At 42.0% G+C, this 72,089-nt stretch overlaps 2 protein-coding genes and 2 long non-coding RNA genes across 4 annotated transcripts; 1 reads left to right on the forward strand and 3 right to left on the reverse strand.

Annotated features, from left to right (window-relative positions):
- Positions 1 to 3,005: 3,005 nt before the first annotated feature.
- Positions 3,006 to 4,840, reverse strand: LOC148787218 (uncharacterized). The gene is made up of 3 exons (XR_016066982.1): positions 4,728 to 4,840; positions 4,147 to 4,210; positions 3,006 to 3,263 (listed from the first exon to the last, which is right to left on the reverse strand). It is a non-coding gene; the product is annotated as an uncharacterized LOC148787218 (long non-coding RNA).
- Positions 4,841 to 16,629: 11,789 nt separating this feature from the next.
- On the reverse strand, positions 16,630 to 21,290 carry LOC148787219 (uncharacterized). Its single transcript, XM_088883535.1, has 7 exons — positions 20,828 to 21,290; positions 20,449 to 20,724; positions 18,954 to 19,320; positions 18,010 to 18,721; positions 17,591 to 17,913; positions 17,222 to 17,395; positions 16,630 to 17,134 (listed from the first exon to the last, which is right to left on the reverse strand). Exons 1-7 carry the CDS (start codon positions 21,288 to 21,290, stop codon positions 16,630 to 16,632), a joined length of 2,820 nt encoding a protein of 939 aa, XP_088739661.1.
- A 3,374-nt stretch (positions 21,291 to 24,664) lies between these two features.
- On the forward strand, positions 24,665 to 33,932 carry LOC148787220 (uncharacterized). Its single transcript, XR_016066633.1, has 9 exons — positions 24,665 to 25,043; positions 25,557 to 25,623; positions 26,350 to 27,491; positions 28,005 to 28,071; positions 28,798 to 29,939; positions 30,453 to 30,519; positions 31,246 to 32,385; positions 32,899 to 32,965; positions 33,692 to 33,932. It is a non-coding gene; the product is annotated as an uncharacterized LOC148787220 (long non-coding RNA).
- A 3,682-nt stretch (positions 33,933 to 37,614) lies between these two features.
- LOC148787221 (uncharacterized) lies at positions 37,615 to 38,121 on the reverse strand. The gene has a single exon (XM_088883536.1). It carries the CDS (start codon positions 38,119 to 38,121, stop codon positions 37,615 to 37,617), a length of 507 nt encoding a protein of 168 aa, XP_088739662.1.
- Between the last annotated feature and the right edge of the window lie 33,968 nt (positions 38,122 to 72,089).

Raw genomic sequence — 72,089 nt, forward strand, 5'->3', positions numbered from 1 at the left:
CTGAGGTGGTTGATAGGAGAGAATTATGGAATGCCCTGAAAAATTTAGCTATACAGTGTGCTGATATCCCATGGATGATTGGAGGGGACTTTAATGCAGTTCGCGACCTCAGCGAAGTATGTGGCACATCAAGGGATATCCGAACAGCTATGGAAGACTTTAATGCAGCCATTCAGAATACAGAGGACTACTACCACTACCCATGCAGGGAGAGTGGTACACATGGCACAACCACAGTGCGACACCCCGGAATCTCTGAAAAAGACTGGACCGCATGTTGATAAATGATAGATGGATGGCACGGTTCCCTAACACATTCTACTCGGTCCTTACCACGCACTTCAGACCACTCACCGATGGTACTATATGGGGACCGACAACAGCAATATGGAGGTATGTTCCGATTTGATAACTACCTCGCTCGTTCACCTGAGTTTATTCCTAGTGTGCAGAATATATGGCAACATAATATTATTGGGACGCCTATGTATGCTGTGACACGCAAACTCAAAGCATTGAAACCAATCTTCCGAGAGCAAAGGAGGAATAAAGGGGACCTATCGCACAATGTCCAAATGGCAAAAGGGTTTCTTGAAGCAGCACAACTACTAGTAAGCTCAAGCAGGCGAGATGAGCTATACATACAACTAGAACACTGTTGCCGACACGTACTAGCCAAAGCAACAAAATTGGAGCAGATTATGCTACAACAACGTGCGAAGATGCAGTGGATGAAGGGCGGTGATCAGTTCTCCTGAGTGTTCTTTCGGAAGACTGCCCAACGAAGATCATCAAGAAGGATCTTCCAGATCAACGATGACCAGGGATCCACTCACACTGATCCAGAAGAAGTTATTAATGAGTTTGTCACATATTACCAAAGCCTACTAGGGGGAGACAGATGACAAACAGCTATTGACATTCGGTTTCTCAGACCGTGGGCTAGGCACATTTTGAGTAATGAGGAATCTACCGCTTTACTGTTATCGTTCACACCAGCAGATGTTAAACAGGTAGTTTTTGACATTGATGAGGACAAGGCCCCAGGCCCGGACGGATACTCATCGGGCTTCTTCAAAGCAGCATGGCCTATTGTTGGACAGGAGGTGACTTCGGTAGTACTGGACTTCTTTAGTACAGGCCGACTTCTGAAGCAGATAAATACTACACTTTTGGCGCTCATACCAAAAGTACATTCCCCTACGACGGTTAGTGATTTTCGGCCCATAGCATGTTGTAATGTGATTTACAAGATCATTGCAAAGCTCATTGTCCAAAGACTGAGTGTGATAATGGACAAACTGACCAGCCCATGCCAAGCGGCATTTGTGCCGGGACACAGCATTGGAGATAACATCATGTTAGCACAGAAAATCTTTACGGGATACAACCAGTCTCGTCTACCTCCTAGATGTGCTCTGAAAGTTGACATCCGGAAGGCATATGACACAGTGGATTGGGATTTCTTGACAGCAGTTATGGAGATGTTTGAGTTCCCTATTACTTTTGTGAAGTGGATTGAGGAGTGTGTGACAACGCCTTCATTCTCTGTTGGACTAAATGGAAAGCCCCATGGATTCTTTCGAGGAGCCAGAGGACTTCGGCAAGGTGACCCTTTATCACCCTACCTATTTGTGCTTGTGATGGAAGTCGGCTTCCTGCAGTTGATTGATCAGGAGGAGATATTTTCCTATCATTGGAAATGCGAGGCAGCCAGGATCTTTCAGTTGGGGTTTGCTGATGATGTGATATTATTTTGCCGTGCTGATATGAACTCTCTAAGAATCTTTAAAGCAGGACTGGATCGTTTTGCCGAATGGTCGGGTCTTAGACTGAACGTGCAGAAAAGCCACTTGACTATCTCAAGCTCAGCGCAAGCATTGCGTGAGGAGATGTTGGCTCTACTCGGATTTCAGGAAGGGGCTCTTCCAATGAGGTATCTGGGATTACCTCTTATATCGTCTCGACTAACTATTGCAGATTGCCGTCCACTACTACTGAAGATTGACAAACGGATTGTTGGATGGGAAGGTAGCACTATATCTTATGCTGGTAGAGTACAAATTATTAAATCTGTACTTATAGCACTGAGTCTTTATTGGGCATCGGAATTTATATTACCGAAAAAAGTCATTAATGAAATTGAGAAAAGGTTACGAGCTTTCTTGTGGAAGGGAACGACGAATAGTGGCTATGCCAAGGTTGCGTGGAAAGATATATGCCGACCAAAGGAGGAGGGAGGACTTGGATACAAGAATATCAGTACCTTCAACCGTGCATTGATGACAAAAAAACTGTGTGATGTCATTAGATGCGACAGGACATCGATTTGGGTTGAATGGCTGTACTAGGGACGTCTACAACACACCTCTATATGGACGATTACGGACCATGGCGGCTCATGGGGATGGAGGAAAATCCTTCGATTACGGATGTTCCTCCGAACCATGGTAGACTACCAGATTGGAGATGGGAGGAATATCTTCTTATGGCAGGATCCGTGGCATCACCTTGGCCCTCTTTGTGACTCCTTCCCACGAGGACCGAGACTACTTGGACTAGATGAGTCATCCAGACTTAGCACGGTGATTCATGAAGGAGTATGGCAGTGGCCCCTTATCACGGATCTTGAGTGTTTGGAGATCACACATGTATTACCCACTATTTTTGGAGGGGAAGACCATATAATATGGAGATTTGAAAATGGTCGACCAACAGCACAGGCTATTTATGAGTTACTTGACCCACCAGGACCGAAAGTAGGCTGGTCTTCACTACTTTCGGGATCACTTAAAATTCCACATCACATCTTTATTCTATGGCTTGCCATCCAAGGAAAGTTGGCTACGACAGATAAACCATGGCTTGCTCACCTTGGCACATGTATCCTATGCAATGAAGGTGTAGCACCCCCTACTCGCTACATCTAATTATCACTATTTCATCCTTTCTTTAATCAGAACTCATTCTATAAGTAATTCTCTTTCAACCAGTAAAATAAATTCTAATTTATCAATATAATATTATATGTCACAAAAGATAATATATACCACCAAAAGTAATATCTACCCTCACTACATGTTCTCGTGTACATAACCTCAAGAAAAATCATACCACAACTTTAAACATAAATCCCGATAAAAGACCAGAATATTTACAATCCAATAATAAAAAACTTTGGCTTCAGAAGTCACGGCTAACCCACCTAATAAAGACAACGGCACCGCTCAAAGTCAATGTGGCTAGTCAGTGTGACCTATCTCCTGAAAAGTACGTGGCAAGGAATGAGCTGCCTACTCAATAAGTATAGCTGATCAGTTTATATATACATACAGGCAACAATTTCACGTACATGCAGTCACATCGACTAACAGTCATTGACAATAGCAACAGCAAATATAAGCAGTAATACCTATTCACAATTATAAATCAAGCTATGACACAATATTCAACATTATCGTTTATTAGCTAAGGGCCCCACTTACTCTAATTGGTATACATCAGTCAATGGTTTCGCCGGCCATCATCATATCATATACAGCACAGGATACCCGTTGTGTGATATCCCCACACTCTTTTACTTCAGCTGTGTAGCAATATAGCACAGGACATCACAACAAACATGGTACCCCCACACCACCCCAGTGTGTAGCTAACAAGCACAGGATATTCCCTGCTGCCCCGGAATACCCCGGTACCCTACGCGCCATGGTACCTAGCTTAATTCACATATTTTTCATATCTCAATATCAATCACATTTTCATAAACCATTGACTGTATTTCCAACTAGGTAAGCATCATCTTTTATTTCAATTCACGATCATCATTATTTTCTTTATAATAATCACTTCCTCAACAACAACTCCCAATTTGATTTCATCAACAATCAATTATATGATTATCACATAATCATATCCCGCATATCTCTACATTACCATTACATATCACATAGTAACAATTTCACCAATATTATGATAATCTAGCAAATAATCCACAACTAATTATATAAACAATCAATATACGAAAGCCACGCATAATAATATAAAACCAAGTCCACGTTCGCATCCAAAAAATCAATATATATTATATATACAATACTACACATATAGATATATATATATATAAATCCAATTAGCTATACTTACCGTAAATCCCCAAAATACTTCGATTCGCGAGGGACTGCTCAACTCTCTATCTCGTCGTCACGTCCTATAATAAATTATAATACGTATAATCAATATATTTAATTTACCAAATAATTCATAAGAATTCACTTAATCAAACCCCTTATATATTTATAACTGTCATTTTTAATAACATTCGTAAATTATATTACCACTGAAACCTCCTTTCCCTAATTAATAACATAATATTTCTAAAATATAACATCCGAAGTATTTCTATGAATTTTCTGTCAATTTACCGTTGCTATACAATTTAATTAAGCAACAATACATAGAATTACATATTTGGTTAATCATTCCGATGGAATTGTGTAAATTAACTATAAGAATAATTAAATCTAACAAATTTAATATTTTAATTACCCAACTATATCATTTTTATAGCAATTGTGATATTTAATTTGACACTAATATAAATAGCCAAAATCATAAAACACTCCGATTAAATAGTTCACCGCTCAATATAATCAATATTTAATAAACGGACTAATTAAATAATATAATTATATAAATTAATAGAAATTAAATTACAATTTTCGTACCTCTGTTTTTCCGAAATGTGTGTGTGCGTCGCTGTGTGTGTATGAATGTGTGTGTGTGAGTTTGTATTATGTGTGTGTGTGCATATTAATATGGAAGAGAGGCCCACCGCCTCATTCATTCTACACTCTCTCTCTCTCCCCTCAATTCTACAATATATTATTTATATATATAATATTATTATTTTATATATTTAATTAAACTTTTCTCAAAATACCCATTACGTCCTTTCTAATTTTCTAATTAATATAATTTGCTTTCAAATTATTACGAACTCCAATTTAATCCGTTCAAGTTTTATTATATCCCAAATTCAATCTATAATTTTATTTACTAATTACATCTAAATTTCTAATAATTACCAATTAGTCTCCCAATTACATACAAAATTCTACGGACGTCACAGAAGGAATGACAGAGACACATGCACATTTATTCTTCCAATGCAAATTTAGTCGAAGATGCCTCACAGAAATTCGAAGAACGATACGATTCCTGTGGCCCAATAGAGAGTGGAAAGATGACATTACATGGGCTTCACAGAGATGGAGGGGTAAATACATCATCAACATGTCTTATAGAGCACTACTTGCAGCATGTGTATACCACATTTGGAAGGAAAGAAACCTGAGACGATTCGATCACACCAAGAGGACGCCTACTACCATAGCATTACTGATCATTGAGGACATTAGACAGCGAATCCATAGCATCCCACTATCTAGATCAGTCAGTACACGTGCTTTATTTCGATTATGGCGAATCCCTTGGCCTGTCGAGGGATAAACCATTTGGTGATCATATTGTTGTACTTTACCAAATTTACTCAATGAAACTTACTTTTACCGAAAAAAAAATTTCTTTTTCCTTTTACATTAACTTGTTGTTATTATTACGCTTAGCAAATTTACCACACAAATGCATGGTCTAGTCCTACATTTCGGTCAAGTTTCATGGAATTCTGAGAACGTTCAAAATTTAGCTGTTTTGCTCGGTTTTATTAAAGCAAGTTCATTTTCCTTTTACACTAACTTGTAGTTATTATTAAGCTTTGAAAATTTACCACACAATTGCATGAATTTAAACCTACGTTTGGGTCAAGTTTCGTGGAATTCTGAGAACGTTCAAAATTTAGCTGTTTTGCACGACATTATTAAAGAAAATTCGTTTCCTGTTTACACTATCTTGTAGTTATTATTACGCTTAGCAAATTTACCACACAAATATATGGGTCTAGACCAACATTTGGGTCAAGTTTCGTGGAATTCTATGAACGTTCAATATTTAGCTGTTTTGCACGGTTTATTAAAGCAAGTTCGTTTTCGGGTAAATGTAATTTTCATTTACATTAACTTGTAGCTATTATTATGCTTAGCAAATTTACCACAATGCATGGGTCTAGACCTAAATTTGGGTCAAGTTTCATACAATTCTGATAACATTCAGAATTAAGTTGTTTTGCACGGTTTTGTTAAAGCAAGTTCATTTTCCCTTTTACACTAACTTTTAGCTATTGTTATGCTTAGAAAATTTACCACACAAATGCGTGGGTCTATTCCTACGTTTGGGTCAAGTTTGGTGGAATTCTGTTAATGTTCCAAATTTAGCTTTTTTGCACAGTTTTATTAAAGGAACTTTGTTTTCTTTTTACACTAACTTGTAGTTATTATTACACTTAGCAAATTTACCACACAAATGCATGGGTCTAGATCTACGTTCGGGTCAAGTTTCATGAAATTCTGAGAACGTTCAAAATTAAGTTGTTTTGCACGGTTTTATTAAAGCAAGTTCGTTTCCCTTTTACACTAACTTGTAGTTTCCCTTTTATACTAACTTGTAGTTATTATTACGCTTAGCAATTTTTCTTTTTGGTAAATATAATTTGCATTATGAAAATAATGGTACAGTACAACAGTTAATTGGTTTATCCCTCGACAGGCCAAGGGATACGCCAGAGTCTATAAAGAGCAACTGTACTAATGGAATTAGACATATTAATACTCAAAATCCTCTGTCTAACATCATCAACAATGAAGGAAGCCAAAACGTTTGCCGGATGCTCAATTTGCTGGAATCGTCTCAAGTTTCTTTCTCGCCATATATGGTGGACGAGTGATCCAAGTAATGCTCGATCGGCTGCATTAATAATATGCTTTCCTCTCCATTTTCACATTGCCCATTTTACATCCCTTGCCCATTCCCGGTTGGGCCAAGGGACTCGATTAATCCGTCGAATAGCTGCAAGGCATAATCTACTGAAATGGCAAAAGGTGGGTATGTGTCTCCAATGCCTCCTCGTCACAAAGAATACACCCATCGAGATGTATGAGCCATGGTCTGTCGGTTGTCGGTAACTTTTTCCTGAATAGCCATCCATAAGATAAATGAATGGCGTGGAATCTTCGAAGACCCCGAAAGTAGTGAAGTCCAGCCTACTTTCTGTCCAGGTGGGCAAAAGAGTCGATAAAGGAGGGACTACCCAATTAATTGTTGTACTGAAAAAACAAGCTTTTGAGATGGAGCCTAAAAATTCTCTCTCTTCTCTCTCACACACTAAAACACATAACAAAACACACACTAACATCACCACTACCCAATCCTCGTCGGCCGGCGACCTGGGAGGCGGCGGCGACGCGTCGGAGGATGGCTGTGACGTGGAGGAGGATGGCGAGCAACATGGGGAGGTTGCCATGGTCGTGTTTCAAGGAGAGCCGCTACCGTTAGCCACGGAATTTGAGAAAACGGGTGGCCGGATGGAGGCGGAATCCGACGAGGTGTCATCTACGGGCTTCAGATTTGATATTGGAGATGGCAAGGGAAGTCCCATTGATGGAAAACTTGGAGTTTTTGCAGCGGGTTCGTCCCGCTCAAAACTAGGGTTTCGCGCAGCCATGGAATCCGAAAAGTCGCCTGAGGAAGACGAAGCGACGCCCACTGATATGGAGGTTGTGGCTATGGCAGACGACAGCCGAACGAGTGGCGAGGGTGAAGGAGTCATGCCCATCGAAAAAGATCCAAACTTGGACGTAGAAGACGGAGATCTAGTGCGTCGACCTATTCTAGGGTTTGGCGGCGCAAATCTTAACGGAAGCGAACGATTGAAATCTTCATTCAATATGGCTGAGTTCCTTCGACTTGCACACAAGGTGATCGATAAAAACGACCATGAATCAACGGCAGCCCTTGAGGAACTTCGATTAAAATGGGAAATGCGATTTGGCAAAGTTTCCATGTTGCGCTGCTTTCCGCCGGAGAAGATGATGTCAAGGACGAATGTAACTGATATCCCACCAACTCGTACGAGGCGCCAAGCCTACCGGAGTCTCCTGCCGATGACTACGATGGAGAAGACGACGGACACCGACGGGCTGCAACTTGGAAGGAATCCGATGATAGTAGCAGTGATTTCCGACGGTCTGATGATGAAGGAACCTCCACAGCCGGCGAAGAAAGTTGCTGGAAACCCTCTCCGGCGAACTGAGACGAATCTAACGCATTTTCCTGCGGTTTTGCCGGCGAGTGACGTGGATGGTGGTAGTGACGTGGTGCTTGGTTATGGGGACGTCGAAGCTGACGTGGAGCCCAACTCAGCGGCTGACTTGGCAGATGACAATGACTTGGCGCAAAGGTTGGATGGACATTCTGCTGACATCAGCATCGCTAGGGCTGATGTCAACAATGGGAGTGAGGACAGTAGGACAGTAGGACAATGTAAGCATTGATGCTGCTACTGATGTCATCAGTGATGCTGCTGCTGATGTCATCAAGGAAGTAGGAAAAAACAGCTCTTTGCCACCACAATGACAGTGAACGTGGAGTGCAACATGGCGAACGAAAAATCTTTTGTTGCTCCAGTCCAAACGGGATTGTACGTGGGTAACATTCCGTTGAATGCATACCCCGAACCAATTATTGATGATAAAATTGCGCATGCATTTAACCACTCAACGCGAAAGACCCTCAAGTTCATTGCTCCAACTCTACAAAATGGAGAGGTGATTCTGAGACCGACTTTAGACACTATCCGAAATGGGTCTAAACGATGGAAAACTACCGCGGTCGGATATTTTTTGGGGAAACGCCCATACTTTCACCATTTGAAGGAATACGCGGTATCAGTTTGGCCGGGTTTAAGAGAGGTAACTGGTACTACTAACGGTTTCTTTTTCTTCCAGTTTAAGTCAGTCGCAGTTATGGAAGATATTATTGAAGGAGGGCCATGGCTGTTCCAGGGGCAGCCTATTGTTCTTCAAAAATGGGAGCCGGGAATGGTTCTGAGGAAACTTAAACACACACAGGTTCCTGTCTGGATCAAATTGCGCCACCTTCCGGTGGAGTTGTGGACAGAGGAGGGACTCAGCATAGTGGCTAGTGGAGTGGGTAAACCTTTATACCCGAATGCGATCACGAGAGCATGCACAAGACTGGATTTCGCTCGTGTATGCGTTATGCTGGATGTGAATTCGAAAATGCCAAAGCACATTATTATTATGACACCGGATGAGGAAGGAGAAGAATTACCGTGCAAAATTGATGTGGAGTATGAATGGCTACCCCCGAGGTGCACCAGTTGTATGACATTGGGACACTCAGCCAAGGAGTGCATTGTCAACAAACCCAAATCTATCAAACCACCGGTTAATGTGTATGTACCAAAAGTGGGAGCACTGCGAGGCCCAATGGTGACTGAAAGAACAAGAGACCACCCAACACCTCACACTGTGGAGAAGCAGATAGAAGACCGTGGTACCCGTCCAACTGCAGCGGGACCCAATCGGGAAGAGAGAGGTAAAGATATCGTAACTTTTAACTCTTTCGATGCGCTACATTAACTAGATAGTGCAGAAGGTTTCATCAAGGGGTCCTAAGCGAAGCAACCCCGTACCTGGGGACCCATGTTAAACCTTGCCATATGGAACGTACGTGGCCTGAACAAGAGGGATCATCAGCTAGCGGTCAAGGATATCATTGCTGAGTTCAGGTTACACTTTATTGGTCTCTTAGAAACACGTGTTCGCATTAATAACTGTGCTAGTATCCAATCATTTTTGATACCTCATTGGAAATGGTTTATGGATTATGACAATATTGGAAATCGGATATGGATTGCTTGGGATTATAATTACACTGATGTGGATATTATTGAGGTGGGAAACCAGTTTATACACTGCCGTGCCACTATTAGAGCATTACAAGAGTATGTTGATATTACTATTGTGTATGGTGCTACTGAGGTCTCTGATAGGCGAGAATTATGGGCCTCTCTAGAATCCCTAGCTGTCCAATGCATTAATACTCCCTGGCTGGTTGGAGGTGACTTCAATGCAGTCAGGGATCTCAGTGAGGTCTATGGTACGTCGGGAGATATTAGAGTGGCGATGGAGGAATTTAATACATGCCTACAGAATACTGCACTTTTGCCATTACCGATGCAGGGTGAATAGTACACATGGCATAATCGTAGTGCTAGCCCTCGCAACTTGTGGAAGCGACTTGATTGTATGCTAACCAATGATACATGGACTTTGCGGTTTCCATCAGTATTCTACCAATGCCTCACTCCACGGACATCGGATCACTCGCCGATGGTTGTTAATGGGGATAATCAGCAGCGATTTGGAGGTATGTTCCGGTTTGACAACTTCCTTACTCTCTCACCAGATTTTATTCCTAGCGTGCAGAGTATATGGCAGCAACAAATAGTGGGAGTGCCTATGTTCTCAGTGACCCGAAAACTCAAGGCACTCAAACCTATTTTTCGAGAACAGAGGAGAAATAAAGGGGATCTTTCTCACAATGTTGAGTTGGCAAGGGGGTTCCTGGAGCAGGCCCAAGGGTTGGTAAGCTCGCACAGACAAGATGAGCTTATTCTTCTGTTGGAGCACTGCAGTTGACTTGTGTATGCAAAGGCGGCCGAATTAGAGAGGATCATGCTACAGCAGAGGGCAAAGATGGAATGGATGAAGGGTGGTGACCAGTGCTCCAGAGTGTTCTTTCGTAAAATTGCCAGCTAGACGAATCTTGCAAATTAATGATGCCCAAGGAACTACAATTTTGGGGTAAGTGTAATTTTCCTTAAGAAGAAAGTATAGTACAACAGTGTCCATCATTAGGTGCTTCCCTCGACAGGCCAAGGGATACGCCACAGTCTATACAAGGCACATGTGCTAATAGAGCTAGGAAGCTTAATACTGAGTATACGTTGCCGAACATCCCCAAGGAACTACAATTACGGAACCAAATGCAGTCATACAAGAATTCATATCCTATTATCAATCCTTACTAGGGGGAGACAGGCGTCAGAGGGTGATGGACCTTCGGTTTCTTCGGCCTTGGGCGAGACATTTCATAACAACTGAGGAGACAGGCCACCTACTTGAACCGTTTAGTGTAGAGGATATAAAAAAAAGCCATTTTTGACATCGGCGAGGATAGAGCACCTGGACCTGATGGATATTCATCAGGATTCTATAAAAACGCCTGGCCGGTGGTGGGACAGAAGATAACGAAGGCAGTACTGGAGTTCTTCGCTATGGGGAAGCTTCTTAAGCAGATTTTTTTTTTCGGTAAAAGTAAGTTTCATTGAGTAAAAATGGTACAGTACAACAATATGGTTCCCAAATTGTTTATCCCTTGACAGGCCAAGGGATTCGCCATAATCTAAATAAAGCACGTGTATTGACTGATCTAGAGAGGGAGATGCTATGGATTCGCTGTCTAATGTCCTCAATGATCAGTAATGCTATGGTAGTAGGTGTCCTCTCGGTGTGATCGAATCGTCTCAGGTTTCTTTCCTTCCAAATGTGGTATACACATGCTGCAAGTAGTGCTCTATTATTCTCTGTGACGAGGGTGCAGCGGAGACACACAATCACATGTTCTTCAGATGTCGATATAGCAGAGGATGCCTTTGCAGCTATACGACACCATATTCGATTTGCTTGGCCCAATCGTGAGTGGACAAGAGACGTGGAATGGGCATCGAGGAAGTGGAGGGGGAAGCATATTGTTAATGTTGCTTATCGAGCATTACTTAGTGCATGCATTTACCATATATGGTGAGAGAGGAATCTGAGACGATTTGAGCACACTCATCGGCCGGAAGCTATATTAGCTACCTGCATCATTGAAGACGTCAGACAGAGGATAATTAGTATTAATCTTTCCAGTTCTATTAGTACATGTGCACTCTATAGACTTTGGCGTATCCCTTGGTCTGTTGGGGGTACCACCATTTGACCATTTGATTGTTGTACTCTGTACTCTGTACTTGTACTCTGTACTGTTTACCTATTTTTTTAATGAAACTTACACTTACCCAAAAAAAAAAGTAGTGCTCTATAAGACATGTTGATTATGTGTTTACCCCTCCATCTCTGTGAAGCCCATGTAATATCATCTTTCCACAATCTATTGGACCATAAGAATCATATTGTTCTTCGAATTTCCGTGAGACATCTTCGACTAAATCTGCATTGGAAGAATAAATGTGCATGTGTCTCTGTCAGTCCTTCATTGCATAGGACACATGGTCCAAGGTGAGCAAGCCATGGTTTGTCTGTCGTAGCCAACTTGCCTTGGATGGCGAGCCATAGAATAAATTTGTGACGTGGGATTTTGAGTGATCCCGAAAGTAGTGAAGACCAGCCTACTTTCGGTCCTGGTGGGTCAAATAACTCATAAATAGCCTGTGTTGTTGGTCGATCATTCTCAAATCTCCAAATTATACGATCTTCCCCTCCAAAAATAGTGGGTAGAGCATGTGTGATCTCCAAACACTCAATATCCGTGATAAGGGGCCACTGCCATACTCCTTCATGAATCACCGTGCTTAGTTTGGATGACTCATGTAATCCAAGAAGCCTCGATCCTCGTGGGAAGGTGTCAAAATGTGGGCCAAGATGGTGCCATGGATCCTGCCACAAGAAGAAATTTCTCCCATCTCCAATACGGTAGTCTACCATGGTTCGGAGAAACATCCGTAATCGAAGTATTTTTCTCCATCCCCATGAGCCGCCATGGTCCGTAATCGTCCAAATAGAGGTGTGTTGTAGGCGTCCCTGGTACAGCCATTCAACCCAAATCGATGTCCTGTCGCATCTAATGACATCACATAGTTTTTTTGTCATCAATGCATGGTTCAAGGTATTGATATCCTTGAATCCAAGTCCTCCCTCCTCCTTAGGTCGGTATATATCTTTCCAAGCAACCTTGGCATAGCCACTATTCGTCGTTCCCTTCCACAAGAAAGTTCGCAACCTTTTCTCAATTTCATTAATAACTTTCTTAGGTAATATAAATGCCGATGCCCAATAAAGACTCAGTGATATAAGTACAGATTTAATAATTTGTACTCTACCAGCATAAGATATAGTGGTACCTTCCCATCCAACAATCCGTTTGTCAATCTTCAGTAATAGTGGACGGCAATCTGCAATAGTTAGTCGAGACGATATAAGTGGTAACCCCAGATACCTCATTGGAAGAACCCCTTCTTGAAATCCGAGTAATGCCAACATCTCCTCACTCAATGCTTGCGTTGAGCGAGATATAATCAAGTGGCTTTTCTGTACGTTCAGTCTAAGACCCGACCATTCAGCAAAACGATCCAGACCTGCTTTAAGGATTCTTAGAGAGTCCATATCAGCACGGCAAAATAGTATCACATCATCAGCAAACCCCAACTGAAAGATCCTGGCTGCCTCGCATTTCCAATGATGGGAAAATATCTCTTCCTGATCAATCAACTGTAGTAAACCCAAGTGTAGGACTTCCATCGCAAGCACAAATAGGTAGGGTGATAAAGGGTCACCCTGTCGAAGTCCTCTGGCTCCTCGAAAGAATCCATGGGGCTTCCCATTTAGTCCAACAGAGAATGAAGGTGTTGTCACACACTCCTCGATCCACTTCACAAAAGTAGTAGGGAATCCAAACATCTCCATAACTGCTATCAAGAAATCCCACTCCACTGTGTCGTATGCCTTCCGGATGTCAACTTTCAGAGCACATCTAGGAGGTAGACGAGTCTGGTTATATCCCGTAAAGAGTTCCTGTGCTAGCATGATGTTATCTCCAATGCTTCGTCCCGGCACAAAAGCCGCTTGGCATGGGCTGATCAGTTTGTCCATTATCACACTCAACCTTTGGACAATGAGCTTTGCAATGATCTTATAAATCGCATTACAACATGCAATGGGTCGAAAATCACTAACTGTCATAGGGGAATGTACTTTTGGTATGAGCGCCAAAAGTGTAGTATTTATCTGCTTCAAAAGTCGGCCTGTACTAAAGAAGTCCAGTACTGCCGAAGTCACCTCCTGTCCAACTATAGGCCATGCTGCTTTGAAGAAGCCCGATGAGTATCCGTCCGGGCCAGGGGCCTTGTCCTCATCAATGTCAAAAACCGCCTGTTTGACATCTGCTGGTGTGAATGGTAACAGTAAAGTGGTAGATTCCTCATTACTCAAAATGTGCCTAGCCCACGGTCTGAGAAATCGAATGTCATTACCTGTTCTTAAGCAGATTAATAGCACAATATTGACGGTTATCCCCAAGGTACACTCTCCCACATCTGTTGCAGATTTTCGCCCTATCTCCTGCTGTAACGTACTTTATAAAAATCATTGCTAAACTTATTGTCCAAAAATTGAGTGTGGTATTGGACAAGATTATCAGCCCCTGCCAGGCAGCGTTTGTCCCTGGCCGAAGCATAGGGGACAATGTTATGTTAGCACAGGAACTCTTCACTGGTTACAATCAGGCCCGACTCCCACCGAGATGTGCTTTGAAAGTTGATATTCGAAAGGCGTATGACACTGTCTAGTGCTTCAGCTATTCGGTTTCCCAGAGATGCTTAGACGATGGGTTGAGGAGTGTATCAGCTCACCTTCCTTTTCGGTGGGAATGAACGGAAAGCCACATGGATATTTTGCGGGTGCCAGAGGGCTTCGACAGGGCGACCCCTTATCGCCATATCTCTTCGTCCTTGTGATGGAGGCTCTACACATGGGAATGCTATAGCTAATAGAGCAGGACATGAACTTCGCATTCCATTGGAAGTGTGACGATATTAGAATCTTCCAACTGGGGTTCGCTGATGACTTACTCCTATTCTGTCGGGCCAAAACTGAATCTGTTCGAGTCTTCAAATCCGGATTAGATAGATTTGCTGATTGGTCGGGGTTACGCCTCAAGGTTGAAAAAAGCCACATCATCATATCCCGATCAGCCCAAAATGTACGAGAGGAGCTACTTGCGGTGTTGGGGTTTCAGGAAGGCCACTTACCGATGAGGTATTTGGGTCTACCATTGATCTCTTCTCGATTATCTATCGCCGACTTCCAACCATTACTGAGTAAGATCGATACACGTATCAATGGTTGGGAGGGAGTGACACTGTCATATGCCGGCAGGGTACAAATCATTAAGTCTGTTCTTGTGGCTATGGGTGTTTATTGGGCTTCGGCATTTATTTTGCGAAAAGGGGTCATGAAAGATATTAAGAAGCGATTGCGAGCTTTCTTATGGAGAGGTACCGGAAATAGTGGATACCCTAAAGTTGCATGGAGTTGCAAACCGAAGGAGGAGGGAGGACTTGGCCTTAAGGATATGGGAACTCTTAATCGAGCATTGATGTGCAAAAAGCTATGTGAAGTCATCCGATGTGATAGGACTTCTATCTGGGTCGAGTGGCTGCGGCATGGCAGACTACGAGATGATTCGATATGGACTATCCCGGAGAATCGTGGACCATGGGGATGGAGAAAAATGTTGAGGTTGAGAGGCTGGTTACGCTCAGTGGTGGAATATCGTATTGGTGATGGAAATGATTTTTTCTTATGGAAGGATCCCTGGCATCACCTTGGGCCCCCCCTTCACAGATTTCCACGGGGACCAAACAGTCTGGGATTGCATGAGTCTACCATGTTAAGCTCGGTTATCTGTGAGGGCTATTGGCACTGGCCATTGATCACAGACATGGAATGTGTGGAGATTACACACGTGCTGCCTCGGATCCATGGGGGTACAGATCGTATTATATGGAAAGGTTCGAGTGGGAAACCCACTACCCAGGAGTTCTATCGGGCTATGATACCAGCAGGACCGAAAGTAGGTTGGATTTCACTACTTTCGGATTCTTTAAAGATCCCGCGACATTTGTTTATCCTTTGGCTAGCTATCCTGGAGAAGCTCGCAACGACGGATAAACCATGGCTCTCCCATCTTGGGTGTTGCGTGTTGTGCAATGAAGACATGGTGGAGTCACATAACCACCTATTTTTCCACTGCAGATTTGGTAGGAGATGCCTCAGTAGTATTCGGCGCATTGTACGATTCCAGTGGCCTAATAGGGATTGGGTTAGTGATATTGAATGGGGAGCAAGAAAATGGCGTGGGAAGCACATCATCAATATATCCTACCGATGCCTGCTTGGATCGTGTGTATACCATATTTGGAGGGAGAGAAACCTGAGACGTTTTGAGCACGAGGAGAGACCCCCGAGCGTAGTGGGCAACTTAATAGTAGAAGATGTTCGACAACGTATACTCAGTATTAAGCTTCCTAGATCTATTAGCACATGTGCCTTGTATAGACTGTGGCGTATCCCTTGGCCTGTCGAGGGAAGCGCCTAAAGAGGGACTCTGTTGTACTATACTTTCTTTTCTTTAATGAAAATTACACTTACCCAAAAAAAAAAGAGTCGATAAAGTGCTTGGGTAGTGGGTTGCCCATCAGGAAATCGCCATATGATCATATCGCCTCCATGAATCTGAGGTAGTGTATATGTGATTTGGAGGCATTCCAGATCCGTGATGAGGGGCCAGTGCCATTGGCCCCCATCAATGACCGAAGAAAGCTTAATGGAGTCTTCAAGCCCAAGTAAGTTCGGTCGACGTGGAAATCTAGGAAGCAGGGGTCCAAGTTGATGCCATGGATCCTTCCAAAGATAGAAGGTCTCCATCTCCAATACGAAGCTCCACCATTGGTTGGATATAGCTGTGAAGACGAAGCAACTTTCTCCAACCCCACGATCCTCCCTGTTCGCCAACTGTCCATATGGAGTTATTTTGTAATCGTCCGTGTTGCAACCACTCAACCCAGATAGATGTTCGGTCACATCTAATGACATCGCACGATTTCTTTGTCATTAAGACACGATTAAGAATACCAATATCTTTAATTCCTAGACCCCCTTCTTCTACCGGTTTGCAAACATCTTTCCACGCTACTTTGGCATATCCCGTCATTGAGGTTCCTTTCCATAGGAATGTTCGTAGGTGTTTCTCCACTTCCTTAATGACAGCCTTCGGTAAGATAAATGCAGATGCCCAATGCAAGCTCAGTGTTGAAAGTACAAATTTGATGATTTGTACCCGCCCAACATATGATAATGATATTCCTTCCCATCTAGTAATACGTGCATCAATTTTAGATACAAGTGGTTGACAATCGGAAATAGACAATCTAGATGAGAGTAGAGGGAGACCCAAGTACCTCATCGGGAGATGCCCTTCTTGAAAGCCCAGCACTGCTAGCATCTGTTCTTTCCTATCTTGTGCAGACCGGGAAATAATTAGGTGACTCTTTTGTACATTCAACCGGAGGCCTGACCACTCCACAAACCTGTCCAGTCCCATCTTGAACACTCGGATAGAGTCCATATCAGCTCTGCAGAAAAGTAGGAGATCATCTGCAAAACCCAACTGGAATACCCTAGCTGGCTCACACTTCTAATGGTAGGTGAATTGCATGTCCTGTTCAATTAATTGTAAAAATCCCAAATGTAAAACTTCCATGACAAGCACAAAAAGGTAAGGAGATAAAGGGTCTCCTTGTCGTAGACCTCTCGCTCCATTAAAAAACCCGTGAGGTTTTCCATTGAGACCAATCGGAAATGAGGCCGTCGTAATGCACTCCTCAATGCATCTAATGAATGTAGTTGGAAAGTTGAAGAACTGTAAAATCGCAACAAGGAAGTCACACTCGACTGTGTCATAGGCCTTACTAATATCCACTTTAAGTGCACATCTTGGGGGAAGGTGTATCTGGTTATAGCCTGTGAACAGTTCCTGTGCTAACATAATGTTGTCCTCAATGCTTCTTCCCAGGATGAAGGCTGCTTGGCAGGGACTGATTAACTTGTCCAGAACCACACTCAACCGTTGGACAAGCAGTTTAGCAATGACCTTATATAAAACATTGCAGCATGAGATTGGTCTAAAATCATTGACAGACATAGGAGTATGTACCTTGGGGATCAATGCCAAAAGTGTGGAGTTAACTTGTTTAAGGAGTTTCCCCGTGGTAAAGAAATCCAGTACTGCCCTTGTAACTTCTGTGCCCACAATTGGCCAAGCTGCCTTGAAGAATCCGGATGAGAAACCATCAGGGCCCGGAGCCTTATCCTCGACAATGTCAAAAATGGCTTGCTTCACATCTTCCGGTGAGAAAGGTAGAGATAAGTGGCTAGCCTCCTCATTGGATAGTATATGCCTTGCCCAAGGTCTGAGGTAGTTAATATCCACCAATAACCGACGTCTGTTACCTCCTAAGAAGTTCTGATAAAATGACACGAATTCATGCACGACCTCACTCGATTCTGTGTGAGTGGTACCATTCTCATCATTTATTTGCAAGATCCTCCTCACTGCCCGTCTCTGAGCGATCTTGCAAAAGAAAATCCGGGAGCATTGGTCCCCTCCCTTCATCCATTGCATCTTGGCTCTCTGTTGTAGCATAATTTGCTCAAGTTTGGCCGCTTTAGCGTACACTAGCCGGCAGCAATGTTCCAGAAAAAGGAAGAGCTCATTCTGCCTGTCTGAACTCACCAAGTTTTGTGCCTCTTCAAGGAATCCCTTCGCTAATTGGACATTGAGAGTCAAGTCTCCCTTATTCCTCCTCTGCTGTCTGAAGACTGGTTTGAGGGCTTTTAGTTTACGTGACACTGCATACATAGGCACGCCAACCACCTCATGCTGCCAAATATTCTGTACACTAGGGATAAAATCAGGCGAATGGGTTAGATAATTATCAAATCGAAACATACCTCCATTTTGTTGTTGTGAATCCCTATATAAGACTAAAGGTGAGTGGTCAGAAGTCCGGGGGCGTAAGGCAATGATATGACGATGTAGGAAACCTCGCAAGCCAACGATCATTAATAAGAATCCAATCCAGTCGCTTCCATAGATTACGTGTGGTCGTACTGCAGTTGTGCCATGTATACCATTCACCTTGCATAGGTAGTAGCAATAACCCGGCCTCCTGAATGCCAGCATTAAGTTCTTCCATGGCCATCCTTATATCTCCCGAAATGCCACCTACCATTAAGATCACGGATTGCGTTGAAATCCCCCCCCCCACCAGCCATGGATCATCCGTATATTGTTGGGCCACTGTCCCTAATGTGGTCCATAGGGCTCTCCAATCAATCACCTCAGATGCACCATAAACAATAGTAATAATAAAAACTTCATTATCAGTCTTACTAGTAACACGACAGTGCATAAATTGTTCCCCTGATTCAAGTACATGTACGTCAATAATATTTTCATCCCAAGCAAGCCATATACGGTTTCCAATAGAGGCATAATCTACAAACCATTTCCATTGAGGAAGCAGAAATGACTGAATAGGCATAACATTATTTAATCGAACACGAGTTTCCAAAATACCCAAAAAATGTAACCTGTATTCAGAGACAAGGTCCTTTAATGCGAGTTGATGGTCCCTTTTTTTTCGATAATGGTAAATTTCATTAATGAAAAATATGGTACAGTACAACAATTAATTGGGTAGTCCCTCGATAGGCCAAAGGATACGCCATAGTCTATAAAGAGCACATGTACTAATCGAACTGGAAAGATTAAGGCTCAAAATCCTCTGCCTAACATCGTCAATAATATGAGAAGCCAATACATTAGGCGGGTGTTCACTTTGCTGGAACCGTCTGGAGTTTCTTTCTCGCCACAAATGGTAAACCAATGACTCAAGTAATGCTCGGTATGCTGCATTGATGATATGCTTCCCTCTCCATTTTTTTACTGCCCATTCCACATCCATTGCCCATGTGCGATTGGGCCAATCTAATCGAATTATTTCCCGTATGGCTATAAGGCATCTTCTGCTAAATCGGCATCGGAAGAATAAGTGATTATGTGTCTAAGTTGTTTCTTCATCACATAGAATACCGCGGACGTTCCACGCAGCAATGTTCAACATGGATCACTACTGACGGGGCTGCTAATGTTAGGACCCCTAGTTGGCTCTTCTGCGTCATCTAGCAAATGTAAAGCATCAAAGGCATCATATATAACCACTTCCTTACCCTTATCGCTATGTTTGGATACATTGCGTTCTACATGAACATCATTCGCCTCTCGTCTCGATGTCTCATCAGCCGTATGGTTTAATGTGCTGCTTCCCTTTTCAGGGGCGGTTGGTTGGGGGGGGGGGATGATAGATTTTTGTACAACAGCTATCGGTGGCTTAGTCAGTTTGCGAGGTTTGTTCAATGTACAATCCTTAACTGTATGCCCCAACATCGGGGAGCCATTCGTATTCAACATCAACCTTGCAAGGTGTCTCCCCACCATCTTCATCCAGTGTCATGATGATAATATGTTTTTCAATCTTTTGTGTTACATCAATCATCACGCATACACGAGCGAAGTCCAATCTCGTGCATGCTCTTGTTATTGCATCCGGGTAAAGAGGCTTACCCACTCCACTTGCAACAGTGCTCAGTCCTTCCGTCGTCCAGAATTCCATCGGAAGGTGGCGAAGTTTAATCCAGACCGGCACTTGTGTATGCTTCAGCTTTCTCATAGCCATCCCTGGTTCCCACTTCTGAAGCACAATCGGCTGCCCCTGGAATAGCCACGGACCCCCTTCTATCACTTCTTGCATATCAATTACAGTTTTAAATTGGAAGAAAAAGAAACCATTTACTATTGCTGTAACCTCCCGTAATGCCGGCCAGACCGATTGAGCATATTCTTTTAGGTGATGATAATACGGTCATTTCCCCAAAAAGTAACCCACTGTTGTTGATTTCCATCGTTTGGACCCCTCGCGTATAGTATCTATTGAAGGTCGTACCACAACTTCCCATTTCCATCTTTGGGGCTATGTAGGATAATGTTTTGCGGGATGAATTGTTGAAATCACGAGCAATTTTATCATCAAGAATTAAGTTGGAATTAGCGTGCAGTGGTATATTACCGACAAATAATCCCGTAGAAGTTGAAGCAATTTTAGGGGCAAAAAATCTATTTTTTTCCACTTTATTGCTGACATCATCGCCTGCATCAGCATTTGTGTCATGTCCCCTATCAGCGATGACCTCAGCACCTGTGTCATGTCCCATGTTGGCGATGATGTCAGCACCTGTGTCATGCCCCATGTCAGCGGTGACGTCAGCGATTGCGTCATCCCCCACGTCAGTAGATTCCGGCGCCATCTCCATTCTCGCCGGCAAAACATCGTTTTCTGCTGTCGCCAGCCAGATCTCCGTCAGAGTGGTCGGAAAAGAACCAGAAACTGAACCAACAACTGTTGGCATCGTTTCCGTACTGTTTTGCTCACCAAACTGCGCGACGACGGATTAACAGACTGCAGCTCTATTCGTTTTTCCGTTGTTCGATCCCCTAACGCCGACTGCATAAGGTTTCTCCATGCCCGACGTGGTACCGACGCTATCGTCGGAAAACATCGCACGACAACCTTCTTCCCAAATCTCGATTCCCATTTTGATTTCAATTCTTCAAGGACAACATTGATTCATTATCACCTGCGTCGATTACAGATTGGGCAAGACAAATGAACTCAACCATGTTGAACAAGCCCCTTTTTTGTCCGCCATTGTTGTTCTGCGATGGTGCGTCACCTAACCCTAGATTTGGGCGGCGCACAGTATCCTCCAAAGTCGCGTCCAAGTTCGTACCTTTTTCCATTGGTAAGTCTTCCCTAACATCAGAAACCCGAACGCCGTCATCATCCATGGCTGAAACGTCCAGTGTCGTTTCGTCTTCCTCATGCGCTCGTTCAAATTCTTCGGTGGGGCGAAACCCTAATCCTAGGGATGAAGAACCAATGCGTAAATCAATGTCGTTCCCGGCTAGAATGACTCCATTTCCTTCCCCAAAACTGTGCGAGTGCGAACGATGGAATTTCTCGCCTATTTCGACCTCCAAACCGCCTCTCCTCACCTCGTCTTTACGCTTAGCAAATTTACCACACAAATGCATGGGTCTAGTCCTACGTTTGGGTCAAGTTTCGTAGAATTCTGAGAACGTTCAAAATTTAGCTTTTATGCACGGTTTTATTAAAGGAACTTCGTTTCCTTTTTACACTAACTTGTAGTTATTATTACACTTAGCAAATTTACTACACAAATCCATGGGTCTATATCTACGTTTGGGTCAAGTTTCATGGAATTCTGAGAACGTTCAAAATTAAGCTGTTTGGCACGATTTTTTTTTTTTTTGGGTAAGTGTAATTTTCATTAAGAAGAAAGTATAGTACAACAGTGTCCCTCATTAGGCGCTTCCCTCAATAGGCCAAGGGATACGCCACAGTCTATACAAGGAACATGTGCTAATAGAGCTAGGAAGCTTAATACTAAGTATAAGTTGCCAAACATCTTCTACTATTAAGTTGGCCACTACACTCGGGGGCCTCTCCTCGTGCTCAAAACGTCTCAGGTCTCTCTCCCTCCAAATATGGTATACACACGATCCAAGCAGGCATCGGTAGGATATATTGATGATGTGCTTCCCACTCCATTTTCTTGCACCCCATTCAACATGACTAACCCAATCCCGATTAGGGCACTGGAATCGTACAATGCGCCGAATACTACTGAGGCATCTTCTACTAAATCTGCAGTGGAAAAACAGGTGGTTATGTGACTCCACCATGTCTTCATTGCACAGCACGCAGCACCCAAGATGGGAAAGCCATGGTTTATCCGTCGTTGCGAGCTTCTCCAGGATAGCTAGCCAAAGGATAAACAAATATCGCGGGATCTTTAAAGAACCCGAAAGTAGTGAAATCCAACCTACTTTCGGTCCTGCTGGTATCATAGCCCGATAGAACTCTTGGGTGGTGGGTTTCCCACTCGAGCCTTTCCATATAATACGATCTGTACCCCCATGGATCCGAGGCAGCACGTGTGTAATCTCCACGCATTCCATGTCCGTGATCAATGGCCAGTGCCAATGACCCTCACAGATAACCGAGCTTAGCATGGTAGACTCATGCAATCCCAGACTGTTGGGTCCTCGCGGAAATCTGTCAAGGAGGGGCCCAAGGTGATGCTAGAGATCCTTCCATAAGAAAAAATCACTTCCATCACCAATGCGATATTCCACCACTGAGCGTAACCAGCCTCTCAACCTCAACATTTTTCTCCATCCCCATGGTCCACGATTCTCCGGGATAGTCCATATCGAATCATCTCGTAGTCTGCGATGCCGCAGCCACTTGAACCAAATAGAAGTCTTATCACATTGGATGACTTCACAGAGTTTTTTGCACATCAATGCACGATTAAGAGTTCCTATATCCTTAAGGCCAAGGCCTCCCTCCTCCTTCGGTTTGCAAATCTCCTTCCATGCAACTTTAGGGTATCCACTATTTTCCGTACCTCTCCATAAGAAGGCTCGCAATCGCTTCTCAATGTTTTTAATGACCCCTTTTGGCAAAATAAATGCTGAAGCCCAATAGACACCCATAGCCACAAGAACAGACTTAATGATTTGTACCCTGCCGGCATATGACAGTGCCAATCCCTCCCAACCATTGATCCGTGTATCGATCTTACTCAGTAATGGTTGGAAGTCGGCGATAGATAATCGAGAAGAGATCAATGGTAGACCCAGATACCTCTTCGGTAAGTGGCCTTCCTGAAACCCCAACACCGCAAGTAGCTCCTCTCGTATATTCTGGGCTGATCGGGATATGATGATGTGGCTTTTTTCAACATTGAGGCGTAACCCCGACCAATCAGCAAATCTATCTAATCCGGATTTGAAGACCCGAACAGATGCAGTATTGGCCCGGCAGAATAGGAGTAAGTCATCAGCAAACACCAGTTGGAAGATTCTAAGATCGTCACACTTCCAATGGAATGCGAAGTTCATGTCCTGCTTGATCAGCTGTAGTATTCCCATATGTAGAACCTCCATCACAAGGACGAAGAGATATGGTGATAAGGGGTCGCCCTATCGAAGCCCTCTGGCACCCGCAAAATATCCATGTGGCTTTCCGTTCATCCCCACCGAAAAGGAAGGTAAACTGATACACTCCTCAACCCATCGACTGAAAGTCTCTGGGAAACCGAAAAGCTGAAGCACCGATAGCAGGAAATCCCATTCGACAGTGTCATACGCCTTCCGAATGTCAACTTTCAAAGCACATCTCGGTGGGAGTCGGGCCTGATTGTAACCAGTGAAGAGTTCCTGTGCTAACATAACATTATCCCCTATACTCCGGCCAGGGACAAACGCTGCCTGGCAGGGGCTGATAATCTTGTCTAATATCACACTCAATTTTTGGACAATAAGTTTAGCAATGATTTTATAAAGTACGTTACAGCAGGAGATAGGGCGAAAATCTGCAACAGATGTGGGAGAGTGTACCTTGGGGATAACTGTCAATATTGTGCTATTAATCTGTTTAAGAAGCTTCCCCGTAGAAAAGAAATCTAGTACTGCCTTCGTTATCTCCTATCCCACCACCGGCCATGCTTTTTTATAGAATCCTGATGAATACCCATCAGGTCCAGGTGCTCTATCCTCGCCGATGTCAAAAACAACTTTTTTTATATCCTCTGCACTGAACGGTTCAAGTAGGTGGCCTGCCTCCTCAGTTGTTATGATATGTGTGACGCCCCAAAAAATTATAATATATAATTGTGGGATTAATTGATAATTTGTTATAAAATTTAGTTAATTAGTAAATAAATTATGGGCCATAATTGGAATATAATAAAATTTGAACGGATTAAATTGGAGTTTGTTATAATATTTTGGGACAATTTATATTAATTAAAGAAAATTAGAAAGGACGTAATGGGTATTTTGAGAAAAGTTTAATTAAATATATAAAATAATAATAATATTATTATGTATATAATAATATAATATAATATTTATATATATATATATATATAAAGTGAGGAGAGAGAGGGTTTGAAGTGAGGCGGTGGGGCTCTCCTTTTTACTCTTCATTTCATAACATACACACATATGCACATTAATACACACACTCATATGCACACAGCAACGCGCACACACATTTCGGAAAAACAGAGGTATGGATTTTGAACTTTAATTTTTATTAATTTATATAATTCTATTATTTAAGTACTCCATTTATTAAATGTTGATTATATTAAGCGATATACTATTTAATCGGAGTACTTTATGATTTTGATTATTTAAATTAGTGTCGTATTAAATATCTCATTTGATATAAAAATGATATAGTTGGGTAATTGAAATATTAGATTTGTGAGATTTAATTATCGTTATAGCCAATTTATATAATTCCATCGGAATTGTTAACCAAATACGTAATTATATGTATTATTGTTTAATTAAAGAGTATAATAGTGAGAAATTGATAGAAAATTCATAGAAATATTCCGAGTATTATATTTAATAAATGGTATGCTAATAAAGAGGATTAACGAAGATTTGTACTTCGACAGAAATGGAATATTGAAGAATTATTAGAAATTGTACGAATAATATTTAATATTATATTTAAAAAGAAATTACGATATTCTCGATATATTAATTGTATGTGGTATAATTCATTATAGGATACGGGGGTGAAGTAAAAGGACTGACAATTAGTGACAGAGTAGAAAGAAACGTTGTAAGGTCGAGGTAAGTAAATAATTAGTATTATCTATATATGCTTTCTGTAATTGTGATTTTACTGTTATATGAATTTGTGGTTAATGCTGCCATTGATTTGTCTGAAATTATATAAGTGATGAATGATTTGATTTGATTGTCGATATTGTGTACGTGGAATGAGGAAATACGTTGAAATATTATGTTTATTGTTTGATGTGTTGTGGATATCTGAAAATGAGAATATGTAATGATATATTGTTTTACGTTACTAGTTGCTTACAAGAATGGTGATATGTGGAAATGAGGGAGTGGTGGAAATTGAATATAATTGTGGCGTGAATACCCCTTGACGTGTTGAAAATGCTATGTGCGCAATGAAAAGAGCTTTGATGCGATGCTATGTGCGAAAAGAAAATGCTATGTGCGAAATGAAACAGCTATGTGCGAGATTGATGAGCCGGCTGTCAAGGGGGTTCACTTAAGTTTATATAACGGTGAGATTGAGTTGGCGGGAAAAACACAATATCACCTTCTGGTAAGCAAACTAGGAAAAATAGAGTTTGGATTGATTGTCTTATTATGAGATAGTCATGTGGTGTAATAAAGTTGATTATGTTGGAATTAAATTGATTGTATTCCATTCGTGTTGCTTGTTTATCTTGTTTGGGCTATGGTTGACATGCATATATAGATAGGACTGGTTATTTGCTTACTGAGTGGCAGGCTCATTCCCCTGCTGACATTTTCTTTCAGGAATAGACTTTGAGGTGTCTGACTGTTGAAGAATAGGTCCACGCGCTATACCCAGGCAGGTCGGGCCAGTATGCAGTTTTCTCCTCTTTGTCAGTTAGAGTACAAAGCACATTTTGTTTGTACAGAGAGAATATAAGCGTAAAGAATACTTGTGACGAATCACCTTGTGGTGTGTGATATGTATATATATATATATAATGTTGTGGGCTGATAATACCTATTATAACGTTGGGGTTACGTATACACATGGATTAAATTATTATGTGCATTTATATATATAAACACAGGGATTACAATAAGTATGACGTTTAGGGTAGGTATAGCCCTTGTAGCGAGGGGGGTGCTACATTAGGTGGTATCAGAGCAGGGATTAGATTTTCTTGGGATAGTAGATGAAATGTTATTTTATACTTACGGTGTATATGCTAGGAATCTACTCACATGTGTATATTTCATATAGGATGGAAGCGTCAATAAAACGCTGCTGGCCCAGCTGAGTCAATAGAGTCTGTGCAGGGTCATGATTCAGGATCAGAACATCGGGGGTTAGGATCCCAAAATAGAAATGTTCTACAACTAGTAATAAATCCCTTTATGGAACAGTTATTAGAAATGATGCAAAGGACATGAGAGAAAAGTATTCATATTTATTCCCTGAGCTGATAACTTAGTTAAATTTCGAGGACGAAATTTTTATTGGGAGGGGAGAATTGTGACGCCCCAAAAAATTATAATATATAATTGTGGGATTAATTGATAATTTGTTATAAAATTTAGTTAATTAGTAAATAAATTATGGGCCATAATTGGAATATAATAAAATTTGAACGGATTAAATTGGAGTTTGTTATAATATTTTGGGACAATTTATATTAATTAAAGAAAATTAGAAAGGACGTAATGGGTATTTTGAGAAAAGTTTAATTAAATATATAAAATAATAATAATATTATTATGTATATAATAATATAATATAATATTTATATATATATATATATATAAAGTGAGGAGAGAGAGGGTTTGAAGTGAGGCGGTGGGGCTCTCCTTTTTACTCTTCATTTCATAACATACACACATATGCACATTAATACACACACTCATATGCACACAGCAACGCGCACACACATTTCGGAAAAACAGAGGTATGGATTTTGAACTTTAATTTTTATTAATTTATATAATTCTATTATTTAAGTACTCCATTTATTAAATGTTGATTATATTAAGCGATATACTATTTAATCGGAGTACTTTATGATTTTGATTATTTAAATTAGTGTCGTATTAAATATCTCATTTGATATAAAAATGATATAGTTGGGTAATTGAAATATTAGATTTGTGAGATTTAATTATCGTTATAGCCAATTTATATAATTCCATCGGAATTGTTAACCAAATACGTAATTATATGTATTATTGTTTAATTAAAGAGTATAATAGTGAGAAATTGATAGAAAATTCATAGAAATATTCCGAGTATTATATTTAATAAATGGTATGCTAATAAAGAGGATTAACGAAGATTTGTACTTCGACAGAAATGGAATATTGAAGAATTATTAGAAATTGTACGAATAATATTTAATATTATATTTAAAAAGAAATTACGATATTCTCGATATATTAATTGTATGTGGTATAATTCATTATAGGATACGGGGGTGAAGTAAAAGGACTGACAATTAGTGACAGAGTAGAAAGAAACGTTGTAAGGTCGAGGTAAGTAAATAATTAGTATTATCTATATATGCTTTCTGTAATTGTGATTTTACTGTTATATGAATTTGTGGTTAATGCTGCCATTGATTTGTCTGAAATTATATAAGTGATGAATGATTTGATTTGATTGTCGATATTGTGTACGTGGAATGAGGAAATACGTTGAAATATTATGTTTATTGTTTGATGTGTTGTGGATATCTGAAAATGAGAATATGTAATGATATATTGTTTTACGTTACTAGTTGCTTACAAGAATGGTGATATGTGGAAATGAGGGAGTGGTGGAAATTGAATATAATTGTGGCGTGAATACCCCTTGACGTGTTGAAAATGCTATGTGCGCAATGAAAAGAGCTTTGATGCGATGCTATGTGCGAAAAGAAAATGCTATGTGCGAAATGAAACAGCTATGTGCGAGATTGATGAGCCGGCTGTCAAGGGGGTTCACTTAAGTTTATATAACGGTGAGATTGAGTTGGCGGGAAAAACACAATATCACCTTCTGGTAAGCAAACTAGGAAAAATAGAGTTTGGATTGATTGTCTTATTATGAGATAGTCATGTGGTGTAATAAAGTTGATTATGTTGGAATTAAATTGATTGTATTCCATTCGTGTTGCTTGTTTATCTTGTTTGGGCTATGGTTGACATGCATATATAGATAGGACTGGTTATTTGCTTACTGAGTGGCAGGCTCATTCCCCTGCTGACATTTTCTTTCAGGAATAGACTTTGAGGTGTCTGACTGTTGAAGAATAGGTCCACGCGCTATACCCAGGCAGGTCGGGCCAGTATGCAGTTTTCTCCTCTTTGTCAGTTAGAGTACAAAGCACATTTTGTTTGTACAGAGAGAATATAAGCGTAAAGAATACTTGTGACGAATCACCTTGTGGTGTGTGATATGTATATATATATATATAATGTTGTGGGCTGATAATACCTATTATAACGTTGGGGTTACGTATACACATGGATTAAATTATTATGTGCATTTATATATATAAACACAGGGATTACAATAAGTATGACGTTTAGGGTAGGTATAGCCCTTGTAGCGAGGGGGGTGCTACATTAGGTGGTATCAGAGCAGGGATTAGATTTTCTTGGGATAGTAGATGAAATGTTATTTTATACTTACGGTGTATATGCTAGGAATCTACTCACATGTGTATATTTCATATAGGATGGAAGCGTCAATAAAACGCTGCTGGCCCAGCTGAGTCAATAGAGTCTGTGCAGGGTCATGATTCAGGATCAGAACATCGGGGGTTAGGATCCCAAAATAGAAATGTTCTACAACTAGTAATAAATCCCTTTATGGAACAGTTATTAGAAATGATGCAAAGGACATGAGAGAAAAGTATTCATATTTATTCCCTGAGCTGATAACTTAGTTAAATTTCGAGGACGAAATTTTTATTGGGAGGGGAGAATTGTGACGCCCCAAAAAATTATAATATATAATTGTGGGATTAATTGATAATTTGTTATAAAATTTAGTTAATTAGTAAATAAATTATGGGCCATAATTGGAATATAATAAAATTTGAACGGATTAAATTGGAGTTTGTTATAATATTTTGGGACAATTTATATTAATTAAAGAAAATTAGAAAGGACGTAATGGGTATTTTGAGAAAAGTTTAATTAAATATATAAAATAATAATAATATTATTATGTATATAATAATATAATATAATATTTATATATATATATATATATAAAGTGAGGAGAGAGAGGGTTTGAAGTGAGGCGGTGGGGCTCTCCTTTTTACTCTTCATTTCATAACATACACACATATGCACATTAATACACACACTCATATGCACACAGCAACGCGCACACACATTTCGGAAAAACAGAGGTATGGATTTTGAACTTTAATTTTTATTAATTTATATAATTCTATTATTTAAGTACTCCATTTATTAAATGTTGATTATATTAAGCGATATACTATTTAATCGGAGTACTTTATGATTTTGATTATTTAAATTAGTGTCGTATTAAATATCTCATTTGATATAAAAATGATATAGTTGGGTAATTGAAATATTAGATTTGTGAGATTTAATTATCGTTATAGCCAATTTATATAATTCCATCGGAATTGTTAACCAAATACGTAATTATATGTATTATTGTTTAATTAAAGAGTATAATAGTGAGAAATTGATAGAAAATTCATAGAAATATTCCGAGTATTATATTTAATAAATGGTATGCTAATAAAGAGGATTAACGAAGATTTGTACTTCGACAGAAATGGAATATTGAAGAATTATTAGAAATTGTACGAATAATATTTAATATTATATTTAAAAAGAAATTACGATATTCTCGATATATTAATTGTATGTGGTATAATTCATTATAGGATACGGGGGTGAAGTAAAAGGACTGACAATTAGTGACAGAGTAGAAAGAAACGTTGTAAGGTCGAGGTAAGTAAATAATTAGTATTATCTATATATGCTTTCTGTAATTGTGATTTTACTGTTATATGAATTTGTGGTTAATGCTGCCATTGATTTGTCTGAAATTATATAAGTGATGAATGATTTGATTTGATTGTCGATATTGTGTACGTGGAATGAGGAAATACGTTGAAATATTATGTTTATTGTTTGATGTGTTGTGGATATCTGAAAATGAGAATATGTAATGATATATTGTTTTACGTTACTAGTTGCTTACAAGAATGGTGATATGTGGAAATGAGGGAGTGGTGGAAATTGAATATAATTGTGGCGTGAATACCCCTTGACGTGTTGAAAATGCTATGTGCGCAATGAAAAGAGCTTTGATGCGATGCTATGTGCGAAAAGAAAATGCTATGTGCGAAATGAAACAGCTATGTGCGAGATTGATGAGCCGGCTGTCAAGGGGGTTCACTTAAGTTTATATAACGGTGAGATTGAGTTGGCGGGAAAAACACAATATCACCTTCTGGTAAGCAAACTAGGAAAAATAGAGTTTGGATTGATTGTCTTATTATGAGATAGTCATGTGGTGTAATAAAGTTGATTATGTTGGAATTAAATTGATTGTATTCCATTCGTGTTGCTTGTTTATCTTGTTTGGGCTATGGTTGACATGCATATATAGATAGGACTGGTTATTTGCTTACTGAGTGGCAGGCTCATTCCCCTGCTGACATTTTCTTTCAGGAATAGACTTTGAGGTGTCTGACTGTTGAAGAATAGGTCCACGCGCTATACCCAGGCAGGTCGGGCCAGTATGCAGTTTTCTCCTCTTTGTCAGTTAGAGTACAAAGCACATTTTGTTTGTACAGAGAGAATATAAGCGTAAAGAATACTTGTGACGAATCACCTTGTGGTGTGTGATATGTATATATATATATATAATGTTGTGGGCTGATAATACCTATTATAACGTTGGGGTTACGTATACACATGGATTAAATTATTATGTGCATTTATATATATAAACACAGGGATTACAATAAGTATGACGTTTAGGGTAGGTATAGCCCTTGTAGCGAGGGGGGTGCTACATTAGGTGGTATCAGAGCAGGGATTAGATTTTCTTGGGATAGTAGATGAAATGTTATTTTATACTTACGGTGTATATGCTAGGAATCTACTCACATGTGTATATTTCATATAGGATGGAAGCGTCAATAAAACGCTGCTGGCCCAGCTGAGTCAATAGAGTCTGTGCAGGGTCATGATTCAGGATCAGAACATCGGGGGTTAGGATCCCAAAATAGAAATGTTCTACAACTAGTAATAAATCCCTTTATGGAACAGTTATTAGAAATGATGCAAAGGACATGAGAGAAAAGTATTCATATTTATTCCCTGAGCTGATAACTTAGTTAAATTTCGAGGACGAAATTTTTATTGGGAGGGGAGAATTGTGACGCCCCAAAAAATTATAATATATAATTGTGGGATTAATTGATAATTTGTTATAAAATTTAGTTAATTAGTAAATAAATTATGGGCCATAATTGGAATATAATAAAATTTGAACGGATTAAATTGGAGTTTGTTATAATATTTTGGGACAATTTATATTAATTAAAGAAAATTAGAAAGGACGTAATGGGTATTTTGAGAAAAGTTTAATTAAATATATAAAATAATAATAATATTATTATGTATATAATAATATAATATAATATTTATATATATATATATATAAAGTGAGGAGAGAGAGGGTTTGAAGTGAGGCGGTGGGGCTCTCCTTTTTACTCTTCATTTCATAACATACACACATATGCACATTAATACACACACTCATATGCACACAGCAACGCGCACACACATTTCGGAAAAACAGAGGTATGGATTTTGAACTTTAATTTTTATTAATTTATATAATTCTATTATTTAAGTACTCCATTTATTAAATGTTGATTATATTAAGCGATATACTATTTAATCGGAGTACTTTATGATTTTGATTATTTAAATTAGTGTCGTATTAAATATCTCATTTGATATAAAAATGATATAGTTGGGTAATTGAAATATTAGATTTGTGAGATTTAATTATCGTTATAGCCAATTTATATAATTCCATCGGAATTGTTAACCAAATACGTAATTATATGTATTATTGTTTAATTAAAGAGTATAATAGTGAGAAATTGATAGAAAATTCATAGAAATATTCCGAGTATTATATTTAATAAATGGTATGCTAATAAAGAGGATTAACGAAGATTTGTACTTCGACAGAAATGGAATATTGAAGAATTATTAGAAATTGTACGAATAATATTTAATATTATATTTAAAAAGAAATTACGATATTCTCGATATATTAATTGTATGTGGTATAATTCATTATAGGATACGGGGGTGAAGTAAAAGGACTGACAATTAGTGACAGAGTAGAAAGAAACGTTGTAAGGTCGAGGTAAGTAAATAATTAGTATTATCTATATATGCTTTCTGTAATTGTGATTTTACTGTTATATGAATTTGTGGTTAATGCTGCCATTGATTTGTCTGAAATTATATAAGTGATGAATGATTTGATTTGATTGTCGATATTGTGTACGTGGAATGAGGAAATACGTTGAAATATTATGTTTATTGTTTGATGTGTTGTGGATATCTGAAAATGAGAATATGTAATGATATATTGTTTTACGTTACTAGTTGCTTACAAGAATGGTGATATGTGGAAATGAGGGAGTGGTGGAAATTGAATATAATTGTGGCGTGAATACCCCTTGACGTGTTGAAAATGCTATGTGCGCAATGAAAAGAGCTTTGATGCGATGCTATGTGCGAAAAGAAAATGCTATGTGCGAAATGAAACAGCTATGTGCGAGATTGATGAGCCGGCTGTCAAGGGGGTTCACTTAAATTTATATAACGGTGAGATTGAGTTGGCGGGAAAAACACAATATCACCTTCTGGTAAGCAAACTAGGAAAAATAGAGTTTGGATTGATTGTCTTATTATGAGATAGTCATGTGGTGTAATAAAGTTGATTATGTTGGAATTAAATTGATTGTATTCCATTCGTGTTGCTTGTTTATCTTGTTTGGGCTATGGTTGACATGCATATATAGATAGGACTGGTTATTTGCTTACTGAGTGGCAGGCTCATTCCCCTGCTGACATTTTCTTTCAGGAATAGACTTTGAGGTGTCTGACTGTTGAAGAATAGGTCCACGCGCTATACCCAGGCAGGTCGGGCCAGTATGCAGTTTTCTCCTCTTTGTCAGTTAGAGTACAAAGCACATTTTGTTTGTACAGAGAGAATATAAGCGTAAAGAATACTTGTGACGAATCACCTTGTGGTGTGTGATATGTATATATATATATATAATGTTGTGGGCTGATAATACCTATTATGACGTTGGGGTTACGTATACACATGGATTAAATTATTATGTGCATTTATATATATAAACACAGGGATTACAATAAGTATGACGTTTAGGGTAGGTATAGCCCTTGTAGCGAGGGGGGTGCTACAATATGCCTCGCCCAAGGTCGAAGAAACCGAAGGTCCATCACCCTCTGACGCCTGTCTCCCCCTAGTAAGGATTGATAATAGGAGATAAATTCATGTATTACTGCATTTGGTTCCGTAATTGTAATTCCTTGGGCATCATTAATTTGCATGATCCGTCTAGCAGTCCTTCTTTGGGCAATTTTACGAAAGAAGACTCTGGAGCACTGGTCACCACCCTTCATCCATTCCATCTTTGCCCTCTGCTGCAGCATGATCCTCTCCAATTCGGCCGCCTTAGCATACACAAGCCGACTGCAGTGCTCCAACAGAAGAATAAGCTCATCCTGTCTGTTCGAGCTTACCAGCACTTGGGCATGCTCCAGGAACCCCCTTGCCAACTCAACATTGTGAGAAAGATCCCCTTTATTTCTCCTCTGTTCTCGAAAAATAGGTTTGAGTGCCTTGAGTTTGCGGGTGACTGAGAACATAGGCACTCCCACTATTTGTTTTTTTCGGTAAAAGTAAGTTTCATTAAGTAAAATTGGTACAGTACAACAATATGGTCCTAAAATGGTTTATCCCTCGACAGGCCAAGGGATTCGCCATAATTGAAATAATGCACGTGTACTGACTGATCTAGATAGTGTGATGCTATGTATTCGCTGTCTTATGTCTTCAATGATCAGTAATGCAATGGTGGTAGGCGTCCTCTCGGTGTGATCGAATCGTCTCAGATTTCTTTCCTTTTTTTTTCGGTAATGGTAAGTTTCATTAATAAAAATATGGTACAGTACAACAATTAATTGGGTAGTCCCTCGACAGGCCAAGGGATACGCCATAGTCTATAAAGAGCCGATGTACTAATCGAACTGGAAAGATTAAGGCTCAGAATCCTCTGCCTAACATCATCAATAATATGAGAAGCCAATACATTAGGCGGGTGTTCACTTTGCTGGAACCGTCTGGAGTTTCTTTCTCGCCACAAATGGTAAACCAAAGACCCAAGTAACGCTCGGTATGCTGCATTGATGATATGCTTCCCTCTCCATTTTTTTACTGCCCATTCCACATCCATTGCCCATGTGCGATTGGGCCAATCGAATCGAATTATTTCTCGTATGGCTATAAGGCATCTTCTGCTATATCGGCATCGGAAGAATAAATGATTATGTGTCTCGGTTGTTTCTTCATCACAAAGAATACACCCTCCAATGTGTGTGAGCCAGGGTTTGTCTGTCGCTGGTAGTTTTTCCTGAAAAGCCATCCACAAGATAAAACAATGTCGTGGGATCTTAAGTGAACCCGAAAGTAGTGACGTCCAACCTGCTTTTGGTCCGGGCGGGCAGATAAGTCTGTATAGGGCTTGGGCTGTGGGTCGGCCATCCGGGAAACGCCAAATGATTCTATCTTCTCCACCATGGATCTGGGGTAGTGTATAAATAATCTGGAGGCATTCCAAATCCGTTATGAGGGGCCAGTGCCATTGGCCCTCATCAATAACCGTATTGAGCTTGGTAGATTCATCAAGTCCAAGTAAACTCGGTCCTCGTGGAAATCGAGAAATCAAGGGGCCCAGGTGATGCCATGGATCCTTCCACAGAAAGAATGACCTCCCATCTCTCAATACAACACTCCACCATTGGTTTGATAAGGCTGCGTAGACGAAGCAGCTTTCTCCAACCCCACGATCCACCCTTCTCCAACCCCACGATCCACCCTTCCAAATGTGGTACACACATGATGCAAGTAGTGATCTATAAGACATGTTGATGATGTGTTTACCCCTCCATCTCCGTGAAGCCCATGTAATGTCATCTTTCCACTCTCTATTGGGCCACATGAACCGTATCGTTCTTCGAATTTCCGTGAGGCATCTTCGGCTAAATCTGCATTGGAAGAATAAATGTGCATGTGTCTCTGTCAAATCTTCATTGCATAGGATACATGGGCCAAGGTGAGCAAGTCATGGTTTATCTGTCGTAGCCAACTTGCCTTGGATGGCAAGCCATAGAATAAAGTTGTGACGTGGAATTTTAAGTGATCCCGAAAGTAGTGAAGACCAGTCTACTTTTGATCCTGGTGTGTCAAATAACTCATAAATAGCCTGTGCTGTTGGTCGATCATTCTCAAATCTCCAAATTATACGGTCTTCCCCTCCAAGAATAGTGGGGAGTGCATGTGTGATCTCCGAACACTTAAGATCCGTGATAAGGGGCCATTGCCAAACTCCTTCATGAATCACCGTGTTGAGTCTGGATGACTCATCTATTCCAAGTAGCCTCGGTCCTCGTGGGAAAGATTCACAAAGAGGGCCAAGGTGGTGCCATGGATCTTGCCACAAGAGGAAACTCCTCCCATCTCAAATCCGGTAGTCCACCATATTTCGGAGAAAAATCCTTAAACGGAGGATTTTCCTCCATCCCCATGAGCCTCTTTGGTCCGTAATCGTCCATATGGAGGTATGTTGTAGGCGTCCCTGGTGCAGCCAATCAACCCAGATCGATGTCCTGTCGCATCTAATGACGTCACATGGTTTTTTTGTCATCAATGCACGGTTCAAGGTACTGATGTCCTTGAACCCAAGTCCTCCCTCCTCCTTTGGTCGGGATATATCTTTCCACGAAACCTTGGCGTAACCACTATTCGTCATTCCCTTCCACAAGAAAGCTCGCAACCGTTTCTCAATTTCATTAATAACTTTCTTGGGTCCGATTCCCAATAAAAACTCATTGTTGTAAGTACAGATTTAATAATTTGTTCTCTACCAGCATAAGACAAAGTGGTACCTTCCCAACCAGCAATCCGTTTATCAATCTTCAGTAATAGTGGTCGGCAATCTGCAATAGTTAGTCGAGACGATATAAGTGGTAACCCCAGATATCTCATTGGAAGAATCCCTTCCTGAAATCCAAGTAGCGCCAACATCTCCTCACGCAGTGCTTGTGCTGAACGTGAGATAATCAGGTGGCTTTTCTGCACGTTCAGTCTGAGACCCGACCATTCGGCAAAACGATCCAGACCTGCTTTAAAGATTCTTAGAGAGTCCATATCAGCACGGCAAAATAATATCACATCATCAGCAAATGCCAACTGAAAGACCCTGGCTGCCTCGCATTTCCAATGATAGGAAAATCTCTCTTCCTGATCAATCAACTGCAGGAAGCCCAAATGGAGGACTTCCATCACAAGTACAAAGAGGTAGAGTGATAGAGGGTCACCCTGCCGAAGTCCTCTTGCTCCTCGAAAGAATCCATGGGGCTTCCCATTTAGCCCAATAGAGAATGAAGGTGTTGTCACACATTCCTCAATCCACTTCACGAAAGTACTAGGGAACCCAAACATCTCCATAACTACTATCAGGAAGTCCCAATCCACTGTGTCATATGCCTTCCGGATGTCAACTTTCAGAGCACATCTACGAGGTAGACGAGTCTGGTTATAACCCGTAAAGAGTTCCTGTGCTAGCATGATGTTATCTCCAATGCTGCGTCCCGGCACAAATGCCGCTTGGCATGGATTGATCAGTTTGTCCATTATCACACTCAGCCTTTGGACAATGAGCTTTGCAATGATCTTATAAAGCACATTACAGTATGCTATGGGCCGAAATCACTAACCGTCATAGGGGAATGTACTTTTGGAAGGAGCGCCAACAGTGTAGTATTTATCTGCTTCAGAAGTCGGCCTGTACGAAAGAAGTCCAGTACTGCCGTAGTCACTTCCTGTCCAACAATAGGCCATGCTGCTTTGAAGAAGCCTGATGAGTATCCGTCCGGGCCTAGGGCTTTGTCCTCAGCAATGTCAAAAACCGCCTGTTTGACATCTGCTGGTGTGAACGGTAACAGTAAAGCGGTAGATTCCTCATTACTCAGAATGTGCCTAGCCCACGGTCTGAGAAATCGAATGTCAATAATTGATCGTCGTCTATCTCCCCCTAGCAGGATTTGGTAATATGTGACAAACTGATTAATAACTTCTTCTGGACCTGTGTGAGTGGATCCCTGGTCATCGTTGATCTGGAAGATCCTCCTTGATGATCTTCGTTGGGTAATCTTCCGAAAGGACACTCGGGAGCACTGATCACCTCCCTTCATCCACTGCATCTTCGCTCGTTGTTGTAGCATAATTTGTTCCAGTTTTGTTGCTTTGGCCAGTACGAGTCGACAACAGTGTTCTAGTTGTATGAATAGCTCATCTCGTCTTCTTGAGCTATCAAGAACTTGTGCTGCTTCAAGAAACCCTTTCGCCATTTGAACATTGTGCGATAGATCCCCTTTATTTCTCCTTTGCTCTCGGAATATTGGTTTCAGTGCTTTGAGTTTGCGTGCCACAGCATACATAGGCGTACCAACAATGTTATGTTGCCATATATTCCGCACACTAGGAATAAACTCAGGTGAACGAGCGAGGTAGTTATCGAATCGGAACATACCTCCATACTGCTGTTGTCGGTCCCCATATATTACTATCGGTGAGTGGTCTGAAGTGCGTGGTGTAAGGACCGAGTAGAATGTGTTAGGGAATCGTGCCATCCATCTATCATTTATCAACATGCGGTCCAATCTTTTCCAGAGGTTCCGTGGTGTCGCACTATGGTTGTGCCATGTGTACCACTCTCCCTGTATGGGTACTGGTAGTAATCCTGTATTCTATATGGTTGCATTAAAGTCTTCCATAGCTATTCGGATATCCCCTGATGTGCCACAAACTTCGCTGAGGTCGCGAACTGCATTAAAGTCCCCTCCAATCAACCATGGGATATCAGCACACTGAATAGCTATATTTTCCAAGGCACTCCATAACTCTCTCCTATCAACCACCTCAGTAGCTCCATAAGCGACAGTAACAGCAACTGACTCATGGATCGCACGAATATTAATAAGACAATGAATAAATTGCATTCCACATTCAACCACTTCAACATCAATAAAATTATCATCCCATGCAATCCACACCCGATTACCAGAAGATCCATAATCCACATACCATTTCCAATGGGATAATAGAAAAGATTGAATTTGAGCTGCATTATTAATACTAACCCGAGTTTCAAGAAGACCGAGAAATTGTAACCTGAATTCAGCAACGATGTCCTTCACTGCTTGCTGATGGTCTCTTTTATTCAGGCCACGAACATTCCATATTGCTGTGTTCAACATGGATCATGAAGTATGGGGCTGCGTTGATTAGGACCCCGGGCTATATCATCTGCATCGTCAATTAAGTGTAGAGCATCGAATGTATTATATACTACTATCTCCTTACCCTTCTCCTCATGACTTGCCTTCAATCCACCTCCACGAGAAGGCACTGCCGTACGCCTATCGTTTTGTTTCTCCTCGTTTCTTGAAGTACCAGCTCTCATTTTAGCTTTCCTTTCATTGGCCAATTGCGTTTGGGGAATGATAGCTTTCGGCACATACACAGCTACCGGTGGTTTAGTGGATTTAAGGGGTTTATTCATTGCACAATCTTTCGTCATATGTCCGATCATCATACAACTCATACATTTCGGAGGTAGCCATTCGTATTCGACATCTATCTTACACGGTGTTTCCCCTCCATCCTCATTTGGTGTCATGATTATGACATGGTTTATCAACTTCTGTGTAACATCTAGTATCACGCATACACGAGCAAAATCCAGTCTCGTGCATGCCCTCGTTATCGCATCTGGATATAGGGGCTTGCCCACTCCACTTGCAACTGTACTCAATCTTTCCGTTGTCCAGTATTCCATAGGTAAGTGCCGAAGTTTAATCCATACAGGTATTTGTGTATGCTTCTGTTTCCTCATAGCCATACCCGGTTCCCACTTCTGGAGTACTATTGGCCGCCCTTGGAATAACCATGGTCCGCCTTCTATCACCTCTTCCATGGCAATGACATTCTTAAATTGAAAGAAGAAAAAACCATTAGTTGTCGCGGTTACCTCTCGTAAATCGAGCCAGACCGAATGCGCATATTCCTTCAGAAGATGGTAATACGGTCGCTTTCCCAAAAAGTATCCAACTGCAGTAGTTTTCCAACGCTTAGCTCCATCACGCACAGTATCTAAGGATGGACGAACCACAACCTCACCATTTTGCGTCAATGGGGCTATATATGAGAGCGTTTTTCGAGATGAATTATTGAAGTCTTGTGTTATTTTGTTATCAATTACTGAGTTCCCATGTTCATGTAATGGAATGTTGCCAATAAATAACCCCGTCGGAGCATGATTCGCAAGAGAAGGAAGCATTTTTTTCAAGCTATTTCACAGGCTGACATCACTGCTGACGTCAGCAGAGTCAATAGTGACGTCATCAGTCAACAGGTCAACTGTAGCTGCAGATGTGACATCAGCGATGATGTCATTCCCTTCCACATCCTTTGCCACACGGTTTTCCACTCCCACTATTTGTTGCTGCCATATACTATGCACGCTAGGAATAAAATCTGGTGATAGAGTAAGGAAGTTGTCAAACCGAAACATACCTCCAAATCGCTGTTGATTATCCCCATAAACCACCATCGGCGAGTGATCCGATGTCCGTGGAGTGAGGCATTGGTAGAATACTGATGGAAACCGCAAAGTCCATGTATCATTGGTTAGCATACGATCAAGTCGCTTCCACAGGTTGCGAGGGCTAGCACTACGATTATGCCATGTGTACCATTCACCCTGCATCAGTAGTGGCAAAAGCGCAGTATTCTGTAGGCACGTATTAAATTCCTCCATCGCCACTCTTATATCTCCCGACGTACCACATACCTCACTGAGATCCCTGACTGCATTGAAGTCACCTCCAACCAGCCAGGGAATATTAATGCATTGGACAACTAAGGATTCTAGAGAGGCCCATAATTCTCGCCTATCAGAGACCTCAGTAGCACCATACACATTAGTAATATCAACATACTCTTGTAATGCTCTAATAGTGACACGGCAGTGTATAAACTGGTTTCCCACCTCAATAATATCCACATCAGTATAGTTATAAATACAGGCAATCCATATCCGATTTCCAATATTGTCATTATCCATAAACCATTTCCAATGAGGTATCAAAAATGATTGTATACTAGCACAGTTATTAATGCGAACACGTGTTTCTAGGAAACCAATAAAGTGTAACCTGAGCTTAGCAATGATATCCTTGACCGCTAGCTGATGATCCCTCTTGTTCAGGCCACGTACGTTCCATATGGCAAGGTTTAACATGGGTCCCCAGGTACGGGGTTGCTTCGCTTAGGACCCCTTGATGAACCTTCTGCACTATCAAGTAATTTTTTTTGGGTAAGTGTAATTTTCATTAAGAAGAAAGTATAGTACAACAGTGTCCCTCATTAGGCGCTTCCCTCGACAGGCCAAGGGATACGCCACAGTCTATACAAGGCACATGTGCTAATAGAGCTAGGAAGCTTAATACTGAGTATACGTTGCCGAACATCTTCTACTATTAAGTTGGCCACTACACTCGGGGGCCTCTCCTCGTGCTCAAAATTTCTCAGATTTCTCTCCCTCCAAATATGGTATACACACGATCCAAGCAGGCATCGGTAGGATATATTGATGATGTGCTTCCCACGCCATTTTCTTGCACCCCATTCAACATCACTGACCCAATCCCGATTAGGCCACTGGAATCGTACAATGCGCCGAATACTACTGAGGCATCTTCTACTAAATCTGCAGTGGAAAAACAGGTGGTTATGTGACTCCACCATGTCTTCATTGCACAACACGCAGCACCCAAGATCGGAAAGCCATGGTTTATCCGTCGTTGCGAGCTTCTCCAGGATAGCTAGCCAAAGGATAAACAAATGTCACGGGATCTTTAAAGAACCCGAAAGTAGTGAAATCCAACCTACTTTCGGTCCTGCTGGTATCATAGCCTGATAGAACTCTTGGGTAGTGGGTTTCCCACTCGAGCCTTTCCATATAATACGATCTGTACCCCCATTGATATGGTATTGACCATGGGTGGCCCGATCTTTACGGCGTAGGCTGGAAATGGATAAAGTGGTTCGTGACCTGAGGAATGTAAATAGTCAACCACGTTATATGAACGTGACCTACTACTTAGAACATTCAACCAACCACGAGCACGAGTAAACCAATCCACACAACGACACACTTGGGTCGAGCACGAATTGGAGGCTATGTGAATTTGAATCACCAATCTAATAGACTAGATTGACAAAGCAAAGGTTTCACAAAAGCTAAAACAAGTGTATAACTCTCCAAAGTAAGAGAACACTCAATATTTTATAAACTAGATCAATTCTTGAATATTTCGATTGTATCCCGCATGCGTGGCTGGTATGTGTCTTTTATAGGCCTAAAACACTTCCAAATTAACCTTTCATATCCCCAAGTGGCTCCTTGGTGGACGTACATTCAATACTTGGTCAAAAATAACTAAAAACTATGCATTCTTGGTCATAACCGAGTAAAACCCATGCATGACCATGTGAATCCGAGAATTGGTGTATAAATGCACTTTGAATGTAGTTGAAAGGTCTCTTTTGACCACATGGCTGCACTTGGACGAGTTGGGCTCCTATTGTGGGCTTCCTTGGGCTTGAATTAATGAAATTAAGCTCACATGTTGGGCCTCCGATTGTGACTTGATCCCATTAGCAAGGACTAAGTTGGATTGGGCTTGAATTACTTCTTGCATTCTCTTCAACCTTTCTCTTGTCATTGGCCCACTTTCAATGGTTAAATCTTGGTCCATTGGATCTTGAATTTCTTTTGCTTGTTGGACGCCCTCGATATTCCTATCATCTTCCCCTTCTTGAAAAGGAGTCGTCCTCGACTCTTCATTATCTGCATCATAAAAAAGAGAAAGATCAGAAACATTAAAAGTAGCACTTACTCCATACTGACTAGGTAAATCAAGTTTGTAAGAATTGTCATTAATTCTTTCAAGGACTCGGAATGGTCCATCCCCTCTTGGCATGAGCTTGGACTTCCTTTTGTCCGGAAACCTCTCTTTTCTAAGATGCAACCATACTAAGTCTCCCGGTTCAAAGATAACTCGTTTCCTTCCCTTGTTCGCTCGGTTCATGTAGTGTTGAGTCATTCTCTCAATATTACTTTTGACCTTTTCATGGATTTGCTTGACAAATTCAGCACGTTTCTTTCCATCCATATTTACTCTCTCCTGCAAAGGCAAGGGAATTAAATCAATAGGTGCAAGAGGATTAAAACCATAAACAATCTGAAAGGGTGAAAACTTAGTAGTGGAGTGGATAGCCCTATTGTACGCAAACTCGACATGCGGTAGACACTCTTCCCAACTCCTTAAGTTCTTTTTCACAATTGTTCTCAACAATGTCGAAAGTGTTCTATTGACCACCTCAGTTTGCCCATCGGTTTGTGGATGACAAGCAGTAGAGAAAAGCAACTTAGTTCCAAGCTTGCCCCACAAAGTTTTCCAAAAGTAGCTAAGGAACTTGGCATCTCGATCGGACACTATAGTCCTTGGCATACCGTGAAGCCTCACAATTTCCTGAAAGAAAAGATTAGCAATATTAGAGGCATCATCAACTTTATGGCATGCTATAAAGTGTGCTATTTTGGAAAACCTGTCTATAACAACAAAAATAGAATCTCTCCCCCTCTTAGACCTAGGTAATCCCAAAACAAAGTCCATTGAAATATCTTCCCAAGGTACACTAGGAATAGGGAGGGGCATGTACAATCCATGGGGATTAAGCTTTGACTTTGCCTTATGACAAACTATGCATTTTCCCACAAACTTTTCAACATCTCTACGCATCTTTGGCCAATAAAAGTGTTCGCTCAAGACTCCCAAAGTTCTAGAAATACCAAAGTGACCCATCAAACCCCCAGAATGTGCTTCCTTTAACAATAATGAACGAATAGAACAATTAGGAACACAAAGCTGGTTGGCTCGAAATAAAAATCCATCATGCAAATAGAATTTGTCCCATCCAATGCTTGGGCTGCAATTTCCAAACACTTTACCAAAATCAACATCATTAGCATAAAAATCTTTGATGAGCTCAAAACCAAGAATTTTAGCATCCATTATTGAAAGTAAAACATACCTTCTTGAAAGTGCATCAGCAACAATGTTCTCCTTACCTTTCTTGTGCTTGATCACATATGGAAATGACTCAATAAACTCTACCCACTTTGCATGTCGACGGCTAAGCTTGCTTTGACTCTTAATATACTTGAGTGCTTTGACTCTTTTGGCCACAAATAATGTTGCCAAGTTTCCAATACTCTAACCAATGCATAAAGCTCCTTGTCATATGTAGGGTAGTTAAGTGTTGGCCCACTTAATTTCTCACTGAAATATGCAACCGGCCTACCTCCTTGCATAAGAACTCCTCCTATGCCAATCCCACTTGCATCACATTCAATTTCAAAAGTCTTACCAAAGTCGGGAAGGGCTAGCAAAGGTGCATGGGTAAGCTTCTCTTTTATAGCTTGAAAGGCTTTCTCTTGTGCGTTTCCCCACTTGAATGGAACATTTTTCTTGGTTAACTCGTTCAATGGGGCTGCCATGGTGCTAAAGTCCTTCACAAATCGCCTATAAAAGCTTGCAAGGCCGTGAAAGCTCCTCACTTCTCCAATAGTGGTGGGGGTTGGCCAATCTTGAATAGCTTTGAGCTTTTCTTCGTCAACTGTGATTCCTTCACTACTTACAACAAAACCAAGGAAAATAACTTTGTTAGTGCAAAAGTCACACTTTTTCAAGTTTCCAAACAACCTTTCCTTTCTTAGAACCTCTAGGACTTGTTTTAAATGTGTTACGTGCTCTTCCAAAGTGCTACTATAAACAAGGATGTCATCAAAGTACACAACCACAAATTTGCCTATAAATGCACGCAAAACATGATTCATCAATCTCATAAATGTACTAGGTACATTACTAAGTCCAAATGGCATAACTAACCACTCATAAAGCCCATGCTTTGTTTTGAAAGCGGTTTTCCACTCATCTCCTTCTTTTATTCTAATTTGATGATAACCACTTTTTAAATCAATTTTAGAAAAGATAGTTGAACCATTTAACTCATCAAGCATATCGTCTATCCTAGGAATAGGGTGGCGATATCTTATCGTTATGTTGTTAATGGCTCGACAACGACACACATCCGCCATGTGCCATCCTTCTTAGGTACGAGCAACACCGGAACTGCACAAGGACTAAGGCTCTCCTTCACATAACCTTTGGCCATCCATTCTTGGATTTGCCTTTGAATCTCTTTGGTTTCTTCGGGATTGGTACGGTATGCTGGGCGGTTTGGCAAGGATGCTCCCGGAATGAAGTCAATTTGATGTTCTATCCCTCGAATGGGTGGCAAACCTGGTGGCATCTCATCCGGAAAGACATCTTCATAATCCTGCAAAAGAGATGTAACAACACTAGGCAAAGAAGAGGTTAGGTCGTTAGAATTCAACATAGCCTCTTTGTACACAAGTACTATGAGGTTTTGTCGAGAAAACAAAGCTTCCTTGATTTCACTCTTCCTAGCAACTAGTAAACTCTCTTTCTCTTCTTTTTCCCTCTCCTTTTTCTTTCTTCTCGCAACTTTGCTTTCTTGTTCTCCCTCTTTTGAATCTTTCATTCTTTTTTCACTCTCATTTTCACTTTCTTCTTTTCCTTTCTCATTCCTTTTCTCACACTCTCTTTTCTTTTCTCTCAAGATTTGATCTTGCAAAATTTGTTTTGGTGTCATCGGATTGAGAGTTATTGATTCTTCTCGAAGCACAAAAGAGTAACGATTTTGGAATCCATCATGTGTTACATGCCTATCAAACTGCCATGGTCTTCCCAACAGTATGTGGCATGCTTTCATTAGTACAACCTCACATAAAACCTCATCCTTATATCTTCCAATTGAAAAAAGTACCTTTACTTGCTTGGTCACCTTCAGCTCTCCACACTCATTCAACCATTGAAGCTTGTACGGGCGGTGGTGCTTGAAAGTAGGTAGACTTAATTTTTGAACCAATTCAGTACTTGCCACATTGCAACAACTTCCACCATCAATAATCATACTACATACCTTTCCATGAACTTGACAGCGTGTATGGAACAAGTTTTCTCTTTGGCAATTATCTTCCTCCAACATCTGGGCACTAAGGGTCTTCTAGTAACAAGCAATTCTCCTTCTTCGGCATACTCTCCATCACCATCTTCTTTTGATGATTCCTCTTTGTCGGTGATTTCTTCCTCGGTTTCCAACTCTCCATGATTGTTGAAGATCATTGTACGTCGGTTAGGACACTCACTTGCTATGTGTCCTTTTCCTTGGCACTTGAAACACTTTATATCACGATTTCTTGAAGAATTGGGTTCAGGCTGTACCTTTTTGGTAGCAACTTTGTCATCATGTTTAGGATCTGCCTGCTTGAATCTTGATGTAGTAGGGGTGTCTTTCTTGGGGTTGTTCTTCCATGGACCGAATGCCGACGAGTTAGAAGTCTTCCTCAAATGTCCTCTTCGCTTGAGTTGTTGTTCCACCTTGATGGCTTGGTGTACCATCTCTTCAAGTTCTACATAGTGGTGCATCTCCACAACATCGGCGATATCCCGATTGAGCCCATGCAAGAAACGAGCCATAGTTGCTTCATTGTCCTCTATAATGTTAGTTCGAATCATGGCAATCTCCATCTCCTTGTAGTACTCATCAACACTTTTAGAACCTTGAGTAAGACGTTGGAGATGGTTGTGAAGCTCACGACGATAATAGGATGGAACGAACCTTCTCCTCATGGTTGCTCTCATCTCTTCCCATGTTGTGATGGGACGTTCACCATTCCTAACCCGTTCCTTTTGCATTTGATCCCACCAAACAAGAGCATATCAGTAAACTCAAGGGCTGTGAGTTTTACCTTTTTACTCTCCGAGTAGTTGTGGCATGAAAAGATTTGCTCGACACGCATCTCCCACTCTAAATACACTTCGGGATCACTCTTTCCTTTAAATGAAGGAATGGTGACCTTAACTCCTAGGTAAATCAAGTTTGTAAGAATTGTCATTAATTCTTTCAAGGACTCGGAATGGTCCATCCCCTCTTGGCATGAGCTTGGACTTCCTTTTGTCCGGAAACCTCTCTTTTCTAAGATGCAACCATACTAAGTCTCCCGGTTCAAAGATAACTCGTTTCCTTCCCTTGTTCGCTCGGTTCATGTAGTGTTGAGTCATTCTCTCAATATTACTTTTGACCTTTTCATGGATTTGCTTGACAAATTCAGCACGTTTCTTTCCATCCATATTTACTCTCTCCTGCAAAGGCAAGGGAATTAAATCAATAGGTGCAAGAGGATTAAAACCATAAACAATCTGAAAGGGTGAAAACTTAGTAGTGGAGTGGATAGCCCTATTGTACGCAAACTCGACATGCGGTAGACACTCTTCCCAACTCCTTAAGTTCTTTTTCACAATTGTTCTCAACAATGTCGAAAGTGTTCTATTGACCGGTGGTTTGATAGATTTGGGTTTGTTGATAGTGCACTCCTTGGCTGAGTGTCCCAATGTCATACAGCTGGTGCATCTCGGGGGTAGCCATTCATACTCCACATCAACTTTGCACGGTACTTCTCCTCCTTCCTCATCAGGTGTCATAATAATAATATGCTTTGGCATTTTTGAATTCACATCCAGCATAACGCATACACGAGCGAAATCCAGTCTCGTGCATGCTCTCGTGATCGCATCCGGGGGTATAAAGGTTTACCCACTCCACTAGCCACTATGCTGAGTCCCTCCTCCGTCCACAACTCCACCGGAAGGTGGCGCAATTTGACCCAGACAGGAACCTGTGTAGGTTTAAGTTTCCTTAGTACCATTCCCGGCTCCCATTTTTTAAGAACAATAGGCTGCCCCTGAAATAGCCACGGCCCTCCTTCAATAATATCTTCCATATCTGCAACTGACTTAAACTGGAAGAAAAAGAAACTGTTAGTAGTACCAGTTACCTCTCTTAACCCCGGCCAAACTGATAACGCATATTCCTTCAAATGGTGAAAGTACGGGCGTTTTCCCAAAAAGTATCCGACCGCGGTAGTTTTCCAGCGCTTAGACCCATTTCTGATACCGTCTAACGTCGGTCTCACAATCGCCTCTCCATTTTGTAGTGTTGGAGCAATGAACTTGAGGGTCTTCCGCGATGAGTGGTTAAATGCATGCGCAATTTTATCGTCAATAATTGGTTCGGGATATGTATTTAATGGAATATTACCTACGTACAATCCCGTTTGTACTGGAGCAACAAATGATTTTTCCTTCGCCATGTTACACTCCACGTTCTCTGCCATTATGTTGTCAAGAAGTTGATTTTTTCCTACACCATTGATGACATCAGCAGCAGCATCACTGATGACATCAGCAGCAGCATCACTGCTGACATAAGCCCTAATGTCATCTCTATCATTGCTGACATCAGCCCTAGCGAGGCTGATGTCATCAGAAGTTACATCCAATCTTTGCGCCAAGTCAGCCGCTGAGTTGGGCTCCACGTCATCGTCCACATCCCCAGATCCGATCGCCACCTCACTGTCCACGTCTCTCGCCGGCGGTTCAGTCGGAAAACACGTTTGCACCGTCTCAGATCGCTGGAGGAGGTTTCCAGCAACTAACTTTGCCAGTTGCGAAGTTTCCGCCATCATCAGTCCATCGGGCCCATCGTTTTCCGTCGTCTTCCCCATCGTGCTCGCAGGCAGAAGACTCCGGTAGGCCTGGCGCCTCGCACGAGCAGGATCTGTTGTCCTCGGCATCATCCTCTCTGGCGAAAAACAACGCAGCATCGCAACCTTGTCAAATCGCATTTCCCATTTTATTCGAAGTTTCTCAAGGGCTGCCGTTGATTCATGGTCGGTTTTATCAATTACCTTGTGTGCAAGACGAAGGAATTCAGCCATATTGAAAGAGGATTTCAGCAGTTCTCCATGGTTTTCGTTCAGATTTGCGCCGTCAAACCCTAGATTAGGGTGTCGCACTAGGTCTTCGTCTTCCACGTCCAAGATTGGATCTTTTTCGATGGGTATTACTCCTTCACCCTCGCCATTCGTACGGCTGTTGTCTGCCATAACCACAGCCTCCATAACAGTAGCTGTCGCTTCGTCTTCCTCAGCCGACTTTTCGGCTTCCACGGGCGTCGTTTCATCTTCGTGGGCGGCGCAAAACCCTAATTCTGAAAGTGATGAACCAGGGCCTAAATCAACTGCTTTTCCGTCGAAAATGATTCCCTTGCCATCCTTATCACCATGCCAGCATAGGAGAGTATCAGAATCGCCATTAATCTCGTCGATCCGAACCTCCATCAATGGCGGATTTGCGATTTTATCATGTATTTAGCCGGAAACTTGCCCACGCCAGACTGTCTCATGCCGGAAACCATCATCGTCAACCCCCTCGTCGTCGGCCGCCTCATCGCCGTCGTTCCCATGGCTGCCGGCCGGAATATTTTGGATTTGGGGTTTAGTGTGTGAAATCGAAGGTGTGCGGGTGTGTGAAAGAGAATTGAGAGAAAATTGAGAGTCCATTTTTTTTTTGGCACGATTTTATTAAAGCAAGTTCGTTTCCCTTTTACACTAACTTGTAGTTATTATTACGCTTAGCAAATTTACCACATAAATGCATGGGTATAGACCTATGTTTGGTTCGAGTTTCGTGGAATTCTGAAAACATTCAAAATTTAGTTATTTTACATGGTTTTAGTAAAGCAAGTTCGTTTCCCTTATACACTAACTTGTATTTATTATTACGCTTTGCAAATTTACAACACAAATGCATGGGTGTAGACCAACGTTTGGGTCAAGTTTCGTCGAATTCTAAGAACGTTCAAAATTTAGCTGTTTTGCACGGTTTTATTAAAGCAAGTTCTTTTTCCTTTTACACTAACTTGTTGTTATTAGTACACATGGATATTTTGCGGGTGCCAGAGGGCTTCGACAGGGCGACCCCTTATCGCCATATCTCTTCGTCCTTGTGATGGAGGCTCTACACATGGGAATGCTACAGCTAATCGAGCAGGACATGAACTTCGCATTCCATTGGAAGTGTGACGATATTAGAATCTTCCAATTGGGGTTCGCTGATGACTTACTCCTATTCTGTCGGGTCAATACTGAATCTGTTCGGGTCTTCAAATCCGGATTAGATAGATTTGCTGATTGGTCGGGGTTACGCCCCATGTTGAAAAAAGCCACATCATCATATCCCGATCAGCCCAGAATGTACGAGAGGAGCTACTTGCGGTGTTGGGGTTTCAGGAAGGCCACTTTCCGATGAGGTATCTGGGTCTACCATTGATCTCTTCTCGATTATCTATCGCCGACTGCCAACCATTACTGAGTAAGATTGATACACGGATCAATGGTTGGGAGGGATTGGCACTGTCATATGCCGGCAGGGTACAAATCATTAAGTCTGTTCTTATGGCTATGGGTGTCTATTGGGCTTCAGCATTTATTTTGCCAAAAGGGGCCATTAAAAACATTGAGAAGCGATTGCGAGCCTTCTTATGGAGAGGTACGGGAAATAGTGGATACCCTAAAGTTGCATGGAAGGAGATTTGCAAACCGAAGGAGGAGGGAGGACTTGGCCTTAAGGATATGGGAACTCTTAATCGAGCATTGATGTGCAAAAAGCTATGTGAAGTCATCCGATGTGATAGGACTTCTATCTGGGTCGAGTGGCTGCGGCATGGCAGACTACAAGATGATTCGATATGGACTATCCCGGAGAATAGTGGACCATGGGGATGGAGAAAAATGTTGAGGTTGAGAGGCTGGTTACGCTCAATGGTGGAATATCGCATTGGTGATGGAAGTGATTTTTTCTTATAGAAGGATCCCTGGCATCACCTTGGGCCCCTCCTTGACAAATTTCCGCGGGGAGCAAACAGTCTGGGATTGCATGAGTCTACCATGTTAAGCTCGGTTATCTGTGAGGGCCATTGGCACTGGCCATTGATCACAGACATGGAATGCGTGGAGATTACACACGTGCTGCCTCGGATCCATGGGGGTACAGATCGTATTATATGAAAAGGTTCGAGTGGAAACCCACTACCCAGGAGTTCTATCGGGCTATGATACCAGCAGGACCGAAAGTAGGTTGGATTTCACTACTTTCAGGTTCTTTAAAGCTCCCGCGACATTTGTTTATCCTTTGGCTAGCTATCCTGGAGAAGCTCGCAACGACGGATAAACCATGGCTCTCCCATCTTGGGTGCTGCGTGTTGTGCAATGAAGACATGGTGGAGTCACATAACCACCTGTTTTTCCACTGCAGATTTAGTAGGAGATGCCTCAGTAGTATTCGGCGCATTGTACGATTCCAGTGGCCTAATAGGGATTGGGTCAGTGATGTTGAATGGGGAGCAAGAAAATGGCGTGGGAAGCACATTATCAATATATCCTACCGATGCCTGCTTGGATCGTGTGTATACCATATTTGGAGGGAGAGAAACCTGAGACGTTTTGAGCACGAGGAGAGACCCCCGAGCGTAGTGGGCAACTTAATAGTAGAAGATGTTCGACAACGTATACTCAGTATTAAGCTTCCTAGATCTATTAGCACATGTGCCTTGTATAGACTGTGGCGTATCCCTTGGCCTGTCGAGGGAAGCGCCTAAAGAGGGACTCTGTTGTACTATACTTTCTTTTCTTTAATGAAAATTACACTTACCTAGAAAAAAAAAAATTTACCACACAAACACATGGGTACCTGCGTTTGGCTCAAGTTTCGTGGAATTCTGAGAACGCTCAAAATTTAGCTGTTTTGCTCGGTTTTATTAAAGCAAGTTCGTTTCCCTTTTACACTAACTTGTAGTTATTATTACGCTTTGCAAATTTATCACACAAATGCATGAGTTTAGAGCTACATTTGGGTCAAGTTTCGTGCAATTATGAGAACGTTCAAAATTTAGCTGTTTTACACGGCTTTATTACAGCAAATTCGTTTTCCGTTTACACTAACTTGTAATTATTATTACGCTTAGCAAATTTACCACACAAATACATGGGCCTGGACCAACGTTTGGGTCAAGTTTCGTGCAATTCTATGAACCTTCAATATTTAGCTGTTCTACACGGTTTATTAAAGCAAGTTCGTTTCCATTTTTACACTAACTTGTAGTTATTATTATGCTTAGCAAATTTACCACACAAATACATGGGTTTAGACCAACGTTTGGGTCAAGTTTCATGGAATTCTATGAACGTTCAATATTTAGCTGTTTTGCACGGTTTATTAAAGCAAGTTCGTTTCTATTTTTACACTAACTTGTAATTATCATTACGCTTAGCAAATGTACCACACAAATACATGGGTCTAGACCAACGTTTGGGTCAAGTTTCGTGGAATTCTATGAACGTTCAATATTTAGCTGTTTTGCACGATTTTATTAAAGCAAGTTCGTTTTCCTTTTACACTTACTTGTAGTTATAGTTACGCTTAGCAAATTACCACACAAATGCATGGGAACGGACCTACGTTTGGTTCTAGTTTCGTGGAATTCTGAGAACATTCAAAATTTAGCTTTTTTGCATGGTTTTATTAAAGTTCGTTTCCCTTATACACTAACTTGTATTTATTATTACGCTTTGCAAACTTACAACACAAATGAATGGGTGTAGACCAACGTTTGGGTCAAGTTTCGTCGAATTCTAAGAACATTCAAAATTTAGCTGTTTTGCACGGTTTTATTTTTTTTAGGTAAATGTAAGTTTCATTAAGTAAAAAAATTGTACAGTACAACAATGTGATCATCAGTTGATTTCTCCATCGGTAGGCCATGGGATACACCATAGTCTATATAAAGCTCGTGTACTAACTGATATAGGTAGAGTAATGCTAAGAATCCGCTGTCTAATGAGGTATCTGGGGTTCTTCCAATGAGGTATCTGGGGTTACCACTTATATCGTCTCGACTCACTATTGCAGATTGCCGTCCACTATTAATGAAGATTGACAAATGGATTGCTGGATGGGAAGGTACCACTATATCTTATGCTGGTAGAGTACAAATTATTAAATCTGTACTTATAGCACTGAGTCTTTAGTGGGCATCGGCATTTATATTACCGAAGAAAGTTATTACTGAAATCGAGAAAAGATTGCGAGATTTCTTGTGGAAGGGAACGACGAATAGTGGTTATGCCAAGGTTGCGTGGAAAGATATATGCCGACCAAAGGAGGAAGGAGGACTTGGGTTTAAGGACATCAGTACCTTGAACCGTGCATTGATGACAAAAAAACTATGTGATGTCATTAGATGCGACAGGACATCGATCTCGGTTGAATGGCTGTACCAGGGACGCCTACAATGCACCTCTATATGGACGATTACGGACCAAGGCGGCTCATGGGGATGGAGGAAAATCCTCCGATTACGGATGTTTCTCCGAACCATGGTGGACTACCGGATTGGAGATGGGAGGAATTTCTTCTTGTGGCAGGATCCGTGGCAGCACCTTGGCCCTCTTTGTGACTCTTTCCCACGAGGACCGAGGCTACTTGGACTAGATGAATCATCCAGACTCAGCATGGTGATTAATGAAGGAGTATGGCAATAACGTAATTCAAAAAATTCTCTCTCTAAAAAATGGACTCTCCAAATCCTCTCTACTCTCTCTCACACACTCGCAAACCCTCACCTTCACACACAAAAACCCTAGCTTCTAAACACTTGGCCGGAAATGATGGTGGAGTTCCGGCCGGCGAAGACGACGTCGACGATGAGGAAGGCCGTGATGAGGAGGCAGACCATGGTGTTTTTTCGGATGAAGAGAACCTGATTTTTCCGGCAGAACATGAAACGACTTGCATAGCATATGAAAGGTCGCCGGCGGGATTTGAGAAGATGCTGGTAAATAATGCCGGTTTGGAGGAAGTAGATGATGGACTGATTAGTGAAAATGTTGAGGAAGCCACAAGAATTGACACAGATATTATTCTCGCCATTGAAAAGACGAGTTCCTTCGCGCTGCCTAAACTAGGGTTTTCTGCGCAAAATCGGATTGAGGAAGATGAAGAAAATTCTGCCGGATTCTCGTCGATTGATGGATGTCTTCGGTCTATTCAAGATTGTGACTATGTTTCTATGATGGAGGATGGAAGGATGGGTCTGAAAAATCTGCAACAATGGAGGCGTTGAAACTAGGGTTTTTGGAAGCCGAAAAGACGCATGTTGAAAAGGCGAAGGAGACAGATGGTGTTCCGACCATTGATGAGTTTTCTAGCGTCGTACGGGATGGAGAAGACGTACCATTGAGGAAAGATCCAAGCTTGCCGTCGGTGGAAGGTTGCGTGGAACTAGGGTTTGGCGGAGGCGCTTTGAAGCGCACTGTCAATGGAGGTTGTGACGATTCGTCTTCGCCGGCGAACTTCAACATCGACGAATTTATCACGCTGGCTAACAGAGTAATGGATGGAGATACAAAATCCATGGCGGCGCTCAATGATCTCAAAACCCGTTGGGAGAAGAAATTCGGTCGAGCTGTTTCACGGAAAATAAATCCGGTGCCGCTAACTGCTCGGAAACCATGGCGATGCGTCTGGCCGGCGAAGAAGGACTGTTTGGCCGGAAAAGAAACGGGTGACAGAGCGAATCCGCCGGTGGTTAATACAGAAAACGTGACTAACAGTGCTGCTACGCTCTCGCCGGAATTTTCCTCCGGTACCGGTGATCGGACGGCGACAGAGGTGTTGGGCAGACGGAAAGACGTTTTTTCGGCCACTTCTCCGGCTAACAGACGTGGAGAATCGGGCGATGATGTGGCTGCGATTTTGGATGATGTGGCGCCAAGTGTGTATGAGGTAGATACAGATGTGGCATATGAAGTCACTGCTGATGTCATTGATGATATTCCTATTAGGGCTGATGTCACTAATGATGTCAATTATGAGGTCAATGCTGAGGTCAATGCTGATGTAATTGCTGATGTCAATGCTAATGTCACTGCTGATGTCAATGCTAATGTCACTGCTGATGTCATTGCTGATGTCACTGCTGAGATCACTACTGATGTATTGAAAAAGAACCCTAAATTTCAGAAAATGGGTATTAATCCTAAGGGATTATTTGTGGGGAATATTCCTTTGCATACTAGTCCGGAGGATATATTTGACGATAAAATTGCTCACGCATTCAACAAATCCACTCGCAAGACCCTCTCATTTATTGCACCTACTTTACAAAATGGGGAAGTAATTGTGCGCCCGACACTGGATATTATTCGCAATGGGTCCAAACGATGGAGGACTACTGCGGTGGGATACTTTCTTGGAAAAAGGCCATATTTCCATCACGTGAAGGAGTTTGCGATGTCAGTCTGGTCTGATTTAACTGAGGTTACTGCTACCACTAATGGGTTCTTCTTTTTTCAGTTTAAAACAGTTATTGCGATGGAAGATATCATAGAAGGGGGACCGTGGTTGTTCCAGGGGCAGCCAATAGTATTACAAAAATGGGAACCGGGAATGGCACTGAGGAAACTGAAACATACTCAGGTTCCTGTTTGGATCAAATTGCGCCACTTGCCAATGGAGTTGTGGACAGAAGAGGGGCTCAGCATAGTAGCCAGTGGAGTCGGTAAACCATTATACCCGGATGCGATTACGAGGGCATGCACGAGACTGGATTTCGCTCGTGTATGTGTCATGCTGGATGCGACATCCAATTTACCGAAGCACATAATTATTATGACACCAAATGAAGATGGGGGAGAATCGCCATGCAAAATAGATGTTGAATACGAATGGCTACCCACGAGGTGTAATACCTGTATGACTTTGGGGCACACAACCAAGGAGTGTGCTCATAACAAAACCGCTAAATCAATCAAAACACCAGTTGCCGTATATGTCCCCAAAGTAAAGGCACCGAGGACGCAGGTGGTATCCGAAAGTAATAAGGAGGCGATGCCTAACCGAGGAAAGGAGGTATTAACAGTCCAAAGGAGGGAGAAACACACAGTGATTCGAGATACTTCTTCGCTAGAAATGGGACCAAGTAGGGAAGAGAGGGGTAAAGCACTTGTCATTTATAACTCTTTTGATGCTTTACAATTATTTGATGATGCAGAAGAGTCATCACGGGGTCCTAAGCCATGCAGCCCCACGGAAGGGGATCCATGTTGAATCTAGCCGTGTGGAATGTCCGTGGGCTGAACAAACGAGACCATCAGCTCGCATTAAAGGACCTCGTCTCTGAGTACAGGTTACATTTCTTGGGCATTCTTGAAACTCGAGTTCGTATTTCTAATGTCGTGCATACTCAATCGTATCTGTTACCTCAATGGAAATGGTTTGTTGACTATGCCTCTGTTGGAAATCGTATTTGGATTGCTTGGGATGATAATCTATTGGATGTTCATATTCTTGATCTGGGCGAACAATTTATTCACTGTCGCATTACTATAAAAGCACTACATGAATCTTGTATTATTACTATTGCCTATGGTGCCTCTGAGGTGATAGATAGACGGACTCTATGGCATACATTGGGGACACTGGCACCGCAGTGCTCAAATAACCCATGGCTGGTGGGAGGGGACTTCAATGCTGTCCGTGATCTAAATGAGGTTTGCGGAATATCAGGAGATATAAGGATAGCTATGGAAGATTTTAATAATGGGATTCAGGAGGCCGGGTTGTTACCACTGCCCATGCAAGGAGAATGGTACACGTGGCACAACCGTAGTACGACAACACGGAGTTTATGGAAGAGACTGGATCGAATTCTTATTAATGACCGATGGCTTGAGAGGTTTCCTACCTCATCATATCATAGTCTTTTACCCCGGACATCTGACCACTCGCCGCTTGTCCTTCATGGGGATTCACCGCAACATAATGGAGGTATGTTTCGGTTCGATAATTACCTTACCAAATCGCCGGATTTCATCCCCAGTGTTCAGAATATTTGGCAGCATGAGGTGATTGGTGTGCTTATGTATGCGGTGACACGTAAACTCAAAGCCCTAAAACAGGTCTTCAGACAGCAGAGGAGAAACAAAGGGGACTTGACTCGTAATGTCCAATTGGCAAAGGGTTTTCTCGATGAGGCGCAAACATTGGTAAGCTCGGACAGACAGAATGAGCTCTTCCTTTACTTGGAGCACTGTTGCCGGATGGTGTATGCAAAAGCGGCCAAGACTGAACAAATTATGCTACAGCAAAGAGCCAAGATGCAGTGGATGAGGGATGGTGATCAATGCTCTAGGGTTTTCTTTCGCAAGATTGCTCAGAGAAGGGCGACGAGGAGAATCTTGCAGATTAATGATGAGCATGGTACCACTCACATGGATCCAGGGGAAGTTGTGCATGAGTTTGTATCTTATTATCAGAACCTCCTGGGAGGTAACAGACGTCGAACATTAGTGGACATTAACTACCTCAGACCATGGGCGAGGCATATACTTTCTAATGAGGAGGCTAGCCACCTACTGGCACCATTTTCACCGGAGGAAGTGAAGCTAGCCGTGTTCGACATTGCAGAGGATAAGGCCCCGGGCCCTGATGGCTACTCGTCAGGATTCTATAAGGCTGCTTGGCCAGTAGTGGGAGCAGAGGTAACAAGGGCGGTACTGGAGTTCTTCTCTACGGGGAGATTACTTAAGCAAGTTAACTCTACAGTTTTGACTCTGATTCCAAAAGTTCATACTCCTATGTCTGTAAGTGATTTTAGACCCATCTCATGCTGTAATGTTTTATATAAAATCATTGCTAAATTACTTGTCCAACGGTTGAGCGTTATTTTGGACAAGTTAATTAGCCCTTGTCAGGCAGCATTCATCCCGGGACGAAGCATTGGTGACAACATTATGCTAGCCCAAGAACTGTTTATGGGATACAATCAGGCGCGACTCCCCCCAAGATGTGCATTAAATGTGGATATCAGGAAGGCCTATGACACGGTTGAGTGGGACTTCCTTGTGGCGACTTTACAGCTATTTGGGTTTCCACCAACTTTCACAAGGTGGATTGAGGAATGTATCTCGACGACCTCTTTTTCGGTTGGTCTTAATGGAACTCCACATGGGTTCTTTGCTGGAGCTAGAGGTCTACGTCAAGGAGATCCTTTATCCCCCTTCCTATTTGTGCTTGTTATGGAAGTTCTACATATTGGTTATATGGAATTAATTGAGCAGGATATGCAATTAAAATATCACTGGAAGTGTGAGCCAGCAAGGGTATTCCAATTGGGATTCGCGGATGATCTCCTGTTATTCTGTAGAGCTGATTTGGACTCTGTTAGAGTCCTTAAGGTGGGACTGGACCGATTTGCAGAATGGTCGGGCCTCCGGTTGAATATTCAAAAGAGTCACATTATTATATCCCGGTCTGCACAAGAAAGGAAAGATCAGTTGCTATCGATCTTGGGATTTCAGGAGGGACATCTCCCGATGAGGTACTTGGGCCTTCCTTTAATTTCATCTAGATTGACTATATCTGACTGTCAGCCACTTCTGTCCAAAATTGATGCACGTATTGCGGGTTGGGAGGGTATGTCGTTATCATATGCTGGCGGGTACAAATCATTAAATATGTACTTTCAGCATTGAGCATTTATTGGGCTTCTGCATTCATACTACCGAAGGCGATCATTAAGGAAGTTGAGAAACGCCTTAGAAGGTTCCTTTGGAAAGGCACCTCAATGACGGGTTATGCCAAAGTTGCGCGGAAGGATGTATGCAAACCAGTTAGGGAAGGAGGCCAAGGAATAAAAGATATTGATGCACTTAACCGAGCACTAATGACTAAGAAGTTGTGTGATATCATCAGATGTGACCGAACATCTATCTGGGTTGAGTGGCTACAGCTCGGACGACTACAAAATAATTCCATTTGGACGATTGACGAGAAGGGTGGATCGTGGGGATGGAGAAAGCTGCTTCGCCTACGCAGCCTTATCCAACCAATGGTGGAGTATCGTATCGGAGATGGGAGGACCTTCTATCTTTGGAAGGATCCATGGCATCACCTTGGCCCCCTAATTTATCGATTTTCACGAGGACCGAGTTTACTTGGGCTTGATGAATCTACCAAACTCAATACGGTTATTGATGAGGGCCAATGGCAATGGCCCCTCATCACGGATTTGGAATGCCTTCAAATTATTTATTCACTACCCCAGATTCATGATGGAGATGATAGAATCATTTGGCGTTTCCCGGATGGCCGACCCACAGCCCAAGCCCTGTACAGACTTATCTGCCCGCCTGGACCGAAAGTAGGTTGGACTTCACTACTTTCGGGTGCGCTAAAGATCCCACGACATTGTTTTATCCTATGGATGGCTATTCAGGAAAAACTACCAACAACAGACAAACCTTGGCTCACACACATTGGAGGGTGTATTCTATGTGATGAAGAAGCAATTGAGACGCATAATCACTTATTCTTCCGATGCCGATTTAGCAGAAGATGCCTTAAAGCCATACGGGAAATCATTCGATTCGCTTGGCCCAATCGCACATGGGCAATGGATGTGGAATGGGCAGTGAGAAAATGGAGAGGGAAGCATATCATTAATGCAGCATACCGAGCATTACTTGGGTCATTCGTTTACCATTTGTGGCGAGAAAGAAATTCCAGACGGTTCCAGCAGATTGAGCACCCGCCTAATATATTGGCTTCTCTTATTGTTGACGATGTTAGGCAGAGGATATTGAGTATTAATCTCTCTAGTTCGATTAGTACATGTGCTCTATATAGACTATGGCGTATCCCTTGGCCAGTCGAGGGAATACCCAACTAAATGTTGTACTGTACCATATTTTTCATCTATGAAATTTACCATTACCAAAAAAAAAAAAGGAGTATGGCAATGGCCGCTTATCACAGATCTAGAATGTTTGGAGATTACACATGTACTACCCACTATTTTTGGACGGGAAGACTGTATAATTTGGAGATTTGAAAATGGTCGACCAACAACACAGGCTATTTACGAGTTATTCGACCCACCAGGACCGAAAGTAGGCTAGTCTCCACTACTTTCAGGATCACTTAAAATCCCACGTCACATATTTATTCTATTGCTTGCCATCCAAGGCAAGCTGGCTACGACAGATAATCAATGGCTTGCTCACCTTGGCCCATGTATCTTATGCAATGAAGGAATGACAGAGACACATGCACATTTATTCTTCCAATGCAGATTTAGTCGAAGATGTCTCACAGAAATTCGAAGAACAATACGATTCTTGTGGCCCAATAGAGAGTGGAAAGATGACATTACATGGGCTTCACGGAGATGGAGGGGTAAACACATCATCAACATGTCTTATAGAGCACTACTTGCATCATGTGTATACCACATTTGGAAGGAAAGAAACCTGAGACGATTCGATCACACCGAGAGGACGCCTACCACCATAGCATTACTGATCATTGAGGACATTAGACAGCGAATCCATAGCATCACACTAACTAGATCAGTCAGCACACGTGCTTTATATCGATTATGGCGAATCCCTTGGCCTGTCGAGGGATAAACCATTTGGGGACCACATTGTTGTTATACTGTACCATTTTTACTTAATGAAACTTACTTTTACCAAAAAAAAAAAAAAAATCCTCAACTATTAATAAATCCATGGTGCTAGCTTTTCTCTCGGTATGCTCGAATCGTCTCAAGTTTCGCTCCCTCCAAATGTGGTAAATACATGCTGCTAATAGTGCCCGATAAGCCATGTTAACGATGTGCTTACCCCTCCATCTCTGGGGAGCCCAATCAACATCTGTTTGTTAGTCTCTATTGGGCCAAGAAAATTGTACCATTCTCCGGATTGCAGTGAGACACTGTCGACTAAATCTGCACTGAAAGAATAGATGTCCATGCGTCTCTATCGCTCCCTCATTGCACAGGACACAAGGGCCATGGTAGACTAACCATGGTTTATTCGTTGTGGCCAACTTGCCAAGGATAGCAAACCATAGGATCAATAAATGACGCGGAATCTTCAATGATCCCGAAAGTAGTGAAGTCTAGCCTAGTTTCGGTCATGGAGGATCAAATAACCTGTACAGAGCCTGAGTTGTTGGATGCCCCTGGTCAAATTTCCAAATAACACGATCCTCCCCTCCATGGATCGTGGGTAATGCATGTGTGATCTCCATACACTCGAAATCTGTGATAAGAGGCCACTGCCACTCTCCTCCACTAATCACCGTAGTGAGTCTAGCTGCTTCTTCGATTCCGAGTAGCCTCAGTCCCCTGGAAACGTGACACTAAGAGGGTCAAGATAATGCCATAGGTCCTGCCAGAGGTAAAATCTCCTCCCGTCTCCAATCTGATAGTCGACCATGGGGAGAAGGAAATCCCGTAGACGTAGAATTTTCCGCCAACCCCATGATCCTTCATGCTCCCTAATCATCCAAATGGAGGTGTCTCGTAACCGACCCTTGTAAAGCTATTCAACCCATATTGAGGTTCTATCACACTTGATGATATCACAGAGTTTCTTCGTCATTAATGCACTATTCAAGAGAGAAATATCCTTGAATCCTAATCCTCCCTCATCCTTCGGCCTGCATAGATCTTTACAGGCTACCTTGGCATAACCACTATTTTTTTGGTAAATGTAAGTTTCATTAAGTAAAGTAAAATAGTAGTACAGTACAATAGTGTGGTTATCAGCTGGTTTCTCCCTCGACAGGCCAAGGGATACGCCACAATCTATATAAAGCTCGTGTACTGACTGATCTAGGTAGAGTGATACTAAGGATCCGCTGCTTGATATCCTCAACAATCAATAAAGCAATGGTGCTAGGTGTCCTCTCGGTGTGCTCGAATCGTCTCAAGTTTCTCTCCCTCCAAATGTGGTAAACACATGATGCTAATAGTGCTCGATAAGATATGTTAACAATGTGTTTACCTCTCCATCTTTGGGAAGCCCATTCAATATCCGTTATCCAATCTCTATTGGGCCATGGATATCGTACCACTCTCCGGATTGCTGTGAGACACTGTCGACTAAATCTGCACTGAAAGAATAAGTGGTCATGTGTCTCTGTCGCTCCCTCATTACATAGAATACATGGGCCAAGGTGTGCTAACCATGATTTGTCCGTCGTAGCCAATTTGCCTAGAATAGCAAGCCACAGGATGAACAAATGACGTGGAATCTTCAGTAATCCCGAAAGTAGCGAAGACGTGGCATAACCACTATTTGTTGTCCCCTTCCATAAGAAAGTTCGCAGCTTCTTCTCAATTTCGTTAGTAGTTTTCTTTGGCAATATGAAACCCGAAGCCCAATATAAGCTCAGCGACATGAGTACAGACTTAATAATTTGTACCTTGCCAGCATATGATAGAGCCATTCCCTCCCAACCAGCAATACGTTTATCAATATTCAACAATAATGGATGACAATCAGCAACGTTAATCGAGAAGATATAAGAGGTATTTAATAATGGGATTCAGGAGGCCGGGTTGTTACCACTGTCCATGCAAGGAGAATGGTACACATGGCACAACTGCAGTACGACAACATGGAGTTTATGGAAGAGACTGGATTGAATTCTTATTAATGACCGATGGCTTGAGAGGTTTCCTACCTCATCATATCATAGTCTTTTACCCCGGACATCTGACCACTCGCCACTTGTCCTTCATGGGGATTCACCGCAACATAATGGAGGTATGTTTCGGTTCGATAATTACCTTACAAACTCGTCGGATTTTATCCCTAGTGTTCAGAATATTTGGCAGCATGAGGTGATTGGTGTGCCTATGTATGCAGTGACACGTAAACTCAAAGTCCTAAAACAGGTCTTCAGACAGCAGAGGAGAAACAAGGGGGACTTGACTCGTAATGTCCAATTGGCAAAGGGTTTTCTCGATGAGGCGCAAACATTGGTGAGCTCGGACAGACAGAATGAGCTCTTCCTTTACTTGGAGCACTATTGCCGGATGGTGTATGCAAAAGCGGCCAAGACTGAGCAAATTATGCTATAGCAGAGAGCCAAGATGCAGTGGATGAAGGATGGTGATCAATGCTCTAGGGTTTTCTTTCGCATGATTGCTCAGAGGAGGGCGACGAGTAGAATCTTGCAGATTAATGATGAGCATGGTACCACTCACACGGATCAGGAGAAGTTGTGCATGAGTTTGTATCTTATTATCAGAACCTCCTTGGAGGTAACAGACGTCGAACATTAGTGGACATTAACTACCTCAGACCATGGGAGAGGCATATACTTTCTGATGAGGAGGCTAGCCACCTACTGTCACCATTTTCACCGGAGGAAGTGAAGTTAGCCGTGTTCGACATTGCAGAGGATAAGGCCTCGGGCCCTGATGGCTACTCGTCAGGATTCTATAAGGCTGCTTGGCCAGTAGTGGGAGCAGAGGTGACAAGGGCGGTACTAGATTTCTTCTCTACGGGAAGATTACTTAAGCAAGTCAACTCTACACTTTTGGCTCTGATTCCAAAGGTTCATACTCCTATGTTTGTAAGTGATTTTAGACCCATCTCATGCTGTAATGTTTTATATAAAATCATTGCTAAATTACTTGTCCAACGGTTAAGCGTAATTTTGGACAAGTTAATTAGCCCTTGTCAGGCAGCATTCATCCCGGGACGAAGCATTGGTGACAATATTATGCTAGCCCAAGAACTGTTTATGGGATATAATCAGGCGCGACTCCCCCCAAGATGTGCATTGAAGGTGGATATCAGGAAGGCCTATGACACGATTGAGTGGGACTTCCTTGTGGCGACTTTACAGCTATTTGGGTTTTCACCAACCTTCACAAGGTGGATTGAGGAGTGTATCTCGACGACCTCTTTTTCGGTTGGTCTTAATGGAACTCCACATGGGTTCTTTGCTGGAGCTAGAGGTCTACGTCAGGGAGATCCTTTATCCCCCTTCCTGTTTGTGCTTGTTATGGAAGTTCTACATATTGGTTATATGGAATTAATTGAGCAGGATATGCAATTAAAATATCACTGGAAGTGTGAGCCAGCAAGGGTATTCCAATTGGGATTCGCGGATGATCTCCTGCTATTCTGTAGAGCTGATTTGGACTCTTTTAGAGTCCTTAAGGTGGGACTGGACCGATTTGCAGAATGGTTGGGCCTCCGGTTTAATATTCGAAATAGTCACATTATTATATCCCGGTCTGCACAAGAAAGGAAAGATCAGTTGCTATCGATCTTGGGATTTCAGGAGGGACATCTCCCGATGAGGTACTTGGGCCTTCCTTTAATTTCATCTAGATTGACTATATCTGACTGTCAGCCACTTCTGTCCAAAATTGATGCACGTATTGCGGGATGGGAGGGTATGTCGTTATCATATGCTGGGCGGCCGATTTACCATTACCGAAGATATAAGAGGTAGTCCCAAATACCTTAGTGGTAGGACCCCTTCTTGAAACCCAAGTGCTGCCAGCATCTCCTCGCGTAGTCCTTTTGCTGACCGTGAAATAATAAGATTGCTTTTCTGCACGTTTAGCTTTAGCCCCGACCACTCAGCAAATCGATCCAATCCTATCTTAAAACTCCAATGGAATTCATATCAGCTTGACAGAATAACAACAAATCATCAACAAATCCCAACTGAAAAATCCTGGCAGTATCACACTTCCAATGGAAGGAAAATAATTCATCCTGATCAATCAACTGTAATAAACCTAGGTGTAGGACTTCCATCACAAGCACGAACAAGTAAGGCGAAAGAGGATCACCCTGTCGAAGCCCTCTGGCCCCTTGAAAGAAACCATGGGGTTCACCATTCAACCCAACAGAGAAAGAGGGTGTTGTAACACATGCCTCGATCCACTTCACGAAAGTAGAAGGGCACCCAAATAACTTCATCACAGCAATCAAGAAGTCCCACTCCACCGTGTCATATGCTTTCCGAATTTTCACTTTTAAAGCACACCGGGGTGGTCGGTGGGCCTGGTTATATCCCGTAAAAAGCTCCTGTGCCAACATAATATTGTCTCCAATGCTACGTCCGGGCACAAACGCTGCTTGGCATGGACTAATGAGTGTGTCCAGAATCACACTCAACCGCTGGACAATTAACTTGGCAATAATTTTGTACAACACATTACAACATGAGATAGGACGGAAGTCGCCAACAGTCATAGGGGAATGTACCATTGGTATGAGTGCCAAAAGTGTAGTATTTATCTGCTTTAGAAGTCGGTTCATATTAAAGAAATCCAGCACCACCAAGGTCACCTCCTCCGGGCCCGGTGCCTTATCCTCAGCAATATGAAAAACCGCCTGCTTGACATCCGCTGGTGTGAATGGCAAGAGTAAAGAGTTGGTGTCCTCTTCACTCAAAAAGTGTTTAGTCCATGGCCGAAGGAAATGCAGATCTATCACAGTTCGTCAACGTTCCCCACCAAGAAGATTTTGGTAATAAGTGATAAACTCATTGATTATTACTTCTGGGTCAGCGTGGGTAACTCCATGATCATCATTGATTTGTAAAATTCTCCTTGCCGATCTCCTTTGGGCTATCTTTCGAAAGAACACTCGGGAGCATGGGTCACCCTGTTTCATCCACTGCATTTTTGCACGCTATTGAAGCATAATCTATTCAAGTTTGGCTGCTTTAGCTAGTACAATCCGGCAGCAGTGCTCTAGCTGTAAGAATAGTTCATCTCGTCTGTTTGAACTGAGTACTTGCGCCATCTCAAGAAACCCTTTAGCCAGTTGGACTTTTTGAGATAAGTCCCCCTTGTTCCTCCTCTGCTCTCTAAACACTGGTTTTAGTGCTTTGAGTTTCCTTGTTTTTTTTTTTTTTTTTTTTTGGTAAATGTAAGTTTCATTAAGTAACAAAGTAGTACAGTACAACAATGTGATCATCAGTTGGTTTCTCCCTCGACAGGCCAAGGGATACGCCATAGTTTATATAAGGCTCGTGTACTGACTGAACTTTTTAAAGTAATGCTATGGATCCGTTGTCTACTATCCTCAACTATCAACAAAGCAATGGTGCTATGTGTCCTTTCGGTGTGCTCGAATCGTCTCAAGTTTCGCTCCTTCCAAATGTGGTAAACACATGATGCTAAAAGTGCTCGATATGACATGTTAACAATGTGTTTACCTCTCCATCTTCGGGAAGCCCATGCAATGTCTGTTATCCAGTCTCTATTGGGCCAAGAAAATCGTACCATTCTCCGAATTGCAGTGAGGCATTGTCGACTAAATCTGCATTAGAAGAATAAGTGGTCATGTGTTTCCGTTGCTCCCTCATTGCACAGAGTACAAGGGCCCAAGTGGGCTAGCCATGGTTTGTCCGTTGTGGCCAACTCGCCAAGTATAGCAAGCCATAGGCTCAATAAATGGCGTGGTATCTTCAGTGATCCCGAAAGTAGCGAAGACCAGCCTACTTTCGGTCCTGGTGGATCAAATAGTCTGTAAAGAGCCTGGGCTGTAGATTGTCCATGATCAAATCTCCAAACAATGCGGTCCTCCCCTCCATGGATTGTGGGTAATGCATGTGTAATCTCCAGACACTCAAAATCAGTGATAGGAAGCCAATGCCACTCTCCGCCACTGATCACCATACTGAGTTTAGCTGACTCCTCCAATCCGAGTAGTCTCGATCCCTGTGGAAATGTGTCACTTAGAGGGCCAAGATAATGCCACGGGTCCTGCCACAGATAAAATCTCATCCCATCACCAATCTGATAGTACACCATAGGGCGGAGAAAAACCCGTAGCCTAAGAATTTTTCGCCATCCCCATGAGCCTCCATGCTCCTTAATCGTCCATATGGAAGTGTCTCGTAGCCGACCCTGGTAAAGCTATTCAATCCAGATCGAGGTTCTATCGCACCTAATAATATCACAAAGCTTCTTAGTCATTAATGCACGATTCAAGATGGAAATATCCTTGAGTCCTAATCCTCCCTCATCCTTCGGCCGGCATAAATCTTTCCAGGCTACCTTGGCGTAACCACTGGTTGTTGTCCCCTTCCACAAGAAAGTTCTCAGCTTCTTCTCAATTTCATTTGTAACTTCCTTTGGCAAGATGAACGCCGACGCCCAGTATAAACTCAGTGACATGAGTACAGATTTAATAATTTGTACTCTTTTTTTTTTTTTTTGGTAAATGTAAATTTCATTAATATAAGTAATGGTACAATACAACATGTGTTCTTCAATTGGTTTCTCCCTCAACCCAAGGGATACGCCATAATCTATACAATGCTCGTGTACTGATTGTTGAAGGTAAATTGACACTAAGAATTCTGTGTTTGACATCATCAGTGATCAGGATGCTCAAAGTGGCTGGTGTCCTCTCAGTGTGTTCAAATCTCCTCAAATTCTTTTCCCTCCATATGTGGTAGACACATGCTGCAAGTAGTGTACGGTAAGCGATATTGACAATGTGCTTACCTCTCCATTTCCGCGTCGCCCACTCAATATCCATTGCCCAATCCCTGTTGGGCCAGTGAAATCGAATCCGATTGCGAATCTCAAGCAGGCACTGACGACTATATCTGCATCGAAAGAATAAGTGTGAATGAGATTCCGTAGTTCCCTCCTCGCACAAGATGCACGCTCCAAGATGAGATAGCCATGGTTTATCCGTGGATGGTAGTTTGCCAAGTATTGCGAGCCATTGGCTCTCACATATTGGAGGGTGTATTCTATGTGATGAAGAAGCAACCGAGACGCATAATCACTTATTCTTCCGATGCCGATTCAGCAGAAGATGCCTTATAGCCATACGGGAAATTATTCGATTCGCAGGCCCAATCGCACATGGGCAATGGATGTGGAATGGGCAGTGAGGAAATGGAGAGGGAAGCATATCATTAATGCAGCATACCGAGCATTACTTGGGTCATTCGTTTACCATTTGTGGCGAGAAAGAAATTCCAGACGGTTCCAGCAGATTGAGCACCCCCCTAATGTATTGGCTTCTCTTATTATTAACGATGTTAGGCAGAGGATATTGAGTCTAAATCTTTCTAGTTCGATTAGTACATGTGCTCTATATAGACTATGGCCGATCCCTTGGCCTGTCGAGAGAATACCCAATTAATTGTTGTACTGTACCATATTTTTCATTTTTGAAATTTACCGTTTCCGAAAAAAAAAAAGTATTGCGAGCCATAAAATGAACGAATGACGAGGTATCTTCAGCGAGCCCGAAAGTAGCAAAGACCACTCTACTTTCGGCTCAGGGGGGTCAAATAATCGGTAGAGGGCCTGGGTAGTAGGCTGCCCTCCGTCAAATCTCCATACCACTCGGTCCTCTCCTCCAAAGATAACCGGTAGGTTATGTGTGATTTCCAAACATTCGAAGTCCGTGATGGGGGGCCAATGCCACTCTCCTGCTGAAATCACCGAACAAAGTTTTGCTGATTTTTCAATACCAAGATGATTTGGACCACGAGGGAATTGCTCGATAAGTGGTTAATAATTTGTACTCTACCAGCATCTGAAATAGTCATACCCTCCCAGCCAGCAATACGTTTATCAATTTTCAATAATAAAGAACGACAATCAGCAATTGTTAATCGAGAAGATAAAAGAGGTAGTCCCAAATGCCTCAATGGTAAGACTCCTTGAAATCCGAGTGCTGCCAGCATCTCCTCGCGTAATCCTTGTGCTGAACGTGATATTATAAGCTGGCTTTTCTGCACGTTTAGTCTGAGCCCCGACCATTTAGCAAATCGATCCAATCCTGTTTTAAAGATTCTGATAGAATCCATATAAGCTCGACAGAATAATAGCAAGTCGTCAGCAAATCCCAACTGGAAGATCTTGGCAGTATCACACTTCCAATGAAATGAGAATAGTTCATCCTGGTCAATCAACTGTAGAAAACCCAAGTGTAAGACTTCCATCACAAGCACGAACAAGTATGGTGATAGAGGGTCACCCTTCCGAAGTCCTCTGGCTCCCTTGAAGAAACCATGGGGTTTCCCATTCAGTCCAACAGAGAACGAAGGTGTGGTAATACACGCCTCAATCCACTTCATGAAAATAGAAGGGAATCCAAATAACTCCATCATCGCAAACATGAAGTCCCACTCCACCGTGTCATATGCTTTTCGAATATCCACTTTTAAAGCACACCGGGGTGGTCTGTGGGCCTGATTATAGCCCGTAAAAAGTTCTTGTGCTAGCATGATATTATCTCCAATGCTTCTTCCAGGCACAAACGCTGCTTGGCACGGGCTAATTAGTTTGTCCAGTATTACACTTAACCGTTGGACAATGAGTTTTGCGATAATCTTATACAACACATTACAGCAAGAAATCGGACGAAAGTCACCAACAGACATAGGGGAATGTACCTTTGGTATGAGTGCCAAAAGTGTTGTATTTATCTGCTTCAGGAGTCGGCCTGTATTAAAGAAATCCAGCATTGCCAAAGATACGTCCTGCCCCACTATAGTCCATGCGGCTTTGAAAAAACCCGATGAATACCCATCCGGCCCCGGTGCCTTGTCCTCTGCAATGTCAAAAACCGCCTGCTTGACATCGTCTATTGTGAATGGTAAGAGTAAAGAGTTAGCGTCCTCATCACTTATTATATGTCTAGCCCATGGTCGAAGGAAACGAAGGTCTATCACATCATGTCGTCGTTCCCCCCCGAGAAGATTCTGATAATACGTGACAAACTCATTGATTACTGCTCCTGGTTCTATTTGAGTAGTTCCTTGATCATCATTGATTTGTAAGATTCTCCTTGCCGATCTTCTTTGAGATATCTTACGAAAGAACACCCGAGAGCATTGATCGCCCCCTTTCATCCACTGCATTTTTGCACGCTGTTGAAGCATATTCTGCTCAAGTTTGGCTGCTTTAGCTAGGACAGTCCGACACCAGTGTTCCAGCTGTAAGAATAGTTCCTCCTGTCTGTTTGAACTAACAAGTAACTGTGCCATCTCAAGAAACCCTTTAGCCAGCTGGACATTGTGCGATAAGTGCCCTTTTTTTCTCCTCTGTTCTCTAAATACCGATTTTAATGCTTTGAGTTTCCTCGTTACCACATACATTGAGACTCCTACGATGTTATGCTGCCAGGTCTGTTGCACACTGGGAATAAACTCTGGAGAAAGAGTGAGGTAATTATCAAAACGAAACATACCTCCAAATTGTTGTTGACTATCCCCGTTAAGTATCAGCGGTGAGTAATCTGAGGTTCGTGGGGTGAGACTAGTATAACTTGATGTCGGGAACCGAGCCATCCATCTATCATTAATCAGTATTCGGTCCAATCTTTTCCAAAGGTTCCGTGGATTAGTACTGCAGTTATGCCATGTATACCATTCTCCCTGCATGGGCAATGGTAGTAATCCTGCATTTTGAATGCAGCAATTAAACTCTTCCATTGCCATTCGAATATCACCCGATGCTCCACATACTTCACTCAGATCTCGCACCGCGTTGAAATTCCCTCCAATAAGCCACGGTACATCAACATTCTGCATGGCAATAGTCTCTAGAGCACCCGACAACTCTCTCCTGTCCGCCACCTCCGAAGCTCCATAAATCACAGTAAGGGCAACTGACTCATGTAGTGATCGTATAAAAACAAGGCAGTGGATAAATTGGGTACGCATTACTGGATGGGAAGGGATTTCGTTATCATATGCTGGGCGGGTACAAATCATCAAATCCGTACTTTCAATATTGAGCTTATACTGGGTATCTGCATTCATACTACCTAAAAAAGTTATCAATGAAATTGAGAAGAGGTTGAGGAATTTTCTATGGAAGGGTACGACGTCTAGTGGCTACGCCAAGGTAACCTGGAAAGATGTGTGTCGACCGACAGATGAGGGGGGACTCGGGTTCAAGGACATCTCTACCTTGAATTGCGCATTAATGAGCAAGAAATTATGTGATGTTATCCGGTGTGACAGGACATCCATCTGGGTTCAATGGCTTTACCAAGACAGATTACGGGACACATCAATTTGGACTGTCCGTGAACATGGAGGTTCTTGGGGATGGCAGAAAATGCTCAGGCTCCGTCCTTTTCTTCGCTCTATCGTGGATTACCAGATTGGAAATGGAGATAGATTCTTTGTTTGGCAGGACCCGTGGCATCACTTGGGTCCACTTATTGAGCGGTTCCCTCGTGGTCCACGTCATCTTAGACTTGAAGAATCTGCAAAACTCAGTTCGGTGATTTCAGCAGGAGAGTGGTAATGGCCTACCATCACGGACTTCGAATGTTTGGAGATCACACATAACCTACGGCTTATTCTTGGAGGTGAGGATCGGGTGGTGTGGAGATGTGACGAAGGAAAACCTACTACTCAAGCCCTCTATCGATTATTTGATCCCCCCGAGCCGAAAGTAGGATGGTCTTCACTACTTTCGGGCTCCTTGAAGATTCCTCGTCATTCATTCATCTTATGGCTCGCAATCCTTGGCAAACTACCTACCACGGACAAATCATGGCTATCTCACCTGGGGGTATGCATATTGTGCGATGAGGGAGCTACAGAATCTCATTCACATTTATTCTTCCAATGCAGATTTAGTCGTCAATTCCTTTTTGAGATTCGCAGATGGATTCGTTTTCACTGGCCTAACAGGGATTGGGAAACAGATATTGAATGGGCGACGCGGAAATGGAGAGGTAAGCACATTATTTATAGCGCTTACCGTACACTACTTGCATCGTGTGTCTACCACATATGGAGGGAGAGAAATTTGAGAAGATTTGAACACACTGAGCGGACACCAGCCACATTGAGTATCCTAATTGTCGATGATGTCAGGCAGAGGATTCTTAGCATTGATTTAACTTCGTCAGTCAGTACACGAGCATTGTATAGATTATGGCGTATCCTTTGGGTTGAGGGAGAAACCATTTGATGATCACATGTTGTACTGTACCATTACTCTTTATTAATGGAATTTACATTTACCAAAAAAAAAAACATCTAGGAAATTATCATCCCACGCAATCCATACCCGATTGAATAGCAGCTACATTATTAAAACGAACTCGAGTTTCAAGAAGACCAAGAAACTGTAACCTGAACTCAGCAATAATGTCTTTCACAGCTAGCTGGTGGTCTCTTTTGTTCAGGCCACGAACATTCCATATTGCTGCATTCATCATGGATCACCAAGTAAG

This window comes from Sesamum indicum, linkage group LG8, assembly GCF_026168435.1.
Source record: "Sesamum indicum cultivar Baizhima isolate 11 linkage group LG8, ASM2616843v1, whole genome shotgun sequence".
NCBI lineage: Eukaryota > Viridiplantae > Streptophyta > Magnoliopsida > Lamiales > Pedaliaceae > Sesamum > Sesamum indicum.

Bases quoted from the DNA above. Each gene is read 5' to 3' on its own strand.
- LOC148787221 (XM_088883536.1), bottom strand. From the start codon at position 38,121: ATGCAGTGGATGAAGGGAGGTGATCAGTGCTCCCGAGTGTCCTTTCGG.
- LOC148787219 (XM_088883535.1), bottom strand. From the start codon at position 21,290: ATGCCAACAGTTGTTGGTTCAGTTTCTGGTTCTTTTCCGACCACTCTG. The intron at 20,725-20,827 runs GTACGACCTTCA...ATCACCTAAAAG, and splicing joins GATGGAAATGGGAAGTTGTG to AATATGCTCAATCGGTCTGG. The intron at 19,321-20,448 runs GTAAGCCTCTTT...AATGGTTTGTAG, and splicing joins CACTGTTGCAAGTGGAGTGG to ATTATGCCTCTATTGGAAAC.